Source organism: Hevea brasiliensis, chromosome 6 (assembly GCF_030052815.1).
Source record: "Hevea brasiliensis isolate MT/VB/25A 57/8 chromosome 6, ASM3005281v1, whole genome shotgun sequence".
NCBI lineage: Eukaryota > Viridiplantae > Streptophyta > Magnoliopsida > Malpighiales > Euphorbiaceae > Hevea > Hevea brasiliensis.
Window position 1 is genome coordinate 20,661,144 of NC_079498.1, and position 72,089 is coordinate 20,733,232.

At 35.4% G+C, this 72,089-nt stretch overlaps 1 protein-coding gene and 2 non-coding genes across 3 annotated transcripts; 1 reads left to right on the top strand and 2 right to left on the bottom strand.

Moving 5' to 3' along the window:
* The first annotated feature begins 9,022 nt into the window (after positions 1-9,022).
* On the top strand, positions 9,023-31,647 carry LOC131180601 (uncharacterized). Its single transcript, XM_058147948.1, has 3 exons — positions 9,023-9,151; positions 9,370-9,453; positions 31,486-31,647. Exons 1-3 carry the CDS (start codon positions 9,023-9,025, stop codon positions 31,645-31,647), a joined length of 375 nt encoding a protein of 124 aa, XP_058003931.1.
* Positions 31,648-32,036: 389 nt separating this feature from the next.
* On the bottom strand, positions 32,037-32,143 carry LOC131181065 (small nucleolar RNA R71). Its single transcript, XR_009149692.1, has one exon. It is a non-coding gene; the product is annotated as a small nucleolar RNA R71 (small nucleolar RNA).
* A 743-nt stretch (positions 32,144-32,886) lies between these two features.
* Positions 32,887-32,993, bottom strand: LOC131181063 (small nucleolar RNA R71). Its single transcript, XR_009149690.1, has one exon. It is a non-coding gene; the product is annotated as a small nucleolar RNA R71 (small nucleolar RNA).
* Positions 32,994-72,089: the final 39,096 nt, after the last annotated feature.

A 72,089-nucleotide genomic window follows, 5' to 3' on the forward strand; every position in this document is an offset into this window, starting at 1 on the left:
GGGAAACTCCGCTGGTTTCTCCGTCGAAAAATAATTAATATTAAAATATAACGAGATAAAAAATATGAAAAGAATAAAGTAAGATAAGATAAGGTGCTCCGGCACCGATTGTAGCATGCCTTACTCGGCTACACTGTAGTCGGGTGAGGGGTGTCACACAATGAGTTACACAAAATGCTTTTCAAAAGGTCACTTGAAACGCTGGCGATTGAGGGACTTCAAAGTTAACTAAGGGTATTTGTGAAATTTATCCTTGTACCTTTTTCTCTAAAAATTGTATCTTTATTCTTTTGATCATAAAACCATAGTATGATTATCTTCTTATGCCATGAATAAATTTGTCTACCTTGGTTTATGCACTATTAACTTGTTAAAGCTTTATATAAGATAAGGATTTAAACACAGGTAACTTCATATACTTTATTTTGAGATTTGCAGGAAGGTAAACAATTAACAGGCAACTGGTGCATCTAAGAGCAAAAACCCAAAAGGGTGCTCCTAGCAAAATGTGAGAAAGGAGGCAAAAACCTGCAAGGGCGCTTTCTGCAAAATGAGTGAACGTTGAAAATCTAGAAAGACGCCCTAAAAAATTAGTAAAAAAAAGGGGGGGGGGGAGAGGGGAAAGGAGGAACTAAAGGAAAAAGGGCACTGGGAGAAAATCATGGGCCAAGCCTTGAGACTCGTTCTAACCTTTTCCATTAATCGTTTATTTTCGGGACCTTGTTAAGTAAACTTTGCTTAGATGAACACCCTGCATTAGATTTTCCTTGTAAACATTAAAGGTACATACATAAAACTTATCTACAATAGTTGGTTAAGTCAAATCCAAGTTGATTTTAATTTCTTGCCATTACCCTCTGGGTTTAAGATCCAAGTTGATTTTAATTCTCAAATTTTAATTTCCTGTCATCAACCTCTGGGTTCAAGATCCAAATTGATTTTAATTTCCTGTCATCAACCTCTGGGTTCAAGACCCAAGTTGATTTTAATTCAAGTTGATTTTAATTTTTAGCATTTTAATTTCATGTTATCAACCTCTAGATTCAAGATCCAAGTTGATTTTAATTTTCAGATTTTAATTTCCTGTCATCAACCTTTTGGTTCAAGATCCAAGTTGATTTTAATTTCCTGTCATCAACCTTTGGATTCAAGATCCAAGTTGATTTTAATTCTCAAATTTTAATTTCCTATCGTCAACCTCTAGGTTCAAGGCCCAAGTTAATTTTAATTTCCTGTTATCAATCTCTGGATTCAAGATCCAAGTTGACTTTAATTTTCAGTATTTTAATTTCTTGTCATCAACCTTTGGATTCAAGATCCAAGTTAATTTTAATTTCAGATTTTAATTTCTTGTCATCAACCTCTGGATTCAAGATCCAAGTTAATTTTAATTTCCTGTCATCAACCTCTAGATTCAAGATCCAAGTTAATTTTAATTCTCATATTTTAATTTCCTATCATCAACCTCTGGGTTCAAGATCTAAGTTGATTTTAATTTCCTGTTATCAACCTCTGGGTTCAAGACCCAAGTTGATTTTAATTTCCCAGCATTTTAATTTCCTATCATGAACCTCTGGGTTCAAAATCCAAGTTCATTTTAATTTCCAGTATTTTAATTTCCTCCCACCAACCTCTAAATTCTATATCTAAGTTGATTTTACCTTTCAACATTGACCAACACTAGGGTTTAAGACCCAAGTTAATTCCAGCATTTCAGCTGCCCAAAATATGGTTCTATGTTTTTACATGATTTCTATATAAGAGAATTTTATTCTCGCTAATAGAAAACATGTAAAGAGGGGCATCTGTAGACACCACATTTTGGGCCGATCTTTACTTCACAACTCGCATTTCAGCCAATCTCCCTTACAGGCGTTTTACCCAATCTCTACCATTTACTTGACCTCAAGTCTTTTTCTTTGAACCCACAATAACTTGTTCCCAGATGAATAATAAATCCAGAGTCTATATGATCTCAGAGTCTATCCCAGATGAATAATAAATCCACAATAACTTATCCATTACCCAATCTCTATGTTGCGTTCCTGTTTTGATTAATTGCTAAACCATCAGTCTGCATTTAGTTTTCTGATCCCCTAACCCCAAATTTCAGGTAATTCCAGGCATTTTTAGGATTAGATCTCGCTCGATTGTTCAAATATCTAACCAAGTTAATATCTTATCCGATCTCTGAGTGATTATGAACCTAGCAAAATTGGACAGAGATCTGGTCTGAAATCATGTATTTTCAAAGGTTTCCTAATCTCATCTTTATGCTTAATATTTATCGAGCTCTTTAAGTAGTCATGTTCGATAACCGATCTTAAGATTTATGATTGGGCTTATCCAATTAATTGAGAATTGAATTAACGCTCATTCGTTCTTAGTTTGGTATTTTTTCGATCTCATCAAGAACCAATCAATAAAGAAATCAAAATTCATTCCAGAGGAAAATTATACAAGTTATTCGGTAGGAGGGTCTTCCCCAACTTGCTCTTCAGCTACATTTTCAACATCCTCTCCCTCCCCTCTCTCAGGCTCTCCCTCACTCCCATCTTTAACTTCTGGGGTGAGCTTCTCCATCTAGGAGAAGTCTTCTTTAGGAAAACGCTTCATGAGTTTGGCCAAAAGATCACTATGGGCACTCATATAGGCATTGGCCTCTCTCGCCAGGGATTCTTCCTCCTTTGTTTTGATTTCTTTAGTGAATTGAGCGAGATTGGCAAGCTCGAGCATCTTCAAGTTCTCACTCTAGTTTGGTTATCCTTTCTTCGCAAGACTTCGCCCGATCTTCTAACTTAACAATATAATCATTGGCAGCTGAGAGTTGGGCTTTGGCGGCTGATGCGTCCTGAACCGCTTTCATGATCTCCCATATTAAGAAATGAGCCTTCTCTCTGATCACATGCTAGTTCGCAATAGCCTCCAAACCGAAGCACATCGTCTGAGTTAGGAGATCATCAATGCTATCCTGGACCATCCTATTCTGATCTTCTCGAAAATAGATGGTAGTGCCCAGGACCATAGCCAGATCAGGATTGCCTGAACTGAGTGATTCCTTTTCCAGAGATTGAAGGAGGACCTGAGCACCTCGGGGGAGCATCCTAACGGCTAGTCCGGAAGACCCCCCTTCTGCACTTGAAGAGACCAGAGGAGGTGGAGGTTCAGCCTGTAACACCCCTAAGTTCGGTAGTGCGTTCTAATGTTCCGGTGACCAGTGCTGTCCGGACAGCTAGGATGCCTAGAACCATACTTCGATATGAGTAAGGAGACATAAATTAATGAAATACAAGAAAAGAAAATACAAGAAAAACAAAGGAAAAATAATAGCAAAGAAATGTAACCAAGTTAAGCGAGCCGAAAACCCTAGCGATGGGTGATCATGACTGAAGTCACGCGTGGACCGTTGACTAGCCTCGGATCATGGGAACCACGGAAAATATTTTTAGGACTTAAATAGACCCTTATTGAAGAATAAATATCATTAGGAAGATCAAAGAAAAATTAAATAATTAGTACAAAGAAAAGTGAGAAATCGAAAAATAGACAAAACCCGGTGTTACCGAAAAATCAGGAATGCAATCCGAACAGGGGCATTATGGTCATTTGACATCCCGAAGTGTCTTTTGACCTAAATTTCCATTAAAAATAAATAATATTACACTTAGAAAATAAAATGAAAAATTAATTTAGTGGTACCTAAAGTAAATAGTGAGAATTAAGGGTTTAATGTGGAATAAGTGAAAGTTTAACTTATAATATGAATTAATTAAGTAAGTGGTCCACTAATGAATAAAATAAACATGAAGTGGGACATTTGTACACCTAATATGCAGTTGAATACTTCATCTTCTCCATTTCCATAAACTAGCCGAATTGAAGGAGAAAAGAAACCTCCATTAACGTTTTCATGCAAGCTTCATCCCCTCCCTCATTTCAACTCCAATCACTTAGGTTCCTTCATCAAAAATTGTCTACACATCATAAGGAAGAGCTTGATACCAAATTTGAGAAGTTTAATCAAGGTTTGGCAAGTTCCAACCATAACATAAGTTTACATTTTTGAACTTTGCTTTGTTAAACCTTGTGTACATGTTATGGGTGTTGGATTTGTGAAGAAAATTTGCAAGTTTGAAGAGTTATTGAAATGTCCATTTTGGACAGCCATGGAGTCATGTATTTAATGATTTATTGTACATATATTTGATGAGGAATGATGTTGATTATGGTGATTTAATATCCTAGTAAAATATTTCATATTTATAAGGTGATTTTTGCACTTGGATGAAAATTGATGATTGTAGGACACTTGGGTATTGAGGAAGATTTTCGGCAGCTTGGGGATTCTTGAATAAATGTGTGTGTTCATGAAGGTGTTGGTAGAATATTGACATAGAAGTTTGATGGATATGTATATAGATTGATTGTGTAAAGTGTATGTAAGAATTAGTGATGTTTAAGTGTGTATGTGATTGTATTTAGACTTTGTAAATGTGAGCTTTAATTGGTGTATTAAGGATGTTTGTAATCTGCCCAAAGTGATGTTAATGTAAAGTGGAATATGGTTTTAGTAATGAACCAAAACAGAAATGGTAAGGGGAAGTGCACATATAGTAATGAAGTGTGTAATTGATGTATGTTAAGTAAGGTAGTTAAGGGCAGTGTACATTTTAGCCAATAAGTTTAAATGTGTAACCTCAATTGGTATGAGACCAAATGGAGGTGAAACTAGGCACAAAATGTGCCAACTTTCATTGAGAAAACATACCAAAATTCTGCTTGCAAGGTGACCTAATAAAATGACCAATTCGGATTAGGTGCAATTAGGACCTGAAAAATGACCAATCAAGCAAAGAGTGAGTGTTTAGGCCATAACTCACTCAAAACAGGTCCAATTGACCTGAAATTTAACCATGAATAGTTAAGACCCATACCTACAAGTCTTATGAGGACACCAAAGCCCAGAAATGACCATAAGCAAGTCAAACAACTTGCACAAGTTCGGGTCCAAAAACTGGCCGAACCAGAGTTGACCAAATTGACCTAAAATTGACCTAATTTGGTACCATTTGACCAGCAATAGTATAATGACTATAACTTGGTCTACTTAACTCGGAATGACCTAAAATTTTGCACCGCGGTCCATAAGACATAGATCTACAAGTTTGTAGTTTTGACCGAAACCCGAAAACCGAGGGAACTAGGTCATCCGGCTAGGTCAAACTAGTATTCCGGAATCCAGCAAGTTGCATTAAAATGCACTAAACAAGGAAATGAGTTTGGCAAAACGTACCAACCCTAAAACCCTATCGAATATGACATATTAATAACATTAAGACCTAATTTACCTAGAACACATCGAGGGTCGATATATGGGTTGATTAAGCAAATAAAAGTATTCAGTGAATTGTTTATCGAACATTATCGATAGAGACAATATAATTTAGTACTGAAACACTTCAAATTGTGTTTCTCAATTACTAAAGACTCAGGGAAAGGGAAGGAAACACTGAGTCCAGACCAGGGAGACAGTCATCAGAGGTTTTTGCACAACAACTATTTCTCTTGAATTTTTCAATTGAAATAAATATTGACTATTTGTATATTATTGTTTTAAATTGTGGAAATGTGTTTGATGGACACTTATTGATTGAAAAACATTGTGAATGGTTTTAAACTGTGAAAAATTGTTTGAATGATATTGATGGATACTTATTGATTGAAAAGCACTGTAAATGGTTTTTGTGGAAATTGAAGTGAATTACGAATTGTGTTGCCATTTTGTGAATGAAATTATAACTTTGGAAATTTATTGGATTCTTACGGATCATTTGAATAAAATGTTTGGAATTGTTTTGACTCACAATTTGCATGACACTGATACTATGTTCCTCCTCCATTAATGGGGTGAGTGTGATTATTCCTCCCTCTTTGACTTATCAGTCTGGGGTGAGTATGATTATGTTCCTCCCTCTTTGACTTGCCAGTCTGAGGTGAGTGTGGATGAGTACTCATTAGATAGCTAGCTTCCTCCCTCTTTGACTTGCCAGTCTGAGGTGAGTGTGGATGAGTACTCATTAGATAGCTAGCTTCCTCCCTCATTGATTTCGATTATTGGGGTGAGTATGTCTTGTCGTGGTGTACAACACGGCATGTGTGGAAAAAAAAAATTGTGTCATGGCCTAAATTGTGTTATTGATTGGCAACATTGTATTATTCAGTTATTTGATCGAATTGTGTTATTGATTTGCAAAACGATATTATTCAGTTTTTTGATCGAATTGTGTTATTGATTTGCAAAACAATATTATTCAGTTATTTGATCGAATTGTGTTATTGATTTGCGAAACGATATTATTTAGTTATTTGATCGAATTGTGTTATTGATTTGCAAAACGATATTATTCAGTTATTTGATCAAATTGTGATGTTGATCGGCAACACTGTGTTATTCAGTAATTTGATCAAATTGTGTATGAATTGGCAATACGGTATTCTTAAATTATTTAATTAAATTGTGTTATTATGAAATTTGATAATTTGTGAATTGGAGTTTAAATTCCTTATGACATTCATTGTCTTGAATTTAACTATGGTTTTACGTATCCACTATTTATATGGTTTATGAATTGTGATTTAAAGTTGTATTTGGTTAATATTGTGCACCACTGAGACATTGTCTCAGCGATAGCTTTTTATTGCTGTCGCAGGTAGACAGACGTACAGGGCAGCAGACTAGGCTGCTAGTACCTCCAGTGAGAGATTTTTCGGGTATAACGAGTATACCGCTTTTTGCATTTTGTACTGTAATGTATGACCACTGTATGCACAAATTGTTTTGGTTTGAGCAGTTGTAAATTCAAATTGTAACTTGAGGTTGTAAAATAATTATGAGTTATTTTGACTTGTAAAAATTATATTATATTTCCTATATCTCAGCTTTTGAAAAATCACTGTGGATTGAGTTGAGAAATATGTTGTATTGAGAAAAATGTTGGAGTTGAGATTTGGAAAATAATTGAAGTGCTTTTTACAGGTTTTCTGAAGAACTGTTTTATCCAAAATACAGATGGCATTCTGCCAAAATTTTTACAGAAATTCCAAATAATTCAAATGTGTTAGTTCTATCACTTCAGATCAAAAAGGTTTTTAACACCTGTAAATAGTGCTCACCACTGTAAAAGAAGTAAGAAAAGTTTTTAAAATCCCTTGTAGTGTATTTAATGGGTTATCAGTAGACGGAGTTGGTAATTCATTAGGTATACTACTGGATCATGTTATGCCTTATAGAGGGGTAGGGTGTGACACAGCCTGTTGAGGTGGAGAAGTGAGCTTTGGCTACTCTGGAGGTCAGAACGAAGAACTCAGTACTTCTACCAAGTCCTGTCTCGGCATATGGGCAGCAGCGGCAGCAGCGGCAGCAGCTTCTTTCATCTCTCGTACTTTCCAGGTGAGCTCCCCTTTTCGCTTACGGCTTTCCTTTACAGTCTCACCTCTTGCCATACCTGCACAAAGAACAAGTTAGCTAGTTCACTAAGATCAAGAGACCAAGGATATAGATTATACCGATCCCGGGGCCGAGGTCAAAGAGTTACAGCTCATAGTCCTCATGGGCGATCACTCGCATCATCCACCATTTTAGTTCGACCATAACCGCATCCAAACATGAATATTTGTGAACGGTCACCTGATTCTTTAATTACTTTACCCTGGCGTTATCGTCTTTATTTAAGGTAATTTTCTTCTGTGCTTTAGGAACTAAATACTACCAGCTACGTGGAGTGCCTTTAAAGCCATTGGGATCCTTACTCCTCAGTATGAAAAATTGATCTTTTTAGTTCTTCAGCTAAGAGGGGCGATCGATGAAGAGCCCACAGTTCGGCTTGGCTTGGAAAAACTAATATTCATCGTCTTTTCACCGAGCGAGCCTATGTAATTTAGTAAAAACCTTCACCGCGGGCTCAAGCTTTTTAGCCTAGCAAACACCTTTGAAGGCCACCAAGGTCTGCCAAGGGTTCAGATGCACCTTGGCTACACAGACATAGTGGAACTTCAGAGTGACTTTATAAAATCCATCTAGAGGAAACCAAAGCTCGGCTTTTAATTGCTCTTCATACACCATGATCAGGTCAGTTTCGTCAAAGAAATGATTGGCCCGAAGATCGCCATGGCATCAAATAAGTTCAAAAGAGTCGATCGTAAGATTATACTCTTGGCTAATAGACTGGAGATCGGCCTCCCCGAGGACTGATGGTAGTTTATCCATGGGCAGGTTCTCTTTCCTCGAAGTCAACGCTTGTTTCAGTCTACTCACTTGATCGAAGACCAGAATAATGGCTGTGACAGGTTCAGGTCACCCACTTAGCTTGACCATATCGCCTTCTTCAGAGGTCCAAAAAAAGCGAACAGAAGAGGGGCTCATAACTCCTTGACCTTCGGTACCACTCATTTTCAAAGAATAAAAATGAAACTTATTAGAAAAAGATTAAAGCTCTTACCAGAGTATAAATCGATGCCAGAAAAGCTTTAGAAAATGAGAGAGAGCGTTAAAGTCGTTAAGGAAAATCTGGAAATGGCATAAGTGGAAAAAAGGCTAACGTCTTCCTATTTATATCCGCCCAAGCATTAAATGCTCATGAAGCCCTAAGTGACGCATCGGTTAGTGGGATCTGACTGTTTCAATGGCTCATCAAAAGAAAATTCCAGAAGCACGATAAAGAGATCGGATAAGTGAGATCGGATAACGGGAATTGACCATGGATCATATAGCAAAAGGTTTGGAACCAAAGAGATCGGTCAGATGAGTGTGATTTGTGAGATCAGATAGGACACAGATCGGAAAAATAATCAATGCAATAATAAAACAAAAATAAACTGAATCAATTTTGAATAAAGAAAACTTCATTTCATTTCCCAAAGATCATGTTACATCATTTGGGCGATCTCTTAAGATCAGCAATCACAAATATCCCTACACTACATTCTACCTATCTTGCTCCTATGGACCACTCCCGATTTTGAGATGCCGTTCAAGAGATACGTGGAGATCGGGAGGGTAACTCTCATCAGCTATGGCAAAGACTACGGGAAGCTTAATGTCATCGCCGATGTCATCGAGCAGAACCAAGTAGCAATTGGGATCCCCGATATGGTTAGGAGCCAAATGAACTTCAAGAGGCGATCACCGATATCAAGATTGAAATTAGCAGTCCCCTTGTTAGAGATCAGTCTGCAGATCATACCAGTAAATTGATCCAAGATTGGCATGGTAGTCAGTTTTGACCCTAATCAGTCAATTAGCCCAATTTCCTCATCGTCATCAGACGATGCCCTCATAAGTCTCTAATCATCGGAATCATCCATTTTCAGGCAATAGGCAAGAAAAACATTCGAAAAAAGATTAAGATGGTTGTCATGAGGACAATTCTCGCCGGTAAAGTGAAGATCAGAAAAGTAAAACATTAGAAATCCATCGAAGAAAGAAGAGCGAGTACAATAATAACAAAATTCTACCTCATATATATAATGCCTTGGCATTTATTGCGTGTAGAACTCAAGGCGGTTCATCGATAATCAAAAGATTTATTGCTTTGACTGATACAGGTCGGATACAGAGAAGGGATGAGAAAGAAATTGAGAAATAGAAAGAGGGATTAAGAAGCGGGAAAAGATCGAACTCGGGAAGAGTGGATGAAGATCGAAATAAGAAGTCTCAGATCAGTCAACCATAATGAGAGATCGAGTAGACCAAGGAATGACCTATAGAGATTGGAGGTGCTTGAGCAGTCGAATCATTTCCATTCATGACCTTTAATTTATAAGTTTAACTCCTTGCCATTGGATTGCAAGCGATTAAAGCAGCTAAGTACTTCCCAATTTACATCGTTGATCATAATTGTAAGGACGGGTTTGAAACCCTTAGATCAAAAAGTGAATAACTAATTCGGCAACTTTTGCTCCCAGCCCTTAGATCCATTCTGTAAGGCGGGATTCCTAATCGTTGGATAAAAGGATAGAGATCCTGAATGAAATTCTAACCTTTAATTTTGATTCTCTTTAATTCTAAGACGTAGGATTGTGTCCTTCTAGATCCAAACCCTTCATCTCGTCCTGTTGAAATCTTGACCCTCTATTTTTGAGCACTCATCTCCTATAAATACCTGCATGCAATACTATGGAGAAGGGGGGTGATTATTAAGGAAAAACCCTGATTTTTTGCTGTAGCTTTATTGTCTTTCAATAAAAAACTCCCAAGGTTTCTAGAGACTTTAAAAATAAGTTTTCTAAAAGATCTCATTACTAAAGCTACAGGTCTTGCAATCCATATCCTTATCAACCGTGCACCATCTTGAAAACCCAAGCACACCCTATTAATAAGATCTCACTTTTATCACCTTCGGCACCTCAGAGTCACCTTACCGTCTCAGCTTTAGTAGCTCCATATTCACAAGGGCATCGGTACTGGCTCACCCATTATTTCAGCTCTTTATAGGTAAGCATTTAACTTATCATTCTCAAAGTATCACTAGCCTATGTTCATGGCATGAGTATTTTTAAGGTTCTTCGTCACACTGAATCTTCAGAATAAGTTTACATTAAATTTGACTTATCTCACAAACATAAACTTTGTTTTTTATTATGACGTTCACGAGTTTTACTTTTATCGTTACTTTATTCTTAATTTTCATCATTTTATTTCATATGAGAAATGACAGCTCGAGTCACTGATATTTCGTAAGTACCATATGGAGTACGAATGGAAGCGACGATATGGAAATTCCCGATCTGAATAAAAGAAAATAATTAGGAAAAGTTCAGACAAATTGAGAGGTTGACTACTTAGACTAGCTCAGAAAAGTAAATAATGAGATAGGGAATCGAGATTAGCTTGGCCGGGCAAACTAAGAAATCGAAATGATTTTAGACAATGAGCCAAGATGAGTTCAGACAATAAATCGTGAGATTGAAAAATAAGTAAGTTCAAATAACAGGAAGAGTGAGATGTGACGCACACTATGCCTTCATTTTAGTTTTGAAGTAGGGTCGAAAAGAGTTCAGTTCCACGTTCGAGACCTTTAGAATTTACCTTTAACAAATCAGAGGAACCGGGAGAGAGTCCTTTCTTGGAACTCCTGTAATTTAACCTTTTATAAGGTGTCTGATACTATATCAGAGAGACCGGGAGAGAGTCCTTACCTGAATTCTCTTGGCTAAAGTTCTAATAAAAATATTTTAATAGATTGGGAGAGAGTCATTTCCTGAATTCTCTTAGCTAAAGTTCTAACAAAAATGTTTTAAGAGATCGAGAGAGAGTCCTTTCCCGAATTCTCTTGGCCAAAGTTCTAATAAAAATGTTTTGTATAAATTAGGAGAGATCGGAAGACAGTCCTTTCCTTTCTAGTCCCAATACTTTTAGTATAAAATTCATCACATATTCTAAACAATGGGTCTGCGGGAGAGCCCTTCCAAAGAATCCCGAATCTTATATTGAGGCCTAATGGAGAGTCCTCCTCAAGGCCCTCATATGTATATTATGAGGGTAGAGTTCTTCCTTCAGTTCGGCTTAATAAAAAAATATCATAATTCTAAAAACATTAAATTACTTTAAGATGAAATGATATGGGCGAAGGTTTCACTGGTAATTATGCCGATGATGGGACCTTCCTTTATTAACTGAGAGTCCTCATTAATAAAGGGAATTCTCTAAGTTTTAATTAACACATCCCTTTTGAATTAGAGTCCTAATTAAAAGGAATAAAAATCTATACACACATCGGTTCTCAAAGTACCCATTACACACATTGTACCCTCAGTTATTTGAATGCCAATGATGAGGTACATAATGTAACAGTTGGGCTCCAACCACTAGAGGAATTGTCCGCTTTGGCCATAAGCCTCACAGTTTTGTCTAATAGGTGGAATGGAGAATATCTTAGGAGGTCAGTCATCATAGAATTTCTCTCAAGGAGCACGCTTAACCCTAGAGTTCTTCCAACTCTCTAGGCCATTCCACCAAAAGGTGCCTCTAGTGATTAGTTTCCCTATTTTATATATCATTACTTTTTGAACTCAAGACCATCTCTGTGCTTTGTCGATGTGAGATTTGCCTAAGGGACCTCTCTCCCCCCCCCCCCCCTTTCAGGACTCAACATTGTCGCTGAGGTTTGCCTCACTATCGCCCGAGAGGATACGCGAGCGGCTCTGATACCAATTGTAACGGCTCGGCCCACTAGCTAGTATTATCCGCTTTTACCCAACCCATACTAGGCCTCATGGATTTGTCCCTTAGGCTTTTATACTCAAAAGCATGCTAACCAGTGTTCCAAGACTACCCAATTTAAGTCCAGGATCTCTCTTGTGCTTGCCGATGTGGGATTTATCCCTTAGGCAAATCCCATATCGACAAAGCACGGGAGAGATCCTGGACTTAAATTAGGTGGTCTTGGAACACTGGTTAGCGTACTTTTGGGTGTAAAAGTATAAGGGAAAAATTCATGAGGCCTAGTATGGGTTGGGCCAAAGCGGACAATACTAGCTAGTGGGCTAAGCCGTTACACATAATGTGTGAGCCGAGAGTCCTCCTCACTCGTTATGAATCTTTAGGGACCAAATAACACCTCTTCAGAATTAGAGTCCTAATTCGATGAGGGAGGAACTTAACAAATACATAACAAATTAAATAAACACAATATTAATTCACTGTAGGGTCATCCCATATACTGGTGTTTGGGTAACCCAAAATAGTGAAATATCAAATGTCCTTTTTATCAATACTAGGGACCAACATCATAATACTAACCCCAAAATTATCCATCTTAAATTATAAAGAGCACATCGTTAAATCTGCTTGCCCTCATTGAGGGATGAGGTGGGGTGCCTAACACCTTCCCCACACGTACATAGACCACGAGCCTAGAATCTCTGTTTTAGAAGTGGTTTTATAATTTTTTATTTTTACAAGTGGTTTTTTTTAATTTCCCTCAAAATTAAAGTGGCGACTCCTCACTTTTTCCACTTCAGTGAGAATCATCCGGTGACCGTAAACCCTTGTGATAAATATGACTTAGAAATTTCTTTTAAAAATTTGGAATGTAATCTTTCTCCTCTTTCCCTTTCTTTGGATAATTAATTTATTGTTATCTAACTTATTCATGTAAATTAACTTAGTAACTAATTTAGGGGAACTTCGTAAAATAAAAATAAGTGATGCATATTAGAGGCATGGGAAAAAGCATGCTTAAGGGTTGTTTTAGTCTTTATTATCTCCATTATGTGGAAATAAACCTGAGGTAGGTAAATAACTTAGAAACATGTTAAATAGTGTCACACCCTACCCCTCTGTAAGGCATGACATGATCCCGTAGTATACCCAATGAATTACCAACTCCGTCTACTGATAACCCATTAAATACACTACAAGGGATTTTAAAAACTTTTCTTACTTCTTTTACAGTGGTGAGCACTATTTATAGGTGTTAAAAACCTTTTTGAACTGAAGTGAAACAACTAACTCATTTGGTTTATTTGGAGTTTCTGTAAAAATTTTGGCAAAGTGCCATCTGTATTTTGGACAAAACAGTTCTTCAGAAAACCTATAAAAAACACTTCAATAATTTTCCAAATCTCAACTCCAATACATTTCTCAACACAACAATTTATCAAGTCAAATCCACAGTGGTTTTTCAAAGATTGAGATACGAGAAATATAATACAATTTGTACAAGCCAAAACCACTCATAATTATTTTACAAATCATCTGTACAATTTTGATTTACAACATCTCAAAACCAATAACAAAATATACATACGGTGAATATACATTACAGTACAAAATGCAAAATATTGGTATACTAGTTATACGAGTTAATCCATCGATGGATGTATTAGTAGCCTTGTCTGCTGCCCTGTCTATCTCTCTACTGCGGCAAGAATAAAGCTATCACGAGACAATGTCTCGATGGTGCACAACATTAACCAAATACAATTTTAAATCACAATTCATAAATCATATCAATAGTGGATACTTAAAACCATAGTTAAATTCAAGACAATGAATGTCATAAGGAATTTAAACTCCAATTCACAAATTATCAAAATTCATAATAACACAATTTAGTCAAATAGCTGAAGAATACGTATTGCCAATTCATACACAATTTGATCAAATTCTTGAATAACACATTTTTCCAATCAATGACACAATTTGATCAAATAACTGAATAATACCTTTTTGCAAATCAATAACACAATTCGCTCAAATAACTGAATAATATCGTTTTGCAAATTAATAACACAATTCGATCAAATAACTGAATAATATCGTTTTGCAAATCGATAACACAATTCGATCAAATAACTGAATAATACAATGTTGCCAATCAATAACACAATTTAGGTCATGACACAAATTTTTCCATATATGCCGTGTTGTACACCACGACAAGACATACTCACCCCAATAATCGAAATCAATGAGGGAGGAAGCTAGCTATCTAATGAGTACTCATCCATACTCACCTCAGACTGGGAAGTCAAAGAGGGAGGAACATAATCATACTCACCCCAGACTGATAAGTCAAAGAGGGAGGAATAATCACACTCACCCCATTAATGGAGGAGGAACATAGTATCAGTGTCATGCCAATTGTGAGTCAAAACAATTCCAAACATTTTATTCAAATGATCCGTAAGAATCTAATAAATTTCCAAAGTTATAATTTCATTCACAAAATGGCAACACAATTCGTAATTCACTTCAATTTCCACAAAAACCATTTACAGTGCTTTTCAATCAATAAGTATCCATCAATATCATTCAAACAATTTTTCATAGTTTCAAACCATTCACAATGTTTTTCAATCAATAAGTGTCCATCAAACACATTTCCACAATTTAAAACAATAATATACAAATAGTCAATATTTATTTCAATTGAAAAATTCAAGAGAAATAGTTATTGTGCACAAACCTCTGATATTTGTCTCCTGATCTTGACTCAGTATTTCTTTCCCTTTTGCTGAGTCCTTGCTAACTGAGAAACACAATTTGAAGTGTTTCAGTGCTAAATTAATTTGCCTCTAATGATAATGTTCGATAAACAATTCACTGAATACCTTTATTTGCTTAATCACCCAATATACCGACTCTCAATGTTTTCTAGGTAAATTAGGTTTTAGTGTCCTTTACATGTCACATTCGATAGGGTTTTAGGGTTGGTACGTGTTACCAAACTCAATTCTATGTATATTGCGTTTTCTTGCATTTCATTGCAAATTGCTGGATTTCGGGATACTAGTTTGACCTAGCCGGACGATCTAGTTCCCTCGGTTTTCGGGTTTCAGTCAAAACTAAAAACTTGTAGATCTATGTCTTATTGCACGCGGGGCAAAATTTTAGGTCAATCCGAGTTAAGTAGACCAAGTTATGGTCATTATACTATTGCTGGTCAAGTGGTATCAAATTAGGTCAATTTTAGGTCAATTTGGTCAACTCTGGTTCGGCCAGTTTTTGGACCCGAACTTGTGCAAGTTGTTTGACTTGCTTATGATCATTTCTGGGTTTTGGTATCTTCATAAGACTTGTAGGTATGGGTCTTAACTATTCTTGGTCAAAATTTCAGGTCAATTGGACCTGTTTTGAGTGAGTTATGGCCTAAACACTCACTGCTGCCCAAATGGTCAGTTTTTAGGTCTCAAGTGTACCTAATCCGAATTGGTCATTTTTCACATCACCTTGCAAGCAGAATTTTGGTATGTTCTCTCAATGAAAGTTGGCACATTTTGTGCCTAGTTCCACCTCCAATTGGTCTCATACCAATTGAGGTTACACATTTAAACTTATTAGCTAAAATGTACACTGCCCTTGGTTACTTTGCTTAACACACATCAATCACACACATTTACCTTGCAATTTGTTCACTTCCCTACCAATCTGTTTTGGTACAATACCAAAAGCATATTCTACTTTACATTAACATTACTTTGGGCAGATTACAATTACCCTCAACACACCAAATATAATTCACATTTACAAGTTCTAAATACCATTACATACACACCTAACCATTACAAATCTTACATACACTTTACAATATCAATCTCCACACATATCCATCAATCCTTTTAGGTCAATATTCTGCCTACACTTCCATGACTACATACATTTACTCAAGTTTTCCAAGCTGCCGAAAATTGTCCTCCAACATCAAAGTGCCCTACAAATTAACCAATTCCCATCCAAGTGCATAAATCAACATATATATGTGAAATAATTCACTAGGATATTAAATCACCATGATCAACATTATTTCTCATCAATTATATGCATAATAAATCATCAAATGCGTGACCCCATGGCTGTCCAAAAATGGCTATCTCAATAACTATTTAAACTTTAAAATTTCCTTCACCAAACTAACACCCATAACATGAACATAAAGTTTAACAAAGGAATTCTCAAAAGTGTAAACTTACCTTTGATTGTAACTTGCTAAACCTTCACCAAACTTCTCAAATTTGGTGTCAATATCTTCCTTGTGATGTGTAGACAAAGTTTAATGAAGAACCCTAGGTGATTTGGGGTTGAAATGAGGGATTAGATGAGCTTGGAGAAAACGTTAATGGTGGACTTATCCTTTTCTCAATTCGGCAATGTTGGGAGAATTAGAGAAGATGAAGAATTCAGATGGCATTTTTGACTTACACCTGCCCCATTACATGTTTAATTTATTCATTAGTGGACCACTCACCCATTTAACAATATAATAAGCTTAAATGTGTTATTTACACATTTTTCACTCCATTTTTGGCTATTTGTATTAGGTACCACTAAATTAATTTTTCATTTTATTTTCTAAGTGTAATATTATTTATTTTTAATGGACATTTAGGTCAAAAGACAATTCGGGGTGTCAAATGACCATAATGCCCCTGTTCAGGTGGTATTCTCGATTTTTCGGTATTACCGGGTTTTGTTTGTTTTTCGATTTCTCACTTTTCTTTGTACTAATTATTTAATTTTTCTTTAATCTTTCTAATGAGATTTATACTTCAATAAGGGTCTATTTATGTCCTAAAAATGTTTTCCAGGGTTCCCCGCAATCCAGGGCCAGTCAACGGTCCACGCCGTGACTTCCCGGTGCGGTCACCCATCGCTAGGTTTCCCGGCTCACTTATTCGGTTACATTTCTTTGCTATGATTTTTTCCTTTGTTTTTCTTGTATTTTCTTTTCTTGTATTTCATTATTTATGTCTCCTCTCTCATATCAAGGTGTGGTTCTAGGCATCCTAGCTGTCCGGACAGCACTGGTCACCGGAACAGCAGAACGCACTACCGAACTTAGGGGTGTTACAAATAGGGCAACATAATATAGAAACAATAAATGTTTTAAGGTTATAAAGTGCATATAAAATTATTTTTGTATGTTTAATTGAACAATGTGTGCTTATAATTTAGATCTATATATTGTATGATTAAAGAACCTTAATAAGGAAATAACAAGACATGCTTTAAGAATAGGAGTGGAGGTTGGCCTTTATTCTAAGGTAAGTCCAAGCAAAAAGAGTGCCTAACACCTTTCCTCTTTTGTATCCACTATCCAAACCTAGGCTATTAGGCTCATGATTAGAGAAGAGTAATGGACCCCTGTAAGGGTTAGAGTAGTTGTCTATGTCCTTTCAGTTGATTTTCTCTCAATTATCATCCGAGTGGCGGCTGCAGTCAATTTTTTTCCTTTAAGGCATTAATATCCAAGCTCTATAACAATGTTATGGGAAGATGAAGCTAAACCAGTTCGAAGAGAAAAACCTCCTGCCCATGCAAACATTTAAATCTTGGCAAAATTAGCAAAATTTCTAAAAGTTGTAAAAATTTTATCCAATTTTTATCAATCGAATTTTGAACTCCATGTTTTGGCTTGTTTATAGCTACTATTGAAAATCTAACATTACCACATTCATCAACTCTTCAATAATTTCATTTTGATAACCATTGAGTATCAAATAATGATGAGTTTTGGTGATAGTAAGGACAGAGAGTGCACGACTAAGACCATCTAATTTGATTAAATAAACTAAGAATTTTGATGCGCCATAGATATCAAAATTAAGCTTGGATGAAGCTTGGAACTAGTTGATGCTACTGGTAAGGTTGGATCAGCTAGAAAATGAAATGGAAGAATATGTGAAAAAAGATTGGATAAAATCAACTTTCAAATTTTCAAAAAATTTGGATAAAATTTTTTTGCATTTTGAAATTTTGGCCGATTTTCCAAGATTAAAAGGATTGGATAAAATTGCCAAAATGCGAAATGGAAGATTTTTCTGTAAAAATTTCCTTTATTTAAGCAAAGTTAAGAATATTATTCTTTATCCCATCACATCACGCTTTTCACACTTCAACACTCCTTTTCATTTTCTTAATGCTTTTTCACTTTCCCATAAAATTCTGCACCATATAAAATTCTTTTTTCATAAAATTCCTAATTCACTTTTTTCTCTTTCTTTTCTTTCTGTCTTTCCTTCTTCTTCTTCTTCCTATGTAATTTATTGCACCACCTTCTTTTTTTTTCATTTCTAATCTCCATTTTTTATTTCTTACACCCAAAGTTTTCATCTTCTTTCTTATAACCTAAAGTCTCATCACCATTATTCTTATTCTCCATTTTTTTTTCTCTTTTTTTTTTTTTCTTTCTTTCTGATTTGCACTCTAACTTTGGCATTCTATCGCCATTTGCATTGTCACACCACTATATGCATTACATTATCATTGATCATCTTAGGCCCATCAAGCCCATCACCATTGGTGTTATTCACGGCTCTTGAATACCATGCATAACTCTATTTAGCACTTTTTGACATTGGGTTTATGGAAATTTGTGTCTAATATGAAAATCGCTAGGTGTTTCTCCAATTCATTAGGCATTTTTGTGATTTTTAAGCTTAACTAATGCTGTGTTGATGTGAATATTGCATTAGGAATCTAATTTTTAAAGATGACCTCTACTTCTCCTATCATAAGTTCCTTAACAACTCCTTTAGTACCAGCTCCCTTTCGCAGGTACCTCAACAATCGATTCTTTTGATACTCGGGTGTCTTACTTTGCTTGTCTTTCCTTACTAAGTAACTAACCCATTCATCCAAGTAGCAAAAGGTAATAATTGAGTTGCACTTATTGGGTGAGACTTGCTTTATTATATATTTGGTGTTTCCGTTGTAGGTTGTGTGTTTAGTTGTTGACCTCAAAGGTTGGTCTTAAAATTGAATGACCAATTTTCTTTACCCTTCTATTGTAGGGGAGACTGTCAAAAATTTTTATGACCAGATGCTTTTGTTGCCCATATAAGGCTTCTAGTAGTTTTCTATCTTTTTCCTCTGGGACCTCTTCATGTGTTGGTTATTCTCATGCCAAGCCATCGGTTCTAGTAAGCCCCTAGTACATTCTTTCATACTTTGAATAGTTTTGGGACCAACTCCCTTGGTCACCTCCCCAAGTAACTTTTGCTGATCCATTTTTATGTTTTTTTTTTTATGTAAAAGCTTTATGTGGAGAATCTGAGTTTAGGTCCTATGCCACTTCCTCATCAAGTGCTGATACCACCTTTCTCCTTCAAAAATACTAGGGAGTTGCCTATCTAGCCATGTGCTAGAGCTACAAGTTGATTATAAGCTCTTCTCTAAGGATTTTAAATCTACATGTTATGATCATTGCAAAACTTGTTGTCTCTTAGGAACATAAGCACCCCTCTCCATATTTACTCCCTTATGCTTCAAAGTATGTATAGTGTATGGCTCGAAGTCTCTTATTATGATTATAGGGTGCTCATTCCCAAGGTTTACCCCTTCAACTATCAAGGTTTAAGAGATTAAACCCCATAAGGTAACCAACCCCAATTGTATCTAAGGGACTCAACTATGGCATGTATCATTATGATTGGGAAGTTTAGTTAGTGCCCTTTTAGAAAGTAAGTCTTAAAGAATGTTTTAGAGTAAGTGAGATACGTCCTATGGCCGGCCATAGGTCTAATATTTTAGGTGACAATTTGGTGCACAACCTTGGGTCTAGTAGGGAGGGTAAAAGTGACTAACTGGGCGGCTTTGGTGTTGTTAGAATGCTAAAAAACTATCAGGGTCTACTCTAAAGGAATGTAGGGACTAATGGCCCAGTTATAAGTGGTAGAAATGGCTAGGCTAGCATAAGGTAGCCCTACCCTCAAGGTAATTAGCTCAGGAGTGAAGAAGATGACACATATACCTAGGTAAATTATAACAATTGTTCTTAAACTTATATAGTTATGACCTTACTATCCTCCAATTTAAAAATGTAACATAAAACCCTCTCAACTTTCAAATTTTGCATAATAAAATATCTCTAACCTCCAATCACCAGTTTTCTAGTTAGACGCTAACCTAGATAGTTCCAGCATAATGCTTAGTCATCATTTTTCTTTTCTCTCTTAAGCAATGTGTAAATTGAATCCTTCTACTCTCTATAGAGAAAATGATTTTTCATGTGAAGAGAGAATAATTTTACACTTTGCATAAGACAAGAAAGAAAAATACTGATTAAGAGCCACGTTGGATCTGTTCACACTAGCATTTAACTGAAAAATTAGTAATTAAAAGCCAAAGGGATTTTACTGTGCAAAATTTGAAAGTTGAGGGGGTTTTATGTTACATTTTAAAGTTGAAAGACTATAATGTTACAACCATATATAAGTTCAGGGATAGTTGTTAAAATTTATCCACATATACCCCTATGGCTCAATAAATAAAGAGGGTTACGAGTGGCATGGGATTAGAGATTTGAATAGAAATCATGACCATCCTAGGGTAGGTTGGTGCAGGGGCAGTGATAAAGGCTAAAGGAACTGATAAGCATGGTAATGCTCTATAGTACCCAGGCTAGTAATCCTATTAAAGCGGATAGTTTGATATAGTCAAATTATATAAGCATTTAAGGTTAACATTCATTGCATTTTATTAGCATTTAGTCTCTTTTATGTTTTATTTTAAGCATTTTCAATTATATTTTGAAAAACCTATTAATCACCTAATCCCTTGATTTTTATATTATATCACCTATTAATCAAACCTAATCCCTTGATTTTATATTATATCAAGTGTTTTGATATGATCCTAGAGCTAAGGATGAGTTTGGAAGAGGTTCGGAGGTTAAAAAGTGAAGAATAGAAAGCTGGAAGTATTGCACTTGGCGTGCTTGTGCAATCTAACAATGTGGACAGCCAATTGCAAGCCCATGCAATCAATCCCGTGTAACCTGTTAGGCCCTGTGCAATTCTTCTTGGACCCTGTGCAATTCTTTGGATAAAAGCAAACTCAAAGAACAAAGTTACAAAATATTGCATGGCCTACCTTGTGTAACATTGCACAGCCCCATGTAATGACTCAAAGGAAAAATTCTAGCTCGATTTTTCTTCGTTCTCACTCAATCTTGGAGGACTTCTAAGACTTTTAGGACTCTAAAAAAAAGATTTTTATATCAGATATAAATATAATGTTAGGATTAGAGAAAAGAAACATAACCTTTTTACGTTCAAGAGAGCAAATTACCTTCAAAAAAGGCAAGAGGAGAAATGTATCTACAAGGCTTTCAGAAGGGATTTTCAACTAAAGTTCCAAAAGTCAAAGGCTGTAATACTCCATATGGATTCTTTCATTATATTTCTTCTCATGTCTTTTTTTTTTATTTTTTATAAATTCGATTGTAAAACTCACTATGTGTGAGTAGTTTCTGTTATTCTAGGGTTAGGGATGTAGCACTTTCACTTCAGTTATCAATTTGTTTTTATTTTATTTAATAAATTGGGTATTTTGTTCTTTGACTTAATCTCTTGCGTTCTTAATGCATGCTTTATGTTGAGCTCACTTAGTATTGATTTTAGATATTAATTGAAGGACTGAAAGGTGAAGAATTATATTGAAATAACAAGATTTTGAACTTAGGGTTCTTGATCTAGAGATAGTCTAAAATTCTATGTGGAATTGATAATTAGTCAAAGAACTTAATGGATTTTAATTAATTTAATCACCATGAAACTAGGGTTTAGGTTGAATAATGTACATTTTGAGTGTAATGAGAGAGGACGTAAGATAACTTAATATTAATATCCTTTAAAGTAATAATTTCCCATTTATTGAATGAATTGGATTAGATCTATAATTGATTGAAATGTGAACCCATGCCTCTAGGATGCTTTTATTGATTGATATTCCAAGTTTAGTTAATTATTTTAGATTTTTTTTCATTTAATTTAGGTTTAATTACTATTTCTCTAAAATTCGATCGTTTACATAATTATAATTGCTGTGTAGTTTTGTACTCAACATGGTCCTCATGAGAACTATACTCACTCATCATTTTATTATTTGTTAATGATCTGTGCATTTGTGAGATTTTGCACAACAAGTTTTTAGCATTGTTGCTGGTGACTGGTGCTTGATATCAAACGATTAGTGATTTGATTAATTTAGAAATTTTTATTTCTTTTACAACATATATTTTTTTTTATTTTTCCAAATATCTAATTTTCTTTTTACTTGTTTTCCTTGTAAGGATCATTGAGCTGTTTCATTAGCAAGTCTTCACAAGTTTTATTCAACAACACAATGAACTCTTTTATGATGCTTAAAGAAGATTTAATGAATTGGTAGAGCAATTTGCCAATCATAATCTTTAAAATCATGAACTCACTTTTAATTTCAACTATGGTTTGGATGAAGTGATAAGGAATTGGGTAGATAATGGAGCTTAGGCTACTAGTGATCGCATTCTTTAAAGAGGCCATAAGGATGTCATTCACTTGTAGAATGACATGGCAGATTTTTATTACCATTGGTATTGGGATCCTTCACTATAAGTTAGAGTCACCAGTATTCCCAACACATCTATCAACCTAATATTTCACACCAAACATTTGACTTTTAAGTAGAGAAAGGAGTCGGACTTAAAGAGGTAATAGCTTAATTGGAAAATTTTGATAGCCTAATAGTGAATAATGAGCTATCTCTTTATGAGAAGGAATTAAACAAGCAAGGTAGGGATAGTGAGTTGAATGGTAAAAAAAGGTTTCATGGGAATTTGAACTTGTAGATGAAGTTGAGCCTCAAATGGAATACAAAATTCCTTTGAAGATGATTTATGGGTAAAGTTCCCACTAGAAAAGGAGTTACTTGAAGAAGAAGTGGTACTTAAAGTTGAAGAAAACAACTCCTTTTTTAGCTGAGGGGTCATTAGAAAATTGTTTACATGAAGAAAAATGAGAAATCAAAATGGTGGATGAAGAAATTGATAAGACTATGAATTTGAGTTAATTGATGGTGCTTACACATACACCACTAGAAGACCCTTTTCTATCATGGACACCTTCTACATCATCATATGTCCTCCATGAGCTAAAGTAGTTCTCATTCCAAGCATATCATTCCAAGCCAAGTGTTGTTCGTTCTACATGCAAACTTATTTCAAATCATGCCAATCTTGAGGGTATCATAAATTAAGACCCATATGTAGTATTACATGACAATTACTATGGGTAAAAACTGCTTTTTGATTAGCACTTTTGAAAAGAGTCAAGCAAAAGACTTTAAATTAGCATTTCTTGAGAGGCAACCTAAGTTTTATTTTTAATTTTTGAATTTGTTTATTTCTTTTATTTTATCACCTTCCAAATTTGTTTTGGTAATTGTTCACTTTGTAGGTTTAAGAAACAATGGAGATTAAGCATACAAATCCTCAAGGGAAGGCATGCTTCAAGGGAGAGTATTCTATATTTATTAGCTTTTTCTTATTGATTGAATGTTGCTCCTGAGTTAATTGTGCTATCTTGATGACATTGAGGACAATGTCAAATTTAAGTTTATGGGTGCAATAGGATTTGCATGTTAAGTTTGGCATTGCATTTTAGGTAAAAAAATTATACATTTTAATCATAATATCAATAAAATTTTACATTTTTTTTCACTCTTTTGATATAATGAGAATTGTTTCGATGGATGATTGAAATGGCTTTGAGAAGTATGATATGTTGATTGCTTAGAAAAGTATAAAGAAAAGAATTTTTATAATGGAATTGATATTTGACTTTGTGTATATTACTTTTCCTTGGCATGTGTGCATCATTCCATTACAATAAAATTGTGAATTCTTAAAGCAAGTATCTTTGCACAGATGTAATTTTCTAATTGTCTCACCAGTCCTAGAATAGGTCTTTTAAACTTATCGAAGCGAAATCCTAGCACACACTTAATGAAGAGATGATTTAGGCATGCTTTGATCTTAGCCCTATTATAGCCTTAGTCACCCAAGTTAAAATACATCCCTTGTAGCCAATTTAAGCCTATGTTTTTACCTATATATTTTCTTTGTTTACCCACATTATTTACCCAGCTCTTAGCCCAAACACTTAACTTACCCTTATAAAAGAGGTTCTCTGTTAAAGTGAAAGGTTCACTAGATATGAAAAAAAAAAAAGAGGGAAAAGAAAAAAAAATGGAAAAAGGAATAAAATAGAGGTGCTAGTATGTTAAAATAAATTATAAAAAAATAATCCACTCAGGTGTTCAAAGAATAAGTTTTGGGGTGGAAACCAAAGAGGGACAAATGTATCAAATTCAAATAATCATAAATGAAGTCCTTATTCAATTATCAAGAACTATACTAGCATTAGAGTCAATTTGTAAATTTCTTTTCTCCTTAAATAAATAAGAACAAAGAGAGGGGAAGAGAAAAATTTTTGGTATGTCTTGATCTTTTGTAGATTAATTACTCTCATATTTTGATTACCTTTTATCCTTTTCTTTGATTGCCACATTGTTATCCTTTAACCCCATTACAACCTTATGAAAAGACATTTTTATCTTTTGATAGTGTGTCCTACAATAGTGGAGAAGGGGTTAGGAGGTCTGCATATGGGACTTGGGAAAAATTAAATTCAATACATTTATATAGAGGCATTAAAAATTACTAAGTATATATGTACTTATTTAAGTAAAGTAATTTCCAGTAACTGGCATGTGTATATATGTTTTGGGTTAGTAATTTGCGCTTTGCTAGATATTTGTACATACAATAGATGTTTGACTTTTTAGTATTTTGATGAGCTGTTGACATATTCATCGTTTCAAGGTTGTCGTTAAAAGCCTAGAATTTCAATTCTTATTATATCAAAAGGAAAATACCTCTCATATGCATTTATTTTCTATTTTGCTTGGGGACAAGCAAAGGTTTGAGTTTAGAATTATTTGATATAGTCAAATTATATAGGCATTTAAGGCTAATATTCATTGCATTTTGTTGGCATTTTGTCTCTTTTATGTTTATTTTTAAGTATTTTTAATAATATTTTGCAAAATGTATTAATGCAACCTAATCCCTTGATTTTTATATTATATCAGGTGTTTTGATGTGATCCTAGAGTCAAGATTGAGTTTGGAAGAGGTCCAGAGTTCAAAAATTGAAGAACAGGAGCTGGAAGCATTACACTAGGCATGTAAATACATTATACGGCTCGTGTAATATAACACTGTAGAAAGCCAATTGCAAGGCTAGTGCATTTAGCCTCGCGTAGCCTCCTAGACCTCCTTCTCTCGATAAAAGAAAAACTCAAAGAACAAAGCTATAAACATTGCACAGCCTGCCCCATGCAACATCGCATAGCCCTATATAATGGCTCAGAGGTAGAATTCTAGCCCAACTTTTCTTCCTTCTCACTCGATCCAAAAAGACTTCTAAGGATTTTAGGACTCTGAAACAAGGTTTTTACACCAAATATAAATATAATATCAAGATTTGAGAAAAAAAAGTAAAAGAAGCTTTTTACATTCAAGAGAGCACAATACTTTCAAAAGAGGTGGGAGGAGAAATGGATCTACAAGGCTTTCAGAAGGAATTTTTAGCTAAAGTTTCAAAAGTCCAAGATTACAATTTTACATCTGGGTTCTTTCATTCTATTTATTTTCATGTCTTTTCTTTATTATTTTGTAAACTTGATTGTAAAACTCACCATGTGTGAGTAGTTTCTGTTATTCTAAAGTTAGGGATGTAGCACCTTCGATTCGGTTATGGATTTGGTTTCATTTTCTTTAATAAATTGTATATTTTGTTCTTTGATTCAATCTCTTGTGTTTCAATGCATGCTTTGTGTTGACCTCTACTTAGTATTGATTTTAGATATTAATTAAAGGACTAAAAGGTGAAGATTAATATGGAATAACAGGATTTTAAACTTAGGGTTTTTGATCTAGAGATAGGCTATAATTTTATGTGGAACCAATATTTAGTCAAGGAACTAAATGGATTTTAATTAATTTAATTGCCATAAAACTAGGGTTTAAATTGATTAAGATACATCTTGAGTGAGTAGAGGGAGGACCTAAGATAACTTAAGATTAATTTCCTTCAAAGAAATAATTTCCCATTTATTGAATGAATTGGGTTAGATCTATAAGTGATTGAAGTTTGAACCCTAGCTCTAGAATGTTATTAATTGGTATTCAAGTTTAGTTAATTATTTTAGATTTTATGTCATTTAATTTATGTTTAATTGCTATTTCTTGAAAATTTGATTGTTTACATAATTATAATTACTGTGTTGTTTAGTACTTAATATGATCTTCGTGGGAATGATCTTAATCAGCACTTTGTTACTTATTAATGATCCATGCACTTGCGAGATTTCACACATCACAGCTCTACTAGCAAAGGGTACGTAAGTAGGGTCCCCCCCTCTCTAATGATAAGTTTTTCTACTTGGGGGATAGTGGTGATGTGTCATATGGGGCATTCCTAGCTTGCTCCTGCCTGCTAAACTCTATTTTCTTATATGGGCCTAGTCTATAAGTATGTCTCCTAGCCATAAAGCTATATTGGGTTTAAACGAAAAAGTTTGCACATGGAAATACATATATAGGGATGACTATATCAACAATCATAACTCAAATAATAGACACACAAATACCTCCATCCATATACTCATGCAGAAAAGCACTTTAAGTATTGGAAAGGATTTTTAGACAAGTTAATAGCACTAGTATTATCACATCTTATGGTAAAGTGATTATACTTTAAACCAAAATCCTCTAGTTATTGCTTCATCCATAGGATTTGGGTAACACAACTTTCAGTAGTAATATATTCTACTTAAGTTGTAGAAAATGCCATTGAAGTTTGTTTCTTATTATGCTAAAAAACAAGTGCATGACCAAGAAATTGACAAGTGCCAAAAGTACTCTTTCTATCTAGTTTACATCTAGCAAAATCAGAGTCACTATATCCAACAAATTCAAAAGACTCATTTTTAGGATACCATAAACAAATTGAGTGTGTGATAATGAGGAATTTCAAAATTATTTTTAAAGCACTAAGATGGGATTCCTTTGGACATAATTGAAACCTTAAACACAAGCAAGCTCTAAAATGTCTATATGGCCTAAATGTAATCAAGTATAAGAGTGAACTAATCATACATCAATAAACTCTATGTCATCATATTTACCTTTCTCATCTTTTTCCAACTTAATTGTTAATCTCATAGGATTTCCACTACTTTATATATCTTCCATTTTGAATTTCTTCAACATATCCTTGATATATTTTGATCGATTTATGAACATGTCATCCTTTATTTGCTTTATTTGGAGTTTAAGAAAGAATGTGAAGTCCCCCATCATGCCAATTTCAAACTCAGTCTCCATATGAGCATATCATGACCATTAGTAGCACCAAATATGTCATCTTAGAAAATTTCTTAGAAAGATATACATTAGTAGCACCAAAGATTATGTCATTTTCATAAATTTGCATAATAACCATATCATGACCAAGCCTTTTACTTAGGTGTTATGCCTACCTTGCCTCTTCTAAAATCATTTCATACAAAAAATTTACTAAGCCTTTCATAACATGCTTTAGGAACTTGCTTTAAACCTACAAGGCCATAGTAAGTTTATAAACATAATTTGGGTGCTCATGGTTTTCAAAGCCTAGAGATTGTCCAACATACACTTCCTTATCAATATAGCCATTAAGAAAAATACTTTTGACATCCATCTTGTAAAGAATAAAATTTTTGTAATAAGAAAAGGAATAAAACATGCTAGTAGCTTTGATTCTAGTAATAGGAGCAAAGTTTCATCAAAATCAATGCCTTCCTCTTAGCTGCATCCTTAAGCTACTAGCCTAGCTTTATTTTTAACAACATGGCCACTTTCATCCACTTTATTCCTAAACACCCATTTAAGTTTAATAATTGTACCATTTTTGGGTTTAGGAAGTAATTTTCAAACCTTGTTTCTCTTGAATTGATTAAGCTCTTCTTGCATAAAAAAGAAATCCAACTCTCTCATTTTAAGCTTCATCAAAACATTTAGGTTCAAGTTGACAAACAAAGGCTACATTACCAAAATATCTTCTCAATTGACATCATCCTTTGAGATGGACTATCTATGATATCTTCTTTTTAATGATTTCTATGGTATCTCCATTCTTGTGGCAATTCCTCATGATGGGATAATTTACTTGTAACTCCTTCGAATTTGGCATTTCTTCTTGAATTTGCTTATTAGTCTTGTCATGGATATTGTTATTGGAATGCCCTTGAATTTCAAAAATTAGCTCATTATTTTTCTCAACATTTTCATTTGGTTTTTCATTTCATTTCTAATAACCTACTCATCATCATTAAAATAACCTTTTCTTCCAATGGAATAGTTAGACTCATCAAACAAAATAGTATGGACTCTTTTACAACTAATGTTCTCCTATTAAACACCCTATATGCTTTGCTATTTGTTAGATACCCAAGAAAAATTCTTTTTCAGATTTTCCATCAAATTTCTTGAGTTTGTCTTTCTTATCATTTAAGATATAACATTTACATCCAAATGCTCTAAAACAAGAAATGTTTAGCCTCTTCCCTTTTCATAATTTATAAAGAGTCTTTTTTCAAAATTGATCTCATCAAAACTTTATTCAAAATGTAAAATGAAGTATTAATAGCTTCAGGCTAAAAATATTTTGTAAAGAATGTTTATTTAACATGGTTCTAGCCATTTCTTGTGAAGTCATATTTTTCCTCTCTACAACCCCATTTTGTTATGGGGTTCTAGGAGCTGAAAAGTTTTGAAAGATACCATGTTCATCACAATAATTTTCAAACTTTGTTCCATGATCATTTCTCAGAGAATTAATACAAAAACCTTTTTTTTTTCATTTTGAACTTTCTAGCAAAAGGAAACACTTTAAAAAGTTTCATTTTGTGAGCAAGGAAGAATGTTTAGGTATATCTTGAATAGTCATCAATAATAACAAAAGCAAAAGACTTCCCACTAAAACTAGTAGGAGTCATAGTGTTAGTAGTATGCCCTAGAGCATATCATTTAGTATGTATCTTGTACATGTTTTATTAATAAAAATGCATTTTCACTTTTCCATTTACATATTATATTTATGTGTAATAGAAAAGGTCCATTGATATTTTATTAGAAATTCTATTCTTAAGTTGTTAAGAATATGAGTGACAGTATTTCTAGCACAAAGTATCATACATTAGTTCACAATCGAGGATACTTCACAATAAGGACATAACGTACCCAGAAAGATTGTAATCATGTTTGTTCCCAAGTTATTTATATGAGATGTAAATAAGATGGATGAACTCATTTTATATAAGTATTTTAGAGTAGTTTTACATCCATTTTGCCTTTTTAGTTTAGTAATTTTATGCTTTTAATGCTTATTTTAGTTAATTTGTTAATTTTCGTTTCATTATATTTGATTTTTGGAATTTTAATGTTTTTGATAGGTTTTAATAAGGTTTAAAGGCAAAAAAGTCCATATAGAATAAATTCAAAGTGATTTGGAAGCCTAAAGTGGTGTGAAAAATGAAGAAAATTCGCTTAAAGAAGAAGACCAGCCGAGACTTTCAAGGGCCTCAACATGCCCCGTGTTGAAGGTCGTGTGAAGATAAGAGTTAGTCAGCAGGAATCAACATGAGGCATGTAAATTCACACTGGGTCGTGTAAATAGAGACTTTGAAAGAAAACACACCGAAAGTTTCAGGGACTCCCACATGCCCCGTGTGGCGAGTCGTGTAAATAGAGATTTTAGAGCAAAACACGCCGAAAGTTTTAGGGACTCCCACATGCCCTGTGTAGCTGGTCATGCAGAATCTAAAGGCTCCTCCTCTGAATCAACATGAGGCATGTGGAAAATAACTCGAATCAACACGAGGCATGTGGGATGGCGCTAGCAGATTTGCTGACATGGAAAAATTTTCTCTTTTCACACCTTTTACACCTTTTGTCCTTATCCCTTTAGAGACCATTTTTAAGGCAACCCTTGAGGGGATATATAAGCATCGTATTCTTATTTTTACCATAAGGAGAAAGAGAGAAAAATCAAAATAGGAAGGAAAGAGAGAATCATGCCATTTTTGGAGGAAGAACACCTGCAGAGTGACGTTTTCCATTTTCCATTTTCAAAGATTTAGATTCTCTTCTTCTGGGTTCTTTTATTTTCAGTTTTATTTTAATGTTTTCTTGCTCTATTTCATATTTTCTACTTGTAAATACAAGCATGAGTGAGTAGATACTTAAGATTTTAGAGTTGGGTGTAATGATTTAAGTTTTATTTGTGGATTTGAACTGGTTTTAACCAGAGTTTAGTATATATAAGCTTTGATTCTTATCTTATGTGCTTATTTACATACCCATTGTTGGTACCCTTTGAGTTTTGTTCTTAATCTTAGATTGAAGGACCGAAAGGTGAAAATCTATTATAGATAATCAAGATAATGAACTTAATCACCTAGTGTTAGAAATAAACTAGTGGGTTTAGAGGAATTTCAAGTTGATTAAAATGCTTAAACGGTTTTGGGTAATTAAACATCACATGAGAATAGGGTTTAATTTCCTTTAAAACACTCTTTAGTTTGCTTGAAAGAGAAATTAAAGGAAATTAGAATTAACTTCCTTCAAACTTGTATTTCCCTTAATCTTGGCTTTGCCCATCCAAATCCCAAAGAAATTTACTTAATGAACCTCAACTCTGGAATCAATTTTTACCATTAATTAATTAAATCTTTTGTTACTTGCTGAAATTTTAGTAAATTAGTATAGTGCTTAGAATTTTAATTGCTTAATTCATTTTAATTTCCTTATTTTCCAATTTTATTTGCTGCATCTCTTACTCTATTTTTGGCACAAATTATCAATAGCCCAAATAATCGTGACTTTTATAGTTTGGTACTCAAACAACAAATCTCTGTGGGACGATATCTTTTCTTTACTACTTGAACGACCTGTATACTTGCGGAGTACACAATCAAGTTTTTGGCACCGTTGCCAGGGATTTGTTTTGTTTGATATCAGACGATTGATTATTTGGTGAATTTGGGCATTTTATTTTTTGATTTTAATTTCTTTTTTTTATCATTATACCTTGAGATTTTCCTGTTTTGATTTTTCAGGTACGTATCTTTTATATGAGAAGAACAAATAGTGCAGAACTTGATTTAATTTTTGATCCTAAGATTGAAAAGACAGCTAAAGCTTCAAGAGCAGAGTCTAAAAGAAGAAAGCTGAACTCAGAATTCAAAGACGGCAAGAGCAACATCAAGAGCAACAAGTGATAGAAGCTATGGCAAACAACAGCAACCGATCAATTAAGGATCATGCTTTTCCTAGTTTTGGAGATTTTAGACCGAGTATTATAAGGCCTAGAGTGGAAACAAACAACTTTGAGTTGAAGCCCTCACTTTGTCAAATGGTTCAATAATCACAGTTTGGGGGAAGTCCTACTGAGAGTCCACATGTGCACTTTGCACATTTTCTTGAGATTAGTGACATGCTGAAGATAAATGGAGTGTCAGATGATGCCATCCGCCTGAGATTATTTCCTTTTTCCTTGAAGGATCGTGCTAGGGAGTGGTTGCATTCATTACCTCCAGGTTCAATAACTACTTGGGATGAGTTGTCACAAGCTTTCTTGGCTCAATACTTTCCTCCTAGCAAAACTGCAAAATTGAGAAATGAATTAACCTCTTTCAGACCAAGGGATGATGAGAGTCTCTATGAAGCTTGGGAGAGATACAAGGATCTTCAAAAGAGATGTCCACATCATGGAATCCCTAGATGGATACTGGTTCAACATTTCTACAATGGTGTTTCTCCAGCAATTAGAAGTATAATTAATGCATCTTCAGGAGGTGATCTTATGGAGAAGTCAGAAGATGAAACTTATGCAGCATTGGATAAAATTGCTTATAATAATTATCAATGGAGCTGTGAAAGAAATGAAATGAAGAAGCCACTAGCTGGTGTATATGAATTAGATGCCATGAGTATGTTCAATGCCAAATTTGATGGTTTGATGAGCAAAATGGATAAGTTAAGCATGAAGGTTGAACTCAGAGTCTAAAAGAAGAAAAGCTAAATTCAGAATTCAAAGACAACAAGAGCAACATCAAGAGCAACAAGTGATAGAAGCTATGGTAAACAACAACAACCGATCAACTAAGGATCATGCTTTTCCTAGTTTTGGAGATTTTAGACCGAGTATTACAAGGCTTAGAGTGGAAACAAACAACTTTGAGTTGAAGCCCTCACTTTGTCAAATGGTTCAATAATCACAGTTTGGGGGAGGTCCTACTGAGAGTCCACATGTGCACCTTTCACATTTTCTTGTGATTAGTGATATGCTGAAGATAAATGGAGTGTCAGATGATGCCATCCGCCTGAGATTATTTCCCTTTTCCTTGAAGGATCGTGCTAGGGAGTGGTTGCATTCATTACCTCCGGGTTCAATAACTACTTGGGATGAGTTGTCACAAGCTTTCTTGGCTCAATACTTTCCTCCTAGCAAAACTGCAAAATTGAGAAATGAATTAACTTCTTTCAGACCAAGGGATGATGAGAGTCTCTATGAAGCTTGGGAGAGATACAAGGATCTTCAAAAGAGATGTCCACACCATGGAATCCCTAGATGGATGCTGGTTCAACATTTCTACAATGGTGTTTCTCCAGCAATTAGAAGTATAATTGATGCATCTTCAGGAGGTGATCTTATGGAGAAGTCAGAAGATGAAGCTTATGCAGCATTGGATAAAATTGCTTATAATAATTATCAATGGAGCTGTGAAAGAAATGAAATGAAGAAGCCACCAGCTGGTGTATATGAATTAGATGCCATGAGTAAGTTCAATGCCAAATTTGATGGTTTGATGAGCAAAATGGATAAGTTAAGCATGAACGTTGACTCATCAATTGGAGGATCTAGTCATATAGAAGATATCGGTGCGGGAAATATGCATTGTATCAATGATTTTCCTTCCTATGGGCAAAAGTTTGGAAATGAACAAGTTGATTTTGTTAGGAATTACAATCAGAAACCAGTTGGTAATCCTTTTTCTGCTACATATAATCCAGCATGGAGGAACCACCCTAACTTTTCTTGGGGAGGTCGACAAGGGCAGCAACAGAATTATCAACAACCTCTTAATTTTCAGCAACAAGAGCAGAATTTTCAGCAAAACAGAGTAGCACCCGGATTTCCACCACAAAGGAATCAAAATGCACCTATTCCACAACCACCAGTTCAGTCTTCAGACCAAGATTCAATTATGAAGTCTATGATGGAGAATTTCTTAACTGCTCAACAAAAACAAGGAGAAATAATTCAATAATTAACTTCATGGATAGACCAGCTTGCCACTCATAACAGGATGTTGGCAAACCAAATAGCTCAACAAGCAAGCTCTTCCAGCAAAGCACAAGGAAAACTTTCAAGTCAACTAAAGAATCCTAGAGAACATTGAAAGGCAGTGATCCTAAGGAGTGGGAAAATTGTGGGAGAAAAAGAGAAAGATGAGGTAGAAGGGGGAAAGAAGAAAGAAGATGATGACAAGAATGAATTCATTTCGAATCATGATGAAGTTAATGAGGAAGCAAACAAAAAGAAGGAAGTTGAAAACGAAGAAGAGGAAAAGTATGTGCCTCCACCACCATACAAGCCACCATTGCCATATCCTCAGAGGTTTCAGAAAGCAAAGCTAGATAAGCAGTTTGGGAAAGTTTTAGAAGTTTTGAAGAAGCTATACAACAACATTCCATTTACAGATGCAATTTCTCAAATGCCCTCATATGCTAAATTCCTTAAAGAAATTTTGTCAAACAAGAGGAGATTAGAAGATTATGAAACTGTGGCATTAACAGAGGAGTGTAGTGCTCTCTTTCATAATAAACTTCCACCAAAATTGAAGGATCCAGGAAGTTTTTCTATTCCTTGTCACACTGGGGATACTAGTATTGAAAAGGCATTGTGTGATCTTAGAGCTAGTGTAAGTTTGATGCCACTCTCCATTTGTGAAAAGCTGAAGGTAGGAGATTTAAAGCCCACCACCATTTCTTTGCAACTAGCTGATAGAACTATCAAATATCCACTGGGAATTTTGGAGAATGTGCCATTGAAGGTTGGAAAATTTTTTATTCCTGTGGATGTTGTGGTTCTTGAAATGGAAGAGTATATTCACATAACTATCATCTTAGGAAGGCCATTTTTAGCCACAGTAGGGGCTATAATTGATGTAAAGAATGGTAGATTGACATTAAAAGTTGGAGAAGAGGAGGTGGAATTTAATTTGAATCAGACTTTAAATAAACATCATGGAGTTGATCCTTGTTTAAGGGTGGATGTTATTGATGAGATTGTGGGAGCAGAATTTAAGGAAAGATATCTTGAGGACCCCTTAGAGAATTGTTTGGTACATATTAGAACAACAAAGGATGAAAATCCTAAAGTTACAGCTTTTGCTCAAATCTTGGAAGCTATTCAAGAAGTTGTAGGAGATCAAGTTTTGCAAGTTGAAGAATTGAAATATGAAGTTGCACAACCATCTTTGCTAGATGAGAAGGACGTACCACTGGTAGACCTCAAACCACTTCCATCTACATTAAGGTATGCTTTTCTTGGACCTAATTCAACTTATCCTGTCATTATTAATGCAAATTTGAGTGATGTACAAGTTGAAAAATTGCTGAAAGAGTTAAGAGCACATAGGAAAGTCATTGGTTACACCATTGATGACATAAAAGGTATAAACCCCACCTTGTGCATGCATAGGATTCTTTTAGAGGATAATTTTAAAGCTACCATAGAACATCAAAGAAGGTTAAATCCTAATATGAAAGAGGTGGTGAAGAAAGAAGTCTTAAAACTGCTTGAAGCTGGGATCATTTATCCTATTTCTAGTAGTAGTTGGATTAGCCCAGTTCATGTGGTTCCTAAGAAAGGAGGTGTGACCATTGTGAAAAATGAAAATAATGAGTTGATACCTACTAGAATTGTCATAGGGTGGAGGATGTGTATAGATTACAGAAGCTTAATAGTGCCACTAGGAAAGATCATTTTTCCTTGCCTTTTATTGATCAAATGTTAGAAAGGTTAGCAAAACATTCATATTTTTGTTATTTGGATAGGTATTCTGGTTTTTTCCAAATCCCAATACATCCTAGTGATCAAGTGAAAACCACATTCACATGTCCATATGGCACATTTGCATACAGAAGGATGACTTTTGGCTTATGTAATGCACTAGCTACTTTTTAGCAGTGTATAATGGCCATTTTCTCTTATTTTATTGAAGAAATTATGGAAGTTTTCATGGACGATTTTTCTGTATGTGGTTTTTCTTTTGATAATTATCTATCTAACCTCTCTAAAGTGCTTAAAAGATGTGAAGAAACAGATTTGGTACTAAATTGGGACAAATGTCATTTTATGGTGCAAGAAGGCATTGTGCTTGGACATTTGGTATCACATAGAGGAATTGAAGTGGACAAGGCCAAAGTAGAAGTGATTGAGAAGATGCCTCCACAAACTTCAGTGAAAGGAATTAGAAGTTTCCTTAGGCATGCTGGGTTCTATCAGCGATTTATAAAGGATTTTCAAAAATTGCTAAACCTCTTACAAATTTGTTAAATCATGATGTTTCTTTTAATTTTGACCACGCTTGTTTTGATTCTTTTAATAGGTTGAAGGAAGCTCTAACAACAGCCCCTATTATGTAACCTCCAGATTGGTCATTGCCATTTGAGATTGTGTGTGATGCTAGTGACTTTGCTGTGGGAGTTGTGCTTGGTCAGAAAAAAGAGAAGAGGTTTTATGCAATCTATTATGCAAGCAAAACTCTAGATGATGCTCAAGTAAATTATGCCACCACTGAGAAAGAATTTTTAGCTGTGGTATTTACTGTAGAAAAGTTCAGATCATACTTGGTTGGATCAAAAGTGATTGTCTATACAGACCATGCAGCCATAAGATATTTGATGAATAAAAAAGAAGCAAAACCAATACTGATAAGATGGGTTCTATTGCTACAAGAGTTTGACTTGTAAATTAAAGATAAAAAGGGAGCTGAAAATGTAACATCCTCATTTTAGCCAGTCCGTACAGTCTACTGTTCCAGTGACCAGTGTCGGTCCGGATAGCTAGAACGTTCGGAAAAATATTTAAACTAAAGTGAGGAACCAAAAATTTACTCAAATATTAATAAGAAAAAAATTAGGAAAAAATTATAAAATAATTCTTGGGACTCCAGAGAAGGGTCATTGAGGTTCTTATGGCATTAGAATGCCAAGAAAATACTTAGAAAAATTTTTCAAACGGTACAGATAATTTTGGCCCATTAAGCCAAACAGAGGGCATTTTGGTCATTTCGTCTTCAGAGATGATTTTTGGACAACTTGTCCAGTTAAATAAATAATTTATATAACATAAAATATGATTAAATGTTGTTAAAAATTTAATTGAAATTAATTGAACAAAAAAAGGATGGAAAAATGAAAGAAATTGAAATTATGACATCATAAGGATGTCATTAAAAGTCTCCAAACCAATCAAGTGTTGACACATGTCACCAAAGCATTTAAAAACACTTAATTGGCAGAAAAAGAAAGAAAAAGAAGTCCAAAATTCGGGAAGGTCCTCTCTCCTTCTTCTTCATGCCGCCCCTTTTGCCTTCCATAACCAAAGCTTTACCAAGCTTGATTTCTTGGGTTTCCATTCATTAAAACTTAAACTTCTCAACACAAAAACTTGCTCTTACACCTTGGTGATTCTTTTGGGAGCAAAAATAAGAGGAGGACAAGAGCTTTAGCAAGTGGGAAAATCTCACTCCTTTGAGGTTAGTGACCTAAGCATGGATTTTATTTTAAATTCATGTTAAGGACTTGAAATGAGTATAAATTTCAAAGGAAATTTGTTAAAAATCACTTGTATGCTATCCCATATTTTTTGGCAGCCATGATTAGGGTTTGATTGTGTTGAGCTTAATGAAGTTAAAAGACCATCATGGCATCCCACAATATGTACCCACTAAGTGGGTTGATGAAATGCAAGTTAAATGCATGATTTGAGATGTTAGGGTTAGGGTTTGGGTATAAAATGGAGACTTTGATCATGTAATGATGAAAGTGAGTTTTAATGGTCAATTAGTGACCATTTGGTTATGTGTAAATAAGAAATGAGATGGTTTGATTAGTGGGAATTGCAGTTGGTGTGGCTGCCCATGGTGACCTGCAGAATTGGACATGAGTCTAGCAGGTTTGGGCAGCCATAACTTGAATTGTAGAGGTTCAATTGGTGAAAGGCCAATTGGACATGAAACTAGACACATAATGGCACAAATTTGGTGAAGAAACCATGCCCATAAAACCAAACCAAGTAGACCAAAAGCTTGCCCTAATCCGGGTGACTTGCAGTCTGTTTCTGTAAAATGACCAAATGAACAGTGTTTGGTCATTTAGTCATAAATCAATGTAGAAAGGTATGAAAACTGAGATATAGACCAACAACTTTCATGAAGAAACCTAACCCAAATTATGACCAGAACCTATCCAACAAGTGAGTTGTAGTCACTGTTCACTGCACTGTAGATATGGTCAGTCCAGAAAAAATTCAATCTGGCCAGTTGTGGTTTTTTGACCATAACTTGAGCTACAAAACTCCAAATGGAGTGATTCAAAAAAGGAAATTCAACTAGACAAAATAAGGAACAACTTTCATGTTGATCATTTTGCCAAATTCCCACTACAAAAATGACTAATTGAACAGTAAAAATAAGGTATGAAAACTGAAAATTCTACTCAATTAACTTTAAGCTTAGAAATGGTATTGGCAACTAATACCAACAAATTTTGAATGTAAAATGTGGTATGTTGAGAGTATTAAAACCAATGTACCTATTGTCTATGCAAAAGTCAACATTTTGGTTGACTAATGAGGTGAATAGTAACACCAAAACTTGAAATTCAAAAATTGTAAAACTTAAAAATGTAGTATGCCCTAGTATACCTAACATGATTGGTTTGGATAGCTTGGCATGCCAATAGGGTTCTGTTAGCAGTACTGCATATGGCTTCATGCCATTCTGTGTTTCATGGCTTTCCCATGCCATTCTGTGAAATAATAGCCTTTGGCTATGTTATTTGAGTTGATATGCTTGGGTTTTAACCCTGATAATTATTACAGCTTATTAGTTGTTCTGTTGTGGCAGACGGGTATTACAGACGGGTAAGGGGTGTCACAGAAAATGTTGTGGCAGACCATCTATCAAGGATTAAGTATGAAAGTAAGGATGGAAATGAAGAGGAATTGCCAATTGATGAGTGTTTCTCGAATGAGCAATTGCTAGTTGTTGTTGCTGCATTGCCGTAGTTTGCAGATTTTGTCAATTACTTGTCTTATAGAGTTCTCCCACCAGATTTGAGTTATCAACAGAAAAAGAAATTTTTGCATGATGTGAAATTTAATACATGGGAGGATCCATTGTTATTCAAGAGATGCAATGATGGCCTAAGTAGAAGGTGCGTGCCTGAAGAGGAAATAGGAAACATTCTAGAGCATTGTCATTCTTCTGACTATGGAGGTCATTTTAGTGTGGATAAAACAGTGGGTAAAATACTTCAAGCTAGATTTTATTGGCCACACATGTTTAAAATTGTGAGAGAATTTATTTTGAGATGTGACAAATGTTAAAGAGTGGGGAATATTTCAAGGAAAAATGAAATGCCACAACAAGGAATTTTAGAGATTGAGTTATTTGAAGTTTGTGGCATAGATTTCATGGGACCATTCCCATCATCTTTTGGGAACAAGTACATTTTGGTAGGTGTGGATTATGTGTCTAAATGGGTTGGGGCCATTGCTTCCCCTACAAATGATGCAAGGGTAGTAGTGAAATTTTTGAAAAAGTTTATTTTCACTAGATTTGGAGCTCCAAGAGCTATAATCAGTGATGGTGGATCTCATTTCTGCAATAAACAGTTTGAAAATCTTTTGAAGAAATATGGGGTTACTCATAAGGTAGCTACACCTTATCATCTTCATACTAGTGGGCAAGTTGAAGTATCTAATAGGGAATTGAAGAGAATTCTGGAAAAAACTGTTAATCATTCAAGGAAGGATTGGTCATTGAGGCCAGATGATGCATTATAGGCGTACAGGATAGCTTATAAGACACCCATTAGAACTACACCTTTTAAGCTAGTCTATGGGAAATCATGTTATTTGCCAGTTGAGTTGGAGCACAAAGCATATTGGGCAATCCAAACTTTGAATTTTGACTTAAACAGTGCTGGAGAGAAAATGTTACTTCAATTAAATGAACTTGAAGAGATAAGGTTGGATGCATATGAGAATGCTAGGATTTTTAAGGAAAAGACTAGATTTTAGCATGATAAGTATATTAAAAGAAAGGAGTTTAAAAAGGGTGATCTGGTTTTATTGTATAATTCTAGACTTAGACTCTTTCCTGGAAAGTTGAAATTAAGATGGTCTGGTCCTTTCAAGGTCATCAATGTTTACCCACATGGAGCTATGGATATTTAGAGTGAAAATTTTGGTCTTGAAAAGTTAATCGTCAAAGGCTCAAGATTTATATCACAGGCCAGCCCATTGAGAAGGGAACAACTTGTTTCCTTGATGATCCACCAATTCACTGAATTAAAGAGGGTCAAGTTAATGACCTAAAATTAGCGCTCTTTGGGAGGCACCCCAAAAATTTTCCCTTATACTTAATTTTTCTTTTATTTTGTTTCATCTTATATCCCATTGAACTCAAATTTGACATTAAAATTTCTTTCTGCAGGTTGGTGGAGATTTTTAAGCAAATTTATATGCTGAAGTGAAAGAATTAATGCCTGGGAACTTACTGAACCTTATATTTGTCTTCCATGATGCATATTGATTTTAAAAAAGTCAAATCTGAACTTATTTAAGCTTTATGTTTGATTGCAGCAACATGGTGGAGTGAAAGGCCAGCAACATGGTGGAGTGAAAGGCCATTTGAGTTGCAGCATTTTGAGGAAATTAGTGAGAAATATAGGAACTTTCATGGTAATCAATAGCAATATGCTTTTGATTTTACTTTTTGGGTAATTAATTTTGATATAGTGCACTGAGATTGACATACTTGTCATTGTATATTTTGTGAAATTTTATAATACAATTCTGCAGAAATTTAACCATGTGAACAGTGTCTACAGCAGAATTTTATTCCTTGTTCATGAATTTTTAATGATGATTTTGGGGTTGAATTTGGGTGTTATTCCTTGTGGTGTGATTGTTAATGTGAATATTACTTGAATAATGTTTTAGTTTGTGTTTGGTAGATTGATAGATTTTAATTGTTCTTAGTGATTAATTGGGTTTCAATTGAATTTTGAGTGAAATCTCTATGCACATTGTGTTTTGGGGTTGGTTTTAGTGTGTTTAGGATCACATTTCTGGGTTTTTCATTAGGTCATTTAACACTAGGTTCAACGTGATGTATGCTGGGGGTAGTGTCACCACTAGAACCTGTTATGGGCACTTTAAATTGCTAAAAATGTAAAACCTGTTAAGAGTTTCAAGGGTTCTAACATGCTTCATGTAGCACTTCATGTACAATAACACGGGGCATGTCATTTTTCCCTTGTATTCCAACATGCCTCATGTTCTTCATCTTACACCAAATCACATAGGGCATATCACCCATCACTATTCCAACATGCCTCATGTTAGACACTAGGCATATCACCACTTAAACCTTTACCCTAGCCATTTTATCCTATTTTATCTCATCAGCCGCACGACCTAAGCCTTCACTGTTTCTTCCATAGTGCGCACCAAATAGCTTTCAACCTACATACCCAAGCTGCGAGCCATGAAAATGGCTGCCAACAGCAATTCTTCAACCCCAACACCAAACCCTACACCACCCAATGCTCAACCCGAAACACCCATTTCGTCCCTAAATCCCCAAATTCCCAATATGAACCCTAGCTCTCCACCTCGCCAATCCTCTCATTCCACCCCTAATCCCGACAATGCCACCCAAGACGCCACACCTCCCTCCCAAAAACACACCACATCTGCCCCTTCAGCTGTATATGAGACACGCAAAAGAAAGAAATCAGTTCTCCATTCCTCTGCTTCACTGAAACAGCCTAGAGTTGATTCCCCAAGACCCGTTAGCACTAGAACCCGCTCTACTGCCCAAAATCCTATCTCAGCGCAGGTTTCTTCTGCTCTAATTAGGGTTCAATCACCCCTGCATCATTCACCAACAGTGTCCCAAACTGCTCCAATTATCCCTCCATTTGGAAGTCAGGTAAACTCATCTTACCCATGGACTTTTAGGGACTTTGAAATGAGGAAAAATTATTAAGCCCTTGCTAAAAAGAAAATTTTAGCCACCAAGTACATTGATGAACACAGTCTTAGGGAGATATGGCTTTATGAATCTGTTAGTGAATATTTGGAAAATATAGGTTGGAGTGATTTTACTAGGATTCAAGAACCTGCTTCTATAGAACTGACAATTGAATTTTTAAGCTCATTGCAATTGGACTTCCAGCCTATGCAAAGTAACCATAGGGACACCATTTCCTTTAGGTGTTTGGGTCAGGACAGAGAACTTGATACTGTTCAAGTTAATGCCTTATTTGGTTTTTGTAATGATGGAGCAAAAGTGATAGAGAGACAAAGGACTATTTATGACCCCCTACATTTTGGAAGTCCATTGCACCATATGGGAAATACTATAACCCTAGTTCTGCTAAGGCCTTAGCTATTCAAGACCCTGCTCTGAGATACTTGCAAAGATTCATGTCTTATACTATACTAGGTAGAGGGTATAGTAATGGCGTTGTAGGAAAGAAGGATTTATTCTTTTATGGTGCATGAAAGAGAAGAAAAAAATAAATGGTGCTTATTTTCTTTGCTCTCATATGGCACATATAGTCTCAAAGCATTCAGCTGACAGTATAGTTATTGGAGGAATGGTGACTATAATTGCCAAATCATTTGATTTTAACCCTGACAAGTATGCTATGGTGACTATGGTTGGCCAGTCCTTTCTAGATAGAATTATTATGACTCAAATGAAAATTTGTGTAAAGAGGGGTGATGTTTATGTGTTGGTAAATAGGGGACATGAGGGTATAGAGCAGCAGCAATCACAGGGTATAGGACAGCATTCTGATGCTGGTCCTTCTGGCTCACACCAACCTACTGCTGGACAATCAGACTTAATTGTTTTTCTTAAGGATTTGGAAGCAAAAATTAACAGAATGAGTGCAGCACAACAACCTATTTCTGATGCTAATTCTGATATTATGGTTGCTTTAAAGGCTTTAGAAGCTAAGGTTGATACTCTTGGTCAGAAGCAAGCCAAGCTTGCGAAAAAGATTAAAAATAAGTTTTTAGCATTCAGGAAAAAGCAGAAAATCCATGACAAGGAAATGATAGACATTTACAACAAGCTGCCAGCCTCTTTTAAACAGCTGTACAAATGGGGCCAAGACATTTTTAAAGAGATGAAGGCTATGGTAGAAAACCTGGATACTGCTTCTGAGAAATCCACTGAGCAAGTACCTGCAACAGCAAATGAGCCCATGCCATCCACCAATGAAGAAGACCAACTAGCTGTCTAGTTTAGAATTTTGTTTTTGTTAATTTCAGTTAATTTCTGAAACTTTAACTTTTAATTGCGCAAATTGGTCAGTTTACTTTATTCTTCAACTGTTAATTTCTTAGTTATTGGAACATTTATATGTTTTATCTATTTGTAAATGATTTAATTTTCATTTCTTTTAATTTTGTTTGTTTCATGAATCTTACATTGGCTTGTTCATTGTTGCTGGCTACCTTGGTTTCTTTTGCTGTGATACTTGCACTATCCTTGTTATCCAGATTTCTATTGAATTGATCATTTTCTTTAATTTCAGTTTCTATTGGCTATTATAATAGCATTACTGATATTGCTTTTAATAGTCATAATTATTGACAATACAGCAGCTGCTCTTCTCTTAGCCTTGACAATTCTGCCTCTAAGGTAACTTCTCGACATTCATTTGCCACATGTTGACACTGCTTCCCATTTACATGCCTCATGCTAAGGGCCATGCTCTCCAATGAGCTATTTGCATTGCTTCAAATTTTCAAAATTTTTAAAACCCATCGAAACTTTCATGGAGCATGACATGCCCCATGCTGATACCCCACATCAGTTCCTTAGCAGTTGGCACAGGGCATGCTAATTTACCTTTACTTCAACATGCCTTATGCTTTTTTATTAACATGCCTCATGTTCCCCATACTTATAATTCACATGCCTCATGTACATATTCTGATCATTCACTACTAGGCATGTACGTTCTACATGGTAACTCTGTTCCACTCTTTCTTAGTTTATATCTCTCCAAGTTATCATTTATTAATTTCATTGATATTTCTGCCACTTTGATTAAGCCAATGAGGACATTGTCTAATTTGAGTTTAGGGGAGGGCAAAATTTTTGCAAAATTTTTAATCCTTTTCATTTACATTACTTAAATTGCATTTCATTGCATTTCATTTATGCTTAGTTACTTAGTTCCCATACACTATACACCTACACCATGTAAATATATACACTTGCATATAGATATCATATAGATCATGTATAGTTTTTATTTCAATTTTTTTTATTTTATTTAATTTTTGCATTCATTTTAGGAATCATGCATACATAAAATAAATAAATAAATAAATTTTTACGTAATTCTTAGAAGATTGAGAAGCATTTTGAAAAGCAATTGAGCTTACCTCTAAATGGGTTTGATGGATTAAAAGTTCCGAATTGGTATGAGGTTATGAGATTCTTATCTAGGATTACATCTTCTTAGCCGAGGGCCACCCAATTAATTACATTGAATTTTGAGTGCTTAGAGAAAACTCTAGAGTAAGAAATAACTAATTGTGTCTCACCAATCCTAGAACAAGCCTTCTAGACCTTTCGAGGCGAAATTTTAGCATTCACTTGAAAAGAGAGATGATTAAGGCATTCTTTGAATTTTAAACCCACATTTTTAGCCTTAACCAACCTCACTTTAAAAATTTCCCTTTGAAACCAATTTGAGCCTTCATTTATACCCCTTATTTCCTTGGCACCCATAATTTACCTAGCCATAAACCTAAACACTTACCTACCCTTCATGAGAATAATTTATTTAAGTGATTGATTCTTAAAAAAAAAAGTATAATAATTAAATGGGAGAAGTACTAACATAAAATTGGCTAGCAATCATATCATGTTGCGAAAAACAAATTATTTACCACCCAAGTATATAAAGAAATGAGTTTGGGAATGGATTAAAAAGGGACATTTGCAATGCAAAATTCAATGTTATTTATGTAGTCCCTAAAAGAGTTATAAAAATTATATGCTAGCATTGGTGATTTATTGTAAAGTTCTTCCTCCCATTTGATTCTAATATATATATATATATATATATATATATATATATATATATAAGGTGTATCTTGATCTTTTTAACCATTTAATTATTCTCATATTTTGCTTCCCTTTTATTTTTCTTTATTAGCCACAATATTACCCCTTAACCTCATTACAACCATTAAAAGTCCTTCTGATCTCTTGATTGTGTTTTACTACATTAGTGGAGATTGGATTATTTGGTTTGCCTATGGGATTGGCATATTATTCATCCATTTAAACTATTTCCATCATCATTTGAGACGCTTTAGTTTATGGATTGTTTTAGAGTCTATTTTAGCATGATTTCTCTATGTAATTGATTGGTTTGGGTTTGATGGAATGAAAATTGACCTAAAGCTAAGCGGTGATAACTTTGGTGAGAATTAAATTCCTTATACCCTGAAGGTGGGTATATGGTTTATTGGTGGCTAGAGGTAAGTTTGAAAGCTTGAATGAGTGATTTTCATGAATTTAAGAAAAGGTACCCCATTTGCATATAATTGTTTTTAATTTGCTTGTGGACAAGCAAAGATTTGAGTTTGGGGGAATTTGATAAACTCATTTTATATAAGTATTTTAAAGTAGTTTTGCATTCATTTTGCCTTTTTAGTTTAGTAATTTTATGCTTTTAATTCTTATTTTAGTTAATTTATTAATTTTAGTTTCATTATATTTGATTTTTGGAATTTTAATGTTTTTGATAGGTTTTAATAAGGTTTAAAGGCAAAAAAGTCCATATAGAAGAAATTCAAAGTGATTTGGAAGCCTGAAGTGATGTGAAAAATGAAGAAAATTCGCTTAAAGAAGAAGACCAGCCAAGACTTTCAAGGGCCTCAACATGCCCCGTGTTGAAGGTCGTGTGAAGATAAGAGTTAGCCAGTAGGAATCAACATGAGGCATGTAAATTCACACTGGGTCGTGTAAACAGAGACTTCGAAATAAAACACACTAAAAGTTTCAAGGACTACCACATGCCCTGTGTGGCAGGTCGTGTAAATAGAGATTTTAGAGCAAAACACGCTGAAAGTTTCAGGGACTCCCACATGCCCCGTGTAGCTGGTCATGCAGAATCTAAAGGCTCCTCCTCCGAATCAACATGAGGCATGTGGAAAACAACTCGAATCAACATGAGGCATGTGGGATGGCGCTAGCAGATTTGCTGACACAGAAAAATTTTCTTTTTTCACACCTTTTATACCTTTTGTCCTTATCCCTTTATAGATCATTTTTAGGGCAACCCTTAAGGGGATATATAAGCATCGTATTCTCATTTTTACCATAAGGAGAAAGAGAGAAAAATCAAAAGAGAAAGGAAAGAGAGAATCACACCATTTTTGGAGGAAGAACACCTGCAGAGTGACATTTTCTATTTTCCATTTTCAGAGATTTAGATTCTCTTCTTCTGGGTTCTTTTATTTTCATTTTTATTTTAATGTTTTCTTGCTTTATTTCATATTTTCTACTTGTAAATACAAGCATAAGTGAGTAGATACTTAAGATTTCAGAGTTGGGTGTAATGATTTAAGTTTTATTTGTGGATTTGAATTGGTTTTAACTAGATTTTAGTATATATAAGCTTTGATTCTTATCTTATGTGCTTATTTACATACCCATTGTTGGTGCCCTTTGGGTTTTGTTCTTAATCTTAGATTGAAGGACCGAGAGGTGAAAATCTATGATAGATAATCAAGATAATGAACTTAATCACCTAGTGTTAGAAATAAACTAGTGGGTTTAGAGGAATTTCAAGTTGATTAAAATGCTTAAAGGGTTTTGGGTAATTAAACATCACATAAGAATAGGGTTTAATTTCCTTTAAAATACTCTTTAGTTTGCTTGAAAGAGAAATTAAAGGAAATCAGAGTCAACTTCCTTCAAACTTGTATTTCTCTTAATTTTGGCTTTGCCCATCCAAATCCCAATGAAATTTACTTCATGAACCTCAACTCTTGAATCAATTTTTACCAATAATTAATTAAATCTTTTGTTACTTGCTGAAATTTTAGTAAATTAGTATAGTGCTTAGAATTTTAATTGCTTAATTCATTATAATTTCCTTATTTTCCAATTTTATTTGCTGCATCTCTTACTCTATTTTTGGCACAAATTATCGATAGCCCAAATAATCGTGACTTTTATAGTTTGGTACTCAAACAGCAAATCTCTGTGGGACGATATCTTTTCTTTACTACTTGAACGACCCGTATACTTGCGGAGTACGCAACCAATGGAATGGTGAGTCTCATGCCATATAACAAATATGATAGGCACTTATGCATGATAAGTAGGCCGAAACAATGACACATATGACAAGCACGTGGAGTTTACTCTTGTTAATACATTGTCATAAATCATATCAGTGCATATAATCTTTAAACCTGAGATAGCACAGTTATCTTGTATATAGGTGGTTTGAGTTTGATACTGCTTTCATACTTGTACTGTGTATGGGTATATGGGCATGTGTTGGCTCATACCAGTTATATATGGAGATAGGTGTTGATCAAGATGGAATCTGTTACCCTAAGTAAATAGGGATAAAATCCTATGTTCATTTAATTGTTCTTGATGTTTCAAGTTCCTGGCCAGAACTGACAGATTTAATCAGAAAAGAGTTTCTGATGAGAAAATCTTTTTAATCAATAATTGAAATTAAAAGAGAACATAATATTCACAACAAATGGGGTTTGTCATAAACTATGACTCTAGCTGGAATTAGAATTTTGTAACAGAGAGATTCTAATGCATGGCAACATATGAATATAGGTTCATTTAAAGTTATTCCTTGTTACTGATTGGGTGGCCATGACATGCTATGCTAGGTGTCAACCATGGTCTATGAGATGCCTAAAATGATTTAGAGAAATCATTTATGGTAAGAAAGAGTTCTAATGATATTAAGAGTTAATATCATATCTCATTGCCAATTAGTGATGAGCCTAGTAAGTCACACACATACACAAGATAATCACCAAGTTAAATGTGATTTAATTGATTAATTAAAGAGTTTAATTGATTAATTAAATAGGTTTGGTTTGCAATAAGATTGCAAAGTCCTTAGCATGGCTTGAAACCAAATCTAGGTTATTGGATTTATAGTATAAGTTGAATTTATATTTAAAGTGTTTAAATATGAATTTAATTATGAGAAATTAATTAGTAGATATTAATTAATTAATTTATATTTGATATAAATTGATTAGAAGAGGAGAAATAATTATTTTGGGTTTAGAACTCAGAATTAAAATACAAGGGTAATTTGGTCATTTCACAGGGTGACATGTGGTACCATGAGATGATGACACATTGTAACACCCCTATGTTCGGTAGTGCGTTCTACTGTTACGGTGACCAGTGTTGTCCGGACAGCTAGGATGCCTAGAACTACACTTTGATATGAGTGAGGAGACATAAAATAATGAAATACAAGATAAGAAAATACAAGAAAAACAAAGGAAAAATAATAGCAAAGAAATGTAATCAAGTTAAACGAGTCGAGAACCCTAGCGATGGGTGACTGCATCAAGAAGTCACGGCGTGGACCGTTGACTAACCCTGGACCACGGGGAACCCTGGAAAATATTTTTAGGACTTAAATAGACACCTATTGAAGTACAAATACTGTTAGAAATATCAAAGAAAAATTAATTAATTAGTACAAAGAAAAGTGAGAAATCGAAAAACGGACAAAACTCGGTGTTATCAAAAAATTGGGAATGCAACCCGAACAGGGGCATTGTGGTCTTTTGACACCCCGAGTTGTCTTTTGACCTAAATGTCCATTAAAAATACATGATATTACACTTGGAAAATGTCATGAAAAATTAAATTGGTGGTACCTAATGTAAATAGCTAAAGTTAGGAGCTTAATGTGGGAATAAGGAAAGTTAAGATTAAACTAATATTAAATTAAGCTTAGTGCTCCACTCACCCATCAAAGTGGACCACTAACTCACCATTTGGACAGATTTCATCTTCTTCCTCACCTTGCCAAAGAACCAGCCGAAATGCTCTCAAGGGAAACCACCATTGTCGTCCACCTTGGAGCTTCATGCATGTGAGATTCAAGCTCCTTTCTTGGCACTTTCCTTCATTAAAGATTGTCCATACACCTTGGGCAGTAGATAGGCAACAAGAAGACCAAGTTTTGGAGAGGTTTTGAAGAGTTTCCAAAGTGGTAAGTTTTTGTTTTTGGTTATTGCTTCATTAAAGTTAGTAAGAATGTTATGGGTACTTGAATTATGGAGAGATTTTTGAGGTTTGATGTTTAAAGGGAGAGGTGTATTTTTGGCAGCCATGGAAACTCCTTAAGGACAATTTATTCTTGCTTTTAAATGGTAGATTAAAGGGTTGATTATGTGTTTATATGTGTAGGAACAAATTGGGTGATGTATACTAGGTATATTGTGAATATGTACTTGAATTTGGAAGCTTGGAAATTAATGGAGTGTGATGTATGAATCGGCAGCTTGAATGGTGAACCATAAAAATGTTATTTCATGTTTGGTTTATGGAGTATTAATGTTGAATTGTGGTACTTGTTATGGCAGCTTGTGTGTATGTATGAAGGTGTGAGGTTGGACATGTAAATGAGCTAGGTTAGGTGATTGAATTGTTGTAATTTGAGCTTGGAAAATTCTGTACTATATGGTGCATATTGAGTGTGGTTATAAGCTGCCAAAGTGACCAACAATATGTTGTGAAATGTGTTTAGGTTATGGTACAAACCAGAATTGGCATGAATGTGTAGTTTGGTAGGTCTTAAAAATGTCCTTTGATGAGTAATGAATAAAATGCAATAGGGCAGTTTATGTTATGGGCCTAGAACCTTAAGTGTGTAGCTCCAATTGGTATGAGACCAATTGGAGGTGAAACTAGGCACAAAATGTGCCAACTTTCATGAAGGAAGCTTACCAATATTCTGCTTGTAAGGTAACTTGACAAATGACCAAATCCGGATTAGTGCAATTAAGGCCTGAAAATTGACCATTTGGGCAGCAGTTAGTGTTTTGGCCATAACTCACTCAAAACAGGTCCAATTGACCTGAAAGTTTGACCATGAATATTTAAGACATATATCTACAAGTCTTATGAAGACACCAAAGCCCAGAAATGACCATAAGCAAGTCAAACAGCTTGCACAAGTTCGGGTCCAAAAACTGGCCGAACCTAAAATGACCTAAAGTGACCAATTTTGATGCATTTTGACCAGCAATAGTAAAATGATCATAACTTGGTTGTACATAACTCAGAATGACCTGAAATTTTTCCCCGCGTGCAATAAGACATAGATCTACAAGTTTTTAGTTTTGACTGAAACCCGAAAATCGAGGGAACTAGGTCGTCCGGCTAGGTCAAACTAGTATCCCGGAATCCAGCAAATTGCAATAAAACGCAAAATACATGGAAATAAATTTGGTAACATGCACCAACCCTAAAAGACTATTGAATGTGACATATTAGTAACATTAAAACCTAATTTACCTAGAATACATCGAGGGTCGACATATTAGATTGACTAAGCAAATAATAAAATTCAGTGAATTAATTATCTAGCATTATCGTTAGAGACAGTTTAAATGAGTACTGAAACACTTCAAATTGTGCTTCTCAGTTAGCAAAGACTTAGGGAAAGGGAAGGAAACACTGAGTCAAGGCCAGGAGACAGTTATCAGAGGTTTGTGCACAATAAACTCTATTTCAGCATTTTATCCTTGAAAAATTGATTTAGTACGCATTATGAGTTTAAGAACTTTTGTGTTGCCACTTTGTGATGAGATTGTAACTTTGGAAATTAATTTGATTTTTGTATGCAATATTTGAATAAAATGTTTGAAATGGATTTTTGATTCACACTTAGCATGACAGTGCCTTATTATTCCTCCTCCATTTATGGGGTTGAGATTGTTTATTTTCCTCCCTCTCTGGTTTACCAGTTGAGGTTGTAGATCGGATGAGTACTCATTAGCTAGCTAGCCACCTCCCTCATTGATTTCGATTAGTGGGGTTGTAGATTGCTTTGTCGTGGTCTACTACGCGGCATTGATCGGAAATTTGTGTCATGGCTTAAGTTGTGTATGAATTGGCAACACTGTGTTCTTAAATTATTTGACTAAATTGTGTTATTATGAGCTTTGATAATTTGTGAAATGGAGTTTAAATTCTTATTGACATTCACTGTCTTTTGAATTTAACCATGTTTTGACTTATTGAGATTTATTGTGATATTGTGAAATGGAGTTTAAATTCTTTATGACATTCATTGTCTTGAATTTAACTATGGTTTAAGTATCCACTATTTATATGACTTATGATTTGTGATTTAAAGTTGTATTTGGTTAATGTTGTGCACCACTGAGACATTGTCTCAGCGATAGCTTTTCATTGTTGTCGTAGGTCGACAGACGGATAGGGCAGCAGACTAGGCTGCTAGTGCATTCAGCGAGAGATCATCGGGTATATTGAGTATGCCACATTTTGCAGTTTGTACTGTAATGTATGTTCACTGTATGTATATATTGTTCTTGGTTTTGGGCAGCTGTAAATTAAAATTGTACATTGAAGTTGTAAAATAAATTGTAAATTATTTTGACTTGTAAAATTTGTACTATATTTCTTTTATCTCATCCTTTGGAAATATTGAAAAGTTATTGTGGATTTGAGTTGAGAAATATATTGTGTTGATTAAATGTTGGAGTTTGAGATTGAGAAATATATTTGAAGTGCTTTTTACAGGTTTTTGAAGAACTGTTTTATTCAAAATACAGAGGGCACTCTGCCAAAATTTTTACAGAAATTACCAATAATTCAAATGTATTAGCTGTTTCACTTCAGTTCAAAAAAAATTTTAACACCTGTAAATAGTGCTCACCACTGTAAAGAGAAGTAAGAAAAGTTTTAAAATCCCTTGTAGTGTATTTAATGGGTTATCAGTAGACGAAGCTGGTAATTCATTAGGTATACTACGGGATCATGTTATGCCTTACAGAGGGATAGGGTGTGACATGTTTTAGTGGTATCAGAACTAGTTTTAAAATTCTGTTTTCACATGTTATTTGAATATTCTTTCTTCATAGTACAACTGCTCAATATCATTGTTTGATACATACAGTACATTACATTATAAATATGCACTAACGGGAGGAAATCTCCTTGTGTTATTTGTTTAGGAGGTCTAAGATCCTCGCATTGACTATGGAAGAGGGTGATCGCTCAGTCGATCAATCTATAGAGGCTGAGGTGCAAGGGGATGCCCCAGCCCTACACAATGTTAGTGGTTCTGCAGCACCAGCCCCCGCGGTACCACAGTTTCCTGCTCAATTCGCTCAGCAGATGGCTGCAATGTTCCAACAAATGGCTGGTAATGTGCCTACTCAAGTCCCAATACATACACCAGTGGTACAACCACAGTCTTCTACTAGACAGTATGACAAATTGATGAAATATGGGGCTACAGAGTTCAAGGGGACAGTAGATCCTCTAGAGGCAGAACAGTGGTTAGAGAGGATGGATAGGGTATTCAAGAAACTGCACTGCACAGAGGAGCTCAGATTTGAATACTCAGTATCTCTGCTACAGGGGGATGCTTATGACTGGTGGAAAACCATTCCCCACAGTCTGGTAGAACCTGCAGTGGTAACATGGAATGACTTTCTTAGGGAATTCAGACAAAAATATGTCCCTGATGCTTATGTAGACCAGAAGCTATAGGAGTTCCTAAGTCTGAAACAGGGGAGTAGATCAGTGGCTGAATATGAAAGGGAATTTTCCCACCTAAGCCATTATGCAGTAAGTCTACTTTCTACCAGCAGGGAGAGATGCAAGAGGTTTGAAACCGGCTTGAAGCCCAGTATCAGATTACAAGTGGTCGGATTCAAACACACTAACTTCTCTGAACTTATTTCTCAAGCACTAGAGTTAGAAAGAATTGAATCTGAAGCAGCTCCTGAGAAAAATAAATCAGAGAAGACAGAGAAAGAGGGAAAATCAGTAGAATAGAGTTCCAGTGGTCCTACTAGAAAGAGAAAGAACCATGGGGGACACAGCAGAGGTGGCAAGAAGTCTGGTAGGGGAAGATATTCAGGACAGAAACCTCCTCTATCTGGTCAGTAGAGTACCAGAGGTTCCTACCCTCCCCGCCAATGTGAAACTTGTGGAAGATATCGTGGTGGGATATGTTACAAGGCTATTGGAGCCTGTTATAACTGTGGAGGCATAGGACACTTTGCCAAGGATTGCACCAGCACTCGCAGAGTTAGACCACCTCCTACTACTGCAGAAGGGTCAGTTCAGAGCCCTGTCACCAGAAGTTCACAACCACCCAGCAGAGGTAGAGGCAGGGGTAGAGGTAGCCTAGCAGGCAGCCAAGGCACAGTGAAACAATCGAAGACAAGGTTCTGGCCGAGTCTACGCAATGAGACAGAGAGAAGAGGCCGAGACATCTAATGTTGTGGCTGGTACCTTCTCAACTTTTAATCAAGATGTGTTTGTGTTATTTGATCCGGGTTCTACCCATTCTTATGTGAGTGCTACCATCATTGATTGCATTGCTATTCCATGTACAAAAATGGACTTTGAGGTGCTAGTAACAAGTCCGCTAGGACAGGAGGTCAGGGTTAATAGAATGTATAGGGATTGTCCTTTAGTGATCCAAGGACACACTTTTCTGTCTGATTTCATTGAAATGCCCTTCAGAGATTATGATATCATCTTGGGCATGGATTGGTTAGCCAGGCATCATGCCATGATTGATCAGAGGTCAGAAAATCACTTTTGGTCTCCTCAAGATGCTGATGTGGTAATACATGGGGAGAGGCAGCTATTACCATTAAACATCATTTCGGCTGCACTAGCCAGAAAAATGATCAGACAAGGGGTGTGAAGCATACTTGGCACATGTGGTAGACACCCAAGTGGGGAGTCCAGCATTGAGGGACATCCCTACAGTATATGACTTTCCAGATGTGTTTCCTGATGAATTGCCAGGATTACCTCCAGAAAGAGAGGTGCAGTTTGAAATTAATGTTCTGCCTGGTGTGGATCCAATCTCCATAACATCATATAGAATGGCACCAGCAGAGTTGAAAGAGTTGAAGGTACAGTTGCAAGAACTACTTGAAAAGGGCTTTATCCGCCCTAGTGTGTCACCTTGGGGAGCGCCAGTATTGTTTGTTAAGAAGAAGGATGGCACTCTTCGCTTATGTATTGACTACCGGCAGTTGAATAAGGTGATAATAAAGAACAGATATCCATTACCACACATTGATGATCTGTTTGATCAGTTGAAGGGTACAACTGTATTCTCCAAAATTGATTTGCGATCTGGTTATTATCAGTTGAAGGTGCAAGAGCAGAGTATTCCAAAAACTGCTTTCAGAACTCGATATGGCCACTATGAGTTTCTAGTAATGTCACACCCTACCCCTCTGTAAGGCATAACATGATCCCGTAGTATACCTAATGAATTACCAACTCCGTCTACTGATAACCCATTAAATACACTACAAGGGATTTTAAAAACTTTTCTTACTTCTTTTACAGTGGTGAGCACTATTTATAGGTATTAAAAACTTTGGTGAACTGAAGTGAAATAACTAACTCATTTGATTTATTTGGAATTTCTGTAAAAATTTTGGCAGAGTGCCATCTGTATTTTGGACAAAATAGTTCTTCAGAAAACCTGTAAAAAGCACTTCAATATGTATTTCCAAATCTCAACTCCAACATAATCTCAACACAACATTTTTCTCAACTCAAATCAACAGTAATTTTTTTAAGACTGAGATAAAGGAAATATAATACAAACTATTCAAGTAAATGAAACCTCAAATTTACATTTACAATAATTTACATTTAATTACATACCAAAATGTTTTACAAGAGTTTTTATACAACTGCTCAAATAATTTACATACATATTATTACATGCTTACATCAAAACCTATGTACATGGGTATATCTATGATATACCTGGAGCTGATCTGAATGTATCCTCAAAGCAACTTAATCACTGCTCTATGCTCTTCTTACCTGCGACAGCATACAAAGCTATCGCTGAGTGGTGAACTCAGTGGTGCACAACTATAATTTAAAACATAGTACAATATACATTGACAAATTTTACAGTAAATAATTTGAGAATCTGAATACTGATCAAATTTCACAACTTAAAATATTCATTGCCAATAATGTAAATCATTTGTATAGATGACTTGGAGCACAAAATTCAATTTATCAAATCATGACTATCCATTTAAGTAATTCCAACAAAATCAATTATGCATAAACCATAATTGAAATCACCATTCACAAGCCATTCTGTATCTCAAAATCATTATGTATCTCAAAAATCATACTATATCTCAAAAGTCATTATGCATCTCAAAAACCATGTTGTATCTCAAAAATCAATCTTTATCTCACTAATATGCAAGACTAATCCGAAAGGGCCATATTCGATGTGATTCTAACTCCCTATGGTCGGGGAGGTCGAATCTGATTCTAACTCCCTATGGTCGGGGAGGTCGAATCATCGCACGCATACCATCACAATAATGAATCTTCCGCAAGGGCCATAACGATAACATAAACTTAGATCTAACCTCAAATCAGAGGAAAATCTAAGCCTGTGCACGTACCATGGTAATCAAAACACAACTCACTCCATTGTCTTCTCAACAAATGAGAGAGACGGGTAATAACCTAGTCAAGCATCTATAGTGAGATATAAAACAATATCACAATCCTTTTAGCGAGCATAAATCACAATATAATTCGATTCAAAGTCAATTCCAATATCCAATAATTTTTATGCTCATCACAATTCAAATAATAAAGTTTGCATTTTTCCATGAATATTACCATCACAATTCAAAACATGTTCTATCACAATTTTCCAAAACATAATTTACTCAATCCATAACAATGCTTAATACTTATGGAAATACCATTTCACAAAGCCAAATTCATACATACTATAACAATTTTCAATAATCATTGAATTAAATCCAATGCTTGTTAAACATAATACATAGGAAAAGTATGTCATTTAATCATATGAAATATTCAAACAAAATCAGTTAAAAACTAGTTGTGCACAAACCTCTGATGACTGTCTCCCTGGTCTGGACTCAGTATTTCCTTTCCTTTCCCTGAGTCCTTGTTAGCTGAGAAACACAATTTGAAGTGTTTCAGTACAAAATTAAATTATCTCTATCGATACTGTTTGGTAATTAATTCACTGAACTCAATTATTCACTTAATCACCTAATATACCGACCCTCGTTGCGTTTTAGGTAAATTAGGTTTTAGTGTCGTTAAAATGTCACATTCGATAAGGTTTTAGGTTTGGTATGTTTTACCAAAGTCATTTTCTTGCTTAGTGCATTTTAATGCAAATTTCTGGATTCCGGGACACTGGTTTGACCTAACCGGACGATCTAGTTCCCTCGGTTTTCGGGTCTCGGTCGAAACTACAAACTTGTAGATTTAGGTCTTATGGACCGCGGTGCAAAATTTCAGGTCAATCCGAGTTAAGTAGACCGAGTTATGGTCATTACACTCTTGCTGGTCAAATGGTACCATTTTAGGTCAATTTTTGGTCAAATTGGTCAATTCTGGTTCGGCCAGTTTTTGGACCCGAACTTGTGCAAGTTGTTTGACTTGCTTATGGTCATTTCTGGGCTTTGGTGTCTTCATAAGACTTGTAGGTATGGGTCTTAACTATTCTTGGTCAAAATTTCAGGTCAATTGGACCTGGTTTGAGTGAGTTATGGCCTAAACACTCACTGCTGCCCAATTGGTCATTTTTCAGGTCCTAATTGCACCTAATCCGAATTGGTCAAATTTTTAGGTCACCTTGCAAGCAGAATTTTGGCATGGTTTCTCAATGAAAGTTGGCACATTTTGTGCCTAGTTTCACCCCAAATTGGTCTCATACCAATTGAGGTTACACATTCAAGGTTATAGGCCAAAATATACACTGCCCTCACTATGCATTACACACCCAAACTTCAAACACACACTTACCTTTGCAAGGTTCACTTCCATACCCTATCAAACTGTTTTGGCACATTACCAACAACATTTCCTACATTACATTAGCATTATTTTGGGCAGATTCCAATCACCATCAACACACCAATTATCATTCACAATCACAATTCCTAAGTACCATTACAAACACACCTAAACATTACAAACTTTACATACACTTTACAACATTAATTTACATACATAACATCCATCCTTCTAGGTCAATATGCTGCCCACACTTCCTTCAATATACACCATTTCTCAAGTGTCCACAAGCTGCCACAAATCACTCATCAACATCACATTGCCGTACCATATGCTAATACCCATCAAAGTGCATAATTCACCATATATACATGCATTAAATCATTAGGTTACTAAATCACCATGAACAACATTATTTCTCAACAATTATATGCACAATTTCCTCATCAAAAACGTGACCATGGCTGTCCAAAATGACAACAACAATAACCCTTCAAACTCAAAATTTTCCTTCACCAAACTAACACCCATAACATGAACATAAACTTTAACAAAGGATTTCTCAAAAATACAAACTTATCTTTATTTGTAACTTGCTAAACCTTCACCAAACTTCTCAAAATTGGTATCAATATCTTCCTTGTGATGTGTAGACAAAGTTTAATGAAGGACACTAAGAGAATGGAGTTGAAAATGGAGGATGGATCAAGATTTGCCGAAATCTGCCATGGAGGTTTTTTGTTATTCAATTCGGCATTCTTGAGAGAATATGAGGAAAATGGAATTTCAGATGGTGAGTGGACCATATCAGCCACATTTCAATATTAAATTAATCCTATAGTGGTCCACTAAGAAGAATTAAATCATATATTAAGTTAACTTTCCCATAATCCACATTTAACCCATGATTTTCACTATTTATTTTAGGTACCACCAAATTAATTTTTCATTTCATTTTCTAAGTGTAATACTAATTATTTTTAATGGACATTTAGGTCAAAAGACACTGGGATGTCAAATGACCATAATGCCCTGTTCGGGTGGCTTTCCGATTTTTCTGAATAACCGTATTTTGTATCTGCATTTTCGATTTCTCACTTTTCTTTGTACTAATTATTTAATTTTTCTTTGATCTTTCTAATGATATTTATTCTTGATAAGGTTCTATTTAAGTCCTAAAAATGTTTTCCGGGGTTCCCATGATCCGAGGCATCAACGGTCCACTCCGTGACTTCCCGGTGCGGTCACCCATCGCTAGGTTTCCCGGCTCGCTTAACTTGATCACATTTCTTTGCTATTATTTTTCCTTTATTTTTCTTGTATTTTCTTTTCTTGTATTTCATTATTTTATGTCTCCTCACTCATATTGAGGTACGGTTCTAGGCATCCTAGCTGTCAGGACAACACTGGTCACCGAGCAAAGAAACGCACTACCGAACTTTGGGGTGTTACAATTCTCCCCTTAATTAAATTTCGTCTCGAAATTTTACAGCATTAGTCTCTGAGCAGTGTGGGTGTTGTCTCCTCATATCCTCTTCACGTTCCCAAGTTGCTTCTGGCACGAATGATGGTTCCACGGACTTTAACCGAGGGTATCTGTTTGTTCCTCACCGCTTCACCTCATAAGCCAGAATTTTTATGGGTTCCTCCTCATATGAGAGGTCTGGATTTACTTCAATCTCTTCAACTGATAGTACATGAGATGGGTCTGATCTGTACCTCCTTAACATGGACACATAGAAGACATTGTGTATCCTTACTAATTCTAGAGGTAATGCTAACCGATATGCCAGAGGACCCACTCTTTCCAGAACTTCATATGGTCCGATGAAACGAGGACTCAGTTTCCCCTTTCTGCCAAATCTCATAATCCTCTTCCAAGGAGAAACTTTGAGGACTACCTTATCACCCATTGCATACTCAATATCTCTTCTCTTCAGATCAACATAGGACTTGACGGCCGACGCAGCCTTGAGTCTATCTCGATCAATTTGATCTTTTCCTATGTCTGCTGAACAATTTCTGGCCCAATCATCTTTCTTTCACCAATTTCATCCCAACATAGGGGAGTTCTGCACTTTCTGCCATACAAAGCTTCATATGGAGGCATCCCAATGCTTGATTGGTAGCTGTTGTTATAAGCAAACTCAATCAAAGGCAAGTGTGTATCCCAACTATCTTCAAATTCAATCACACAAGCCCGTAGCATATCCTCCAATATCTGAATAACTCTTTCAGGTTGGCCATCATGCGTGGGTGGAATCTTTGTCTTTGAAGTTCAATCTAGTTCCTAGGGCTCTCAAGACTACCCGAATCTAGAAGTGAACAAAGGATCTCTATAAGATATAATCGATCTGGCACTCCATGCAATTTTACAATTTCATATATGTAAAAATCGGCCAATCTCTCCAGCTATAGTCCATTTAGAATGGCAAAAGTGAGTAGACTTGGTTAGTCTATCAATTATAACCCATCTTTGCATCATGACTATTCTGTGTCCTCGGAAGTCTCATCACAAAATCCATAGTTATCTATTCCCTTATAATGTTTTCATAGGGTGCCACTTGTATGCTAGCTTGACACTTATTAATGTATACAAATTCTATTAGTGGGATTTATCTGCCCCATCTCCCCTCGGATTCAATGACACAAGTTCTCAGTATATTCTCGAGGGCTTATCACGTATTACAGGTTATTATTATCATTTCTTTTCATTATTTATAGAAACTCAATGAGTTTTAAAATTTACCTGAATCACTTGTTTCAATTGTCCATCTGTCTGAGGATGATACGTTGTACTGATATCTCTAAGCTTATAGCAATTCTTTGAGCTGGGTAATTCACATTAATGTAACCGAGTCACTGACTCTAGCTAGCTTACAAGTGTAGTCGTTTGATAGGCTACTTCTGAAGTCTTAAATTTCTGACTAAAATTTTCACATTTATTTCCAGTACTAGTACTCTATTCGGGTGCAACTGTATCAATTTATAGATTACTTACAAATATTCTTAATTTATTGTACCACGAGGAAGCACGTAGCTCTACACAATAATCCTGTGCATCAGTAATCTGCAGCTTACAATACAAACATTGAGAACATTATATAGTCACTACATTATAACCTCATGGACTAGGTTTCCTAACATCTTATCTTTCTCGAATCCACTAATATCCTAAACCGATTCTGATTACAATATCCCAATTCTTTTAGTTAACAATTCTTCCAAAATTAGTGTCAATCATACTTGTTATTGTAGTTTTGATCCTACAAGACTAGTCACTAACGCATCAAATTTATTCTCCTGTAAAGGAATAGCAACAAACATATAGTTCAATTACTAACACACAACTAAGTAGTGCTGGAATCAAATAATAACTAATTGTTTCCTTCAAAAATTAAAAACTTACCAGCAGCTACATCCGAAGTTTCTGCGCTTTCTCCTTGGTGCATAGTGGACTCTCTGACTGGTGTGCTACCATATTCGGGTTGATTCACTGTGTTATAGTGGTGAGGAGTACTAACTCTATTTCTATCTTGACTCTGACTGACGGTCTGTGAAATCCGGAGAGCAGATCGAGGTGGTTTAGTACAATCTTTAGCAAAGTGTCCAAGTTTTCCACAATTGTAGCAGGCTCCAGACGCCTTATAGCATATCCCACCATGATATCTTCTACAAGTTTCACATTGGCGGGAAGGGTAGGAACTTCTAGTTGTTCGACGACTGGACCTTGATGGTCTCTGTCTTACTGATCCACCTCTATCATATCCCTGAGCTCGGGGTTCCTCAAATTCTTTTCTCTTTCTCAAATTACTGTTCGAGCTCTGACCCATAGGTTTCTCCCTCTTTTCCATTTCACACTGCCCTTGTGGGGTTGGAGTGCATTTTGAGCTTGGTGTGATTATCAGCCATTTGTTGGAAGAAAGTGGCCATTCTTTGGGCCATTTGTGCAGTAATTTGTACCGGTAAAACTGGTACAGTCAGGCCTTCGACATTTTGTGGAGCTGGGGCCTCAACTTGTTCTTCTGCCATCACAGATTGTTCTATTATCTCATTCTTCTCTTCCATTTTTCTCACAGAATTTTCTATTCCTGTACAACCAACACAAGGAGATTCCTCTCCATTAGTTCACATTTATGATGTAAATGTACTATATGTATCAAACATTTGAGCAGTTGTAGTTACCGACAAAAAGATGTCAAATTCACGATTCAAATTTACTTTAAAACCATTGCTCTGATACCACTAAAACATGTCACACCCTACCCCTCTGTAAGGCATAACATGATCCCGTAGTATACCTAATGAATTACCAACTCCGTCTACTGATAACCCATTAAATACACTACAAGAGATTTTAAAAACTTTTCTTACTTCTTTTACAGTGGTGAGCACTATTTATAGGTATTAAAAACTTTGGTGAACTGAAGTGAAATAACTAACTCATTTGATTTATTTGGAATTTCTGTAAAAATTTTGGCAGAGTGCCATCTGTATTTTGGACAAAACAGTTCTTCAGAAAACCTGTAAAAAGCACTTCAATATGTATTTCCAAATCTCAACTCCAACATAATCTCAACACAACATTTTTCTCAACTCAAATCCACAGTAATTTTTTTAAGACTGAGATAAAGGAAATATAATACAAACTATTCAAGTAAATGAAACCTCAAATTTACATTTACAATAATTTACATTTAATTACATACCAAAATGTTTTACAAGAGTTTTTATACAACTGCTCAAATAATTTACATACATATTATTACATGCTTACATCAAAACCTATGTACATGGGTATATCTATGATATACCTGGAGCTGATCTGAATGTATCCTATAAGCAACTTAATCAACTTTCTATGCTCTTCTTACTGCGACAAGATACAAAGCTATCGCTGAGTGGTGAACTCAGTGGTGCACAACTATAATTTAAAACATAGTACAATATACATTGAAAAATTTTACAGTAAATAATTTGAGAATCTGAATACTGATCAAATTTCACAACTTAAAATATTCATTGCCAATAATGTAAATCATTTGTATAGATGACTTGGAGCACAAAATTCAATTTATCAAATCATGACTATCCATTTAAGTAATTCCAACAAAATCAATTATGCATAAACCATAATTGAAATCACCATTCACAAGCCATTCTGTATCTCAAAATCATTATGTATCTCAAAAATCATACTATATCTCAAAAGTCATTATGCATCTCAAAAACCATGTTGTATCTCAAAAATCAATCTTTATCTCACTAATATGCAAGACTAATCCGAAAGGGCCATATTCGATGTGATTCTAACTCCCTATGGTCGGGGAGGTCGAATCAGATTCTAACTCCCTATGGTCGGGGAGGTCGAATCATCGTGCATGCATACCATCACAATAATGAATCTTCCAAGGGCCATAACGATAACATAAACTTAGATCTAACCTCAAATCAGAGGAAAATCTAAGCCTGTGCACGTACCATGGTAATCAAAACACAACTCACTCCATTGTCTTCTCAACAAATGAGAGAGACGGGTAATAACCTAGTCAAGCATCTATAGTGAGATATAAAACAATATCACAATCCTTTTAGCGAGCATAAATCACAATATAATTCGATTCAAAGTCAATTCCAATATCCAATAATTTTTATGCTCATCACAATTCAAATAATAAAGTTTGCATTTTTCCATGAATATTACCATCACAATTCAAAACATGTTCTATCACAATTTTCCAAAACATAATTTACTCAATCCATAACAATGCTTAATACTTATGGAAATACCATTTCACAAAGCCAAATTCATACATACTATAACAATTTTCAATAATCATTGAATTAAATCCAATGCTTGTTAAACATAATACATAGGAAAAGTATGTCATTTAATCATATGAAATATTCAAACAAAATCAGTTAAAAACTAGTTGTGCACAAACCTCGATGTTGTCTCCTGATGCGGACTCGATTTTCCTTTCCTTTCCACGAGTCCTTGTTAGGTGAGAAACACAATTTGAAGTGTTTAGACAAAATTAAATTATCTCTATCGATCTTTGTTTGGTAATTAATTCACTGAACTCAATTATTCACTTAATCACCTAATATACCGACCCTCGTTGCGTTTTAGGTAAATTAGGTTTTAGTGTCGTTAAAATGTCACATTCGATAAGGTTTTAGGTTTGGTATGTTTTACCAAAGTCATTTTCTTGCTTAGTGCATTTTAATGCAAATTTCTGATTAGGGACACTGGTTTGACCTAACCGGACGATCTAGTTCCCTCGGTTTTCGGTCTCGGTCGAAACTACAAACTTGTAGATTTAGGTCTTATGGACCGCGGTGCAAAATTTCAGGTCAATCCGAGTTAAGTAGACCGAGTTATGGTCATTACACTCTTGCTGGTCAAATGGTACCATTTTAGGTCAATTTTTGGTCAAATTGGTCAATTCTGGTTCGGCCAGTTTTTGGACCCGAACTTGTGAAAGTTGTTTGACTTGCTTATGGTCATTTCTGGGCTTTGGTGTCTTCATAAGACTTGTAGGTATGGGTCTTAACTATTCTTGGTCAAAATTTCAGGTCAATTGGACCTGGTTTGAGTGAGTTATGGCCTAAACACTCACTGCTGCCCAATTGGTCATTTTTCAGGTCCTAATTGCACCTAATCCGAATTGGTCAAATTTTTAGGTCACCTTGCAAGCAGAATTTTGGCATGGTTTCTCAATGAAAGTTGGCACATTTTGTGCCTAGTTTCACCCCAAATTGGTCTCATACCAATTGAGGTTACACATTCAAGGTTATAGGCCAAAATATACACTGCCCTCACTATGCATTACACACCCAAACTTCAAACACACACTTACCTTTGCAAGGTTCACTTCCATACCCTATCAAACTGTTTTGGCACATTACCAACAACATTTCCTACATTACATTAGCATTATTTTGGGCAGATTCCAATCACCATCAACACACCAATTATCATTCACAATCACAATTCCTAAGTACCATTACAAACACACCTAAACATTACAAACTTTACATACACTTTACAACATTAATTTACATACATAACATCCATCCTTCTAGGTCAATATGCTGCCCACACTTCCTTCAATATACACCATTTCTCAAGTGTCCACAAGCTGCCACAAATCACTCATCAACATCACATTGCCGTACCATATGCTAATACCCATCAAAGTGCATAATTCACCATATATACATGCATTAAATCATTAGGTTACTAAATCACCATGAACAACATTATTTCTCAACAATTATATGCACAATTTCCTCATCAAAAACGTGACCATGGCTGTCCAAAATGACAACAACAATAACCCTTCAAACTCAAAATTTTCCTTCACCAAACTAACACCCATAACATGAACATAAACTTTAACAAAGGATTTCTCAAAAATACAAACTTACCTTTATTTGTAACTTGCTAAACCTTCACCAAACTTCTCAAAATTGGTATCAATATCTTCCTTGTGATGTGTAGACAAAGTTTAATGAAGGACACTAAGAGAATGGAGTTGAAAATGGAGGATGGATCAAGCTTTGCCCAAAACGGCCATGGAGGTTTTGTGTTCTTCAATTCGGCATTCTTGAGAGAATATGAGGAAAATGGAATTTCAGATGGTGAGTGGACCATATCAGCCACATTTCAATATTAAATTAATCCTATAGTGGTCCACTAAGAAGAATTAAATCATATATTAAGTTAACTTTCCCATAATCCACATTTAACCCATGATTTTCACTATTTATTTTAGGTACCACCAAATTAATTTTTCATTTCATTTTCTAAGTGTAATACTAATTATTTTTAATGGACATTTAGGTCAAAAGACACTTCGGGATGTCAAATGACCATAATGCCCCTGTTCGGGTGGCTTTCCCGATTTTTCGGTAACACCGTATTTTGTCTGTTTTTCGATTTCTCACTTTTCTTTGTACTAATTATTTAATTTTTCTTTGATCTTTCTAATGATATTTATTCTTCGATAAGGTTCTATTTAAGTCCTAAAAATGTTTTCCAGGGTTCCCCGCAGTCCAGGGCTAGTCAACGGTCCACGCCGTGACTTCCCGGTGCGGTCACCCATCGCTAGGTTTCCCGGCTCGCTTAACTTGATCACATTTCTTTGCTATTATTTTTCCTTTATTTTTCTTGTATTTTCTTTTCTTGTATTTCATTATTTTATGTCTCCTCACTCATATTGAGGTACGGTTCTAGGCATCCTAGCTGTCCGGACAACACTGGTCACCGGAGCAGCAGAACGCACTACCGAACTTTGGGGTGTTACAAGTAATGCCATTCGGGTTAACAAATGCTCCAGCTGCTTTTATGGATCTGATGAACACTATCTTCAGACCATATCTCGACCAATTTGTGGTGGTGTTTATTGATGACATTTTAATATATTCAAGGAATGCAGAGGATCATGACAGACATCTGCAAATTGTATTGCAGACTTTAAGGGAGAAACGGCTATATGCCAAATTGTCGAAATGTGAATTTTTGCTGAAAAAACCTCCTTTTTGGGACATGTTGTGTCAGCTGAAGGGATCAAGGTAGATTCCAGTAAGGTAGAAGCTATCCTTAATTGGAAGCCGCCCAGGAATATCACAGAAATTTGTAGTTTTCTGGGTTTAGCTGGATATTACCGCCGGTTTGTGAAAGGGTTTTCTATGTTATCTTCTCCACTGACCAAGCTGCTTCGGAAAGATGTAAAATTTCAGTGGACAGATAAATGCCAGCAAAGTTTTGATGAGTTGAAGAGGTGTTCGACTGAAGCTCCAGTCCTCACTTTACCTACTCTGGGTAAAGAATACACAGTTTATAGTAATGCTTCTCACAATGGGTTAGGCTGTGTACTGATGCAAGATCGGAATGTCAATGCTAATGCATCATGCCAGCTGAAACCGCATGAGAGGAACTACCCAACACATGATTTGGAGCTAGCAGCTATTGTTTTTGCTCTTAAGATCTGGAGACACTATTTGTATGGGGAGAAATGCTACATTTACATGGATCACAAGAGCTTGAAGTACTTAGGCACCCAGAAGGAATTGAATTTGAGGCAGAGGAGATGGTTAGAACTGATTAAAGACTATGATTGCTAAATAGACTATTAGCCAGGGAAAGCAAATGTGGTGGCTGACGCCTTAAGTCGCAAGACTATGGCAAGTCTCAGAGTTTCTCCTTTGTCCGTGGTATATGAATTGAAAGCACAGCATGCCAGTTTAGAGAATGATGATGAGGGACAGACAGTAGTTGCATGGCATGTACAGCCAGTGTTGATTGATCAGGTCAGTATGGCTGCTCAGAGTGATGATAAATATCAGAAGCTACTGAAAGAAGTCCAGCAAGGCAAGAAACCTGAATTCTCTATGAAAGATGATGGTTTATTGCTACATCAGGGTAGAATGTGCGTTCCTAGTGATGTGGAATTGAGACAAATCATTATGAAGGAAGCACATGAGTCTCCTTTTGCTATGCACCCTGGTGGAACTAAAATGTACAAAGGACTGAAAGAGCATTACTGGTGGATGGGTATGAAGAGAGATATAGTTGAATTTGTTTCGAAATGCCTAACTTGTCAGCAAGTAAAGGCAGAACATCAAGTTCCAGCTGGTTTGTTACATCCTTTGCCAGTACCAGAGTGGAAATGGGAACGAATAACTATGGATTTTGTTACAGGACTTCCAAGGACACAGAATAGTCATGATGCAATATGGGTTATAATTGACAGACTAACCAAGTCTTCTCACTTTTTGCTAGTTCAGATGGACTATAGCCTGGAAAGATTGGCCAGATTGTATATATATGAGATTGTAAAACTGCGTGGAGTGCCAGTATCGATTGTATCTGACAGAGATCCTAGGTTCACTTCTAGATTCTGGGATAGTCTTCAGAGAGCCCTAGGAACTAGATTGAACTTCAGCATAGCATTCCACCTACAGACAGATGGCCAGTCCGAAAGGGTAATTTAGATATTGGAGGATATGCTGCGGGCTTGTGTGATTGAATTTGAAGGTAGTTGGGATATACACTTGCCTTTGATTGAGTTTGCTTATAACAACAGCTACCAATCAAGCATTGGGATGCCTCCATATGAAGCTTTGTATGGCAGAAAGTGCAGAACTCCCTTATATTGGGATGAAGTAGGTGAAAGAAAGATGATTGGGCCAAAAATTATTCAGCAGACAGAGGAAAAGATCAGATTTATCAGAGATCGACTCAAGGCTGCATCAGACCGTCAGAAGTCCTATGTTGATTTAAAGAGAAGAGATATTGAATATGGAGTAGGTGATAAGGTATTCCATAAAGTTTCTCCTTGGAAGAGAATTATGAGATTTGGCAGAAAGGGGAAACTGAGTCCTCGTTTCATCAGACCATATGAGGTTCTGAAAAGAGTGGGTCTTGGCATATCGGTTGGCATTACCTCCGGAGTTAGCAAGGATACACAGTGTCTTCTATGTGTCCATGTTAAGGAGGTATAGATCAAACCCATCTCATGTACTATCAGTTGAAGAGATTGAGGTAAATTCAGACCTCTCATATGAGGAAGAACCCATAGAAATTCTGGCATATGAGGTGAAGCAGCTGAGGAACAAACAGATACACCTGGTCAAAGTGTTGTGGAACCATCATACAGGCTAGGAAGCTACTTGGGAACGTCAAGAGGATATGAGGAGACAGCACCCACAGCTGTTCAGAGACTAATGCCAGGTAAAAATTTCGAGACGAAATTTATTTTAAGGGGGGGAGAATATTGTAACACCCCTATATTCGGTAGTGCGTTCTACTGTTCCGATGACCAGTGTTGTCCGGACAGCTAGGATGCCTAGAACTACACTTCAATATGAGTGAGGAGACATAAAATAATAAAATACAAGAAAAGAAAATACAAGAAAAACAAAGGAAAAATAATAGCAAAGAAATGTAACCAAGTTAAGCGAGCCGAGAACCCTAGCGATGGGTGACCGCACCGGGAAGTCACGGTGTGGACCGTTGACTAACCCTGGACCGTGGGGAACCCTGAAAAATATTTTTAGGACTTAAATAGACACCTATTGAAGTATAAATACCGTTAGAAATATCAAAGAAAAATTAATTAATTAGTACAAAGAAAAGTGAGAAATCAAAAAAAGGACAAAACCCGGTGTTACCGAAAAATTGGGAATGCAACCCGAACAGGGGCATTGTGGTCATTTGACACCCCGAGTTGTCTTTTGACCTAAATGTCCATTAAAAATACATGATATTACACTTGGAAAATGTCATGAAAAATTAAATTGGTGGTACCTAATGTAAATAGCTAAAGTTAGGAGCTTAATGTGGGAATAAGGAAAGTTAAGATTAAAGTAATATTAAATTAAGCTTAGTGCTCCACTCACCCATCAAAGTGGACCACTAACTCACCATTTGGACAGATTTCATCTTCTTCCTCACCTTGCCAAAGAACAAGCAGAAATGCTCTCAAGGGAAACCACCATTGCCGTCCACCTTGGAGCTCCATGCATGTGAGATTCAAGCTCCTTTCTTGGCACTTTCCTTCATTAAAGATTGTCCATACACCTTGGGCAGTAGATAGGCAACAAGAAGACCAAGTTTTGGAGAGGTTTTGAAGAGTTTCCAAAGTGGTAAGTTTTTGTTTTTGGTTATTGCTTCATTAAAGTTAGTAAAAATGTTATGGGTATTTGAATTATGGAGAGATTTTTGAGGTTTGATGTTTAAAGGGAGAGGTGTATTTTTGGCAGCCATAGAAACTCCTTAAGGACAGTATATTCTTGCTTGTAAATGGTAGATTAAAGGGTTGATTATGTGTTTATATGTGTAGGAATAAATTGGGTGATGTATACTAGGTATATTGTGAATATGTACTTGAATTTGGAAGCTTGGAAATTAATGGAGTGTGATGTATGAATCGACAGCTTGAATGGTGAACCATAAAAATGTTATTTCATGTTTGGTTTATGGAGTATTAATGTTGAATTGTGGTACTTGTTATGGCAGCTTGTGTATGTGTATGAAGGTGTGAGGTTGGACATGTAAATGAGCTAGGTTAGGTGATTGAGTTGTTGTAATTTGAGCTTGGAAAATTCTGTACTATATGGTGCATATTGAGTGTGGTTATAAGCTGCCAAAGTGACCAACAATATGTTGTGAAATGTGTTTAGGTTATGGTACAAACAACAATTGGCATGAATGTGTAATTTGGTAAGTGTTGAAAATGTCTTTTGATGAGTAATGAATAAAATGCAATAGGGCAGTTTATGTTATGGGCCTAGAACCTTAAGTGTGTGGCTCCAATTGGTATGAGACCAATTGGAGGTGAAACTAGGCACAAAATGTGCCAACTTTCATGAAGGAAGCTTACCAAAATTCTGCTTGTAACGTAACTTGACAAATGACCAAATCCGGATTAGTGCAATTAAGGTATGAAAATTGACCATTTGGGCAGCAGTTAGTGTTTTGGTCATAACTCACTCAAAACAGGTCCAATTGACCTGAAAGTTTGACCATGAATAGTTAAGACATATATCTACAAGTCTTATGAAGACACCAAAGCCCAAAAATGACCAGAAGCAAGTCAAACAGCTTGCACAAGTTCGGGTCCAAAAACATGCCGAACCTAAAATGACCTAAAGTGACCAATTTTGATGCATTTTGACCAGCAACAGTAAAATGACCATAACTTGGTCTACATAACTCATAATGACCTGAAATTTTGCCCTGCGTGCAATAAGATATAGATCTACAAGTTTGTAGTTTTGACCGAAACCCAAAAATTGAGAGAACTGGGTCATCCGGCTAGGTCAAACTAGTATCCCAGGATCCAGCAAATTGCAATAAAACGCAAAATACATGGAAATGAATTTGGTAACATGTACCAACCCTAAAAGACTATTGAATGTGACATATTAGTAACATTAAAACCTAATTTACCTAGAATGCATCGAGGGTCGACCTATTAGGTTAACTAAGCAAATAGTAGAATTCAGTGAATTAATTATCTAGCATTATCGTTAGAGACAGTTTAAATGAGTACTAAAACACTTCAAATTGTGTTTCTCAGTTAGCAAAGGCTCAGGGAAAGGGAAGGAAATACAGAGTCAAAGTCAGGAGACAGTTATCAGAGGTTTGTGCACAATAAACTCTATTTTAGCATTTTATCCTTGAAAAATTGATTTAGTACGCATTATGAGTTTAAGAACTTTTGTGTTGCCACTTTGTGATGAGATTGTAACTTTGAAAATTAATTTGATTTTTGTATGCAATATTTGAATAAAATGTTTGAAATAGATTTTTGATTCACACTTAGCATGATAGTGCCTTATTATTCCTCCTCCATTTTTGGGGTTGAGATCGTTTATTTTCCTCCCTCTCTGGTTTACCAGTTGAGGTTGTAGATCGGATGAGTACTCATTAGCTAGCTACCCACCTCCCTTATTAATTTCGATTAGTGGGGTTGTAGATTGCTTTGTAGTGGTGTACAACGCGGCATTGATCAGAAATTTGTGTCATGGCTTAAGTTGTGTATGAATTGCAACACTGTGTTCTTAAATTATTTGACTAAATTGTGTTATTATGAGCTTTGATAATTTGTGAAATGGAGTTTAAATTCTTATTGACATTCACTGTCTTTTGAATTTAACCATGTTTTGACTTATTGAGATTTATTGTGATATTGTGAAATGGAGTTTAAATTCTTTATGACATTCATTGTCTTGAATTTAACTATGGTTTAAGTGTCCACTATTTATATGACTTATGATTTGTGATTTAAAGTTGTATTTGGTTAATGTTGTGCACCACTGAGACATTGTCTCAGCGATAGCTTTTCATTGCTGTCGCAGGTAGACAGACGGACAGGGCAGCAAACTAGGCTGCTAGTGCATTCAGCGAGAGATCATCGGGTATATTGAGTATACCACATTTTGCATTTTGTACTGTAATGTATGTTCACTGTATGTATATATTGTTCTTAGTTTTAAGTAGTTGTAAATTAAAATTGTATATTGAAGTTGTAAAATAAATTGTGAATTATTTTGACTTGTAAAATTTGTACTATATTTCTTTTATCTCATACTACGGGATCATGTTATGCCTTACAGAGGGATAGGGTGTGACACACATGGCACCATATAAGCTTGCCATTTGTCTTCCTATCAAGCAAGATGATCAAAGTCAAGATTAAGTCTAGCTTTGACACTTGGCTTAATGTGATTAGGTCAATTAAAATTAAGATGCAATCAGGTGATGACATGTGGCAAGGGTTTTAAGTGATGACCTAATTATAAAAGGGAAAGAATGAAAGAATAAAATATACATTCTGATTTTTCTCTCAAAGGTGCAGCCACCTCTATGCCTTCTTCCTCTCTTTTTCTTCTTCTTTCATCAATTCAAAGAGAATTGCCCATATTCTCTTGAATTAAAATTGCTAGAAATTATTTCTAGTGTCCTATATACATCTACAACCTCTCTAAAGGCAAATCCCTAATTTCTAATTAGTTGGCAAGGCTTGAGAAGCTGGTTTACGGGCTGCCATTGGTGATCTTAGTGTGAACAAGCTAGACGGACAACATTTGGGGTCCTAGGTGCTTCCCAAAGGTACCAATCGCATCTATAGTGCATCAAAAGGTTAGCGCACATACTCTTGTATTAATCTAGGGTTCTAATGAATTAATTTATTAATTCAAAAATCTTAAATGGCAAATGTAGATCCTAATACATATTAAAAGAGTTTTAATATGCAATTGAACATTGAAATCAATTAGATACATAATGGATATGGCATGATACATGAAACCCTAGAAGAAATTTTTGAATTCAATGTTCTAATCTAACAATTTTCACACTTTCGCTATTTCACATAGGTCCAAACAAATCCATATGAAGCAAATTTAATGGCCTAGATGTGGAAATAACATTTTTGGGTTTAATAGATGCTCTAGCATGCTTTCCTTGTGCATATGCTCTACATAGAAACTCTTTTTCAAAAGTAAGCTTAGGAAGACCTCTAACAAGCTCTTTTCTTGAAACTTTAGAAATTGTATGCTTGTTTGCATGTTCTAACCTTCTATTCCACAAGTCGTTTTTATCATCAAGAGACACAAGATGTTTGCCACCATTTTCTTCAAGACTTTTCATATCAAGCATGTAAACATTATCTACTCTAGATGCAACGAATGTGATATCATTTTTTATGCTACTAGCTTTACAATGAGTGAGAATAAAGTTA

Excerpts from the sequence above, each read along its gene's own strand:
- LOC131180601 (XM_058147948.1), top strand. The coding sequence starts at position 9,023 with ATGCCGTTCAAGAGATACGTGGAGATCGGGAGGGTAACTCTCATCAGC. Across the intron at positions 9,152-9,369 it reads CAATTGGGATCCCCGATATG|GCAATAGGCAAGAAAAACAT; the intron begins GTTAGGAGCCAA and ends ATCCATTTTCAG. Across the intron at positions 9,454-31,485 it reads GTAAAGTGAAGATCAGAAAA|GTACGTATCTTTTATATGAG; the intron begins GTAAAACATTAG and ends TTGATTTTTCAG.